A 72,089-nucleotide genomic window follows, 5' to 3' on the forward strand; every position below is an offset into this window, starting at 1 on the left:
TTTTTCACGTATAAATCGTCATCAAGAATGTGGTGTGGCAGGGCGGAGGGTGCGTTAAGAAGCATGAGGTGGTGAGCTGGGGAGAGGTTAGCTGAGCGCTTAGTAGATGAATTTTGAGGGTGATGGTGATGGGTAGGAGTGGAGGATGGAATTACGAGGTGAGACGGAAGATAGACAGGTGATGCAGTTTAATACGATGCTGCAAATTTGGATGGTTCGATGAGGCATAAGGTTGGTTCAAGGGGAAATGAGGAAACTGGTGAAATCGACGTTTATCCTCTGTGGGCCGAGGGTCCCACGGCAGAAGATGAGGCATACTTCCTTCAGGCATCGGGTAGATATCATTTGGCAGCGGTGGATGGCCATGCCATTCATGTCTTTGGCGCAGTGGGAAATGCAGTTGAAGTGTCAGAGCACTGGGTGCTGAGTGTATTTTTAGAGCGTGCGTCGCACAGACGTTCACTGAACCGTTCCGCAAGTTGACATTTTGTCTAAGCACTTTAGTGGAGACCACACTGAGACCAAGAGCACAGTAGATGACATATATGGAGGGGCAGGAAAATTTCTATCGAATGTCGTTGGGTTTCTGAGGTCTTGAATGGGGATTAGAAGCGAGGTTTTGGAGCACATTTTACACCTCCTGCGGTGGCAAGGGATGGTGCCGATAGTGAGGGGTGGGTTGGTGTGTGGCATGAACTTAACAATGGAATAATGGATGATACGGACATTGAGGAACACAGATAGGTGTCAGGAGGTAACTATATCTCTGATGGAGGGGTCTGTTTGTTGGTGGCCTAAAAGGCGAGGAAGTTGCTTTTTCTCCGGAGGTTGTTGTGGTGGAAGGTATGGATAAGGGATGTGCTGACGTTTTTGCAATTGGACGGTTTGTGTTCGAGGGAAGAGTTGCGGGTTGTGGTGCAGATGCGCTGGAGGGCATTGTTGACCATGTGGGAGGGAAAATTCCATTCTTTGAAAATGAAACCCATGTTGGATATGCTGGAGTGAGTCGGTCCCCCTGTTTTCAGATGCGGCAGTGGTCGAGGAATTAGCCAGAAGGGTCCTCATTTTCTCCCTCTTTGGCGTCAGAACTTCATTCCAATCTGCCAGTTCATCTGTCCCTGTCACGTCTGAAGGGGTGAAATGGAAATGATATAACAGGGACCGAAGGGGCAACTTTTTCACGCAGAGGGTGCTATGGGTGTGGAATGAGCAGCCAGAGGAAGTGGTGGAGGCCAGTACAATTGCAACATCTAAAAGCCATCTGGATGGTTATATGAATAGGAAAGGTTTGGAGGGATAAGGACCTGGTGCTGGCAGGTAGGGATCGATTGGGTTGGGATGTCTGGCCAGCATGGACAAGTTGGACGGAATGGTCGGTTTCCGTGTTGCACATCTCTATGACTCGATGACTACATAATAGGTATCCAGATGGGTATATGAATAGGAAGTGTTCAGAGGGATATAGGCCAAGTGTTGGCAAATGGGACTAGATCAGGTAAGGACATCTGGTCGTCATCGACAAGTTGGACATAAGGGTCGGTTTCCGTGCTGTACTTCTGAATGACTGCAAGAGTCTATTTGTCTTCTGTTTTTTGAGCTTTCTTCAGACACGTTTTGTCATCATGGATGATATTCCATGGACAGATCTTCCTGTGAAAAGTCTTTGCAGCTTCTGTTACATGTATATTTTCAGGTATTCTTAAAGTTGTCGGATACAAGGTGATGTCTTTACTTTTGAGCAATCGGCTTAATAGTATCAATTTGTCAGACACAGTTGTGGTGTCTTCTTATTTACTGCTACAACATCATTCCCCTGTGCTATCCACTTTTCATCTCTCAAAGCTCCCATTGTTTGGTAATTTTGAGCAAATCTTATTTCATCTGTTGTGCAATCTCATCTTTTCCCTGTGGTCCGCAGTCAGTTTGTGGCATTTTCCTGAGGGTGTAAAGATGCAACAGAATCAAATTAGTTGCATGCTGAGCGAAGCGAGAAGTGTAATTTTCAATCAAATTTCACAACTTTAGAAAATGAGAACTAATAGAAACAATAAAGAAAGCAAAGGGCATTAAAATGGGTTTGAATCGTTTGTTTTGACTTTGCTTCATAGTTGATGAATAACTGCAACTGAAGGAAAATACTGTGATAAACCCAATCAACATATGAAGGTATTATGCAAATGGGCCAATCACCTCTTTGAATAGTGAGTTTAAGGTCGCCAGGATGACAAAGGAATTTAAAAAAGGATCAGAGAAATAAAATCACAATAGAGAGCTTCATTAGATATAATAATGAATGGAAGAATTTCTCTTGAAGCAATTTGAATCATATTGGACAGCTCCATTCTGGCGGTCCTTGGTTTTATTTCAGAAGGAATGTAAGCAGAGGAATATTTTCGAATATGTTTACCAAGGCGAATTGGAAATTAGCAAAGTTGATTTACAAGGTTAAAAATCACACAACAGCAGGTTATAGTCCAACAGGTATAATTGGATTCACCAGCATTCGGAGCGCTGCTCCTTCATCAGGTTATTGTTTTTTGAAGTAGCAGGACTCTGAAAGCTATTATTTCCAAATACATCAGTTGGACTATAACCTGCTGTTGTGCAGTTTGTAATTTTGTACACGCCAGCCCTACACAGGCGTCTCCAAATCTTGATTCATAAAGTTAGAATGAGCTGTCTTTATCATGATCATCTACTTTTAAAGGAATGTGAGTTTGTAGCACATATAGGTGTTTTCAGGAGCTTGATAGTGGAGGTTTGAGAGAATATTTTCAACGGAGTGTAGCGAAGAACGAAAATGCACAAATTTAAATGCTCAGTCCATTAATCTAAAACAGAGACAAGGAGGAATGAGTTTATTTGAGAATAGTCAATAATTGAAATTGACTAGTTCAAAAATTAGTTCCGTCGTTTTTTGAAGAACCAAAGCATTACGCTTTCGAGAATTCTCAGAAATCGATGCAAAGTATGTTGATGAGAGCAGCAAAGCGTTAATGAAAGATTTACAAAGATGTTGCCAAGATTGAAAGCAATGAGCTAGACAAAGAGGCTGAATAAGTTGGGAATATTTTCTTTTGAAACTCGGAGGCTGAGGACTGACCTTATTGAAGTACATAGAATCGTGATCAGCATAGAGAGATTGAATATCCAAGATCAATTTCCAAGGTTTATGGAGACAAAGCACAGATTTAAGGAGTAAGGGGAAAGATTTAAAAGGGACCCATGTTACTTCGATTTCACACAGACGGTGGTCTACATATGGAATGAGCTGCCAGATGAAGTCGGGGAGGATTATGCGATTACTGCACTTAAAATGTATCTCGATCATCCATAAATATGAATGTTTTAAAGCGAAAGGTGCCAAATGCTGAAAGATAGGACTGGATTAATTTATGCTATCTGGTTAAGATGGACGAGTAGGACCAAAGAGGCAATAACCATGCTCTTTACCCTAAGGTTCCCTTGTGTATATTAGACTGAGTGTTCTTATTGGAAGTCCACCGACAGCGAGTGATTTTGTAGATCATCTTCAGGAACAGCTCATTCCTTGCAACTGGGCTTATGAATGGGAGACAGGATGGCGACATTACACCAGTCACATCCGCCTCCGAAGGAAATATTGAACAGTTTTAAAATAGCTTAAAATCTCACATCTCTGAGTAGATTGATGTGACCGGTATGGTGAGACAGAAAAGGACAGAAATAATTAGAGGAAACTGAAGATAAAGAGGACAGAGAAAAGAGGAGAGTGCACCAATGAAATAAAAGGAATTTACAGTGAAATAGAGAAAGTGAAATCTCTCGGGAATCAGAACAGAAAGAAACAGTGATTTTGATTTGTACTTCAGTAGTCTTGTTTTCGTCCTGCGCTCTCCCATTGGGAGGTTAGGCACATCAGCTGAAACAACACAGTTGTATACAGCCGGGATTAGCACGGCCTGGAAAGCATCAATGTGTAGAACAGGCTTTGGGAGGGCTCATGAAATAAGAGGAGATGCAGGAAATTAGAAATCCTGCTAACTCCCACTAAACACGGTCCCTGAACTGACGAATTTGTCGTCTCTCCAAGTTGAACGCCAGTCGGAGGCAGCTCTGAAGGAATCAACGCAGACCAAACAGATTATCATCTGTCGATTTAGACGTTCATCATTGAGATGTCTTGTGTAGAGACGGAGGGTATCTCACATGCACCAATCACGTTTTATGTGATTGATTTGCCACCTGTCATGTAGGGTAAATAGCAAGAGGGAAGCATCACTTGACCTCAGTTCCATCAATCTCCCAATCACCGATGCAGTGGTAACGATTGTGGTAAATTCCAGAAAATATTTTTGGACGTCTGTGGTCACAAATGAGCACACAGTCAATTCAGGGCGTGACAGCATCCTTGGTTGGATCCCCATTTGTTACTCATGTCTAATTTCGTAGGGAAGGTGGTGGTTTGTGGAATTCTGGAACTATTGCAGTCCATTTTAGGGCCAGTATGCAAAGAACGCTCTTTGGAAGGGGGTGTTCAGGAAGTTCACGTAACGACAGTGAAGGGATTTTGATATATTTAGCAGTCAGGATTGTGTGTGAGCTTGAAGACACAATGAGGTTTTATTCCTGATACTTTGGCTGCATATAGTTTTTATTGCGTTTCCGTTTCCGGAAGTTTTTTTCTGTCGCCAGTTTTCTTGTCATTTCATCCTATTCTTAGCCATTTCCTCTGTGAAATTATTGTTTGTCTGATGCGAATCTAATGTTCCTATTATCATAACGAAACAAACTCATTACTGACAAGATAACCAAAAATGAACGCCCTTCATTTGCTGCTGCCATATGTAAAAGATTATTGCACAACTAAATTGTCAGCAAAGACCTGCTCTGAACAGTTTGTGAATTTTCTATCGTGGAAATTCCAAAAAAAGAAGCGGCATTAGCGGTCCACAGTGTGGAAATTTTCCTTGCGTACGGTTGGATAGGATGGTGCAGAGGAGGGACTTCATCATCAAACAGAAACGGTACCGAAGTTAGGAACACCAGTAACTGAAATCTGAGAATTGGCTGTTGGTCCATGTACTCCTAGTCTTCTGGACGAACGTCCATCAAAAGAGGAAGAAGTTCGATGACATTTTCCACTCCAAAAGGGTCAGCACCACTATCTCTATTCTGAAACGCCCTCAACTGTCTCAATTCCTGCGACATTCACCCACCAAGGACTATATCTTGCCAATGTCGTGAGTCAATGAATCATCTTCCTCAATTATTGTCCCTCCTCGATAACCTCCCCTATCTCCTAACCATGCACGACATCTTTACTGTCTACATCCGCGCACAGCAGGCCTAATCACCTTTCACCAGCAGCGCCATCACATAAGCTGTGTGAGCCTCTTTTGTCTCCATTAATATGTTTTTATGGAATCATTGAATTCCTACAGTGTGGAAAAAGCACCTTCAGGCTACCAAGTCCCACACTGATGGTCAGTAGAGCAAACCACCCAGGCCATTTAATTTCACTCATGCACCTCACCTACATATCACTGAACACTATGGGCAATTTAGCTCGGCCAATCCACCTAACTAGCACATCTTTGGACTGTGGGACGAAAGTGGAGCATCCAGAGGAAACCCACGCAGACACAGGCAGACTGTACAAACTCCACACAGACAATCGCCCAAGGCTGGATTCGAATCCGTGTCCCTGGCGCTGTGAGGCAGGAGGACGAACAACTGAGACAGTGTTGCTGCCTATGTCATGACATTTTGCTCACTCAAAGTCAAAAAGAACATGCGCACCGAAGGGTGAAATTGCCTGCATAGACGGTGTACTATGAAATATTGAATGAAGAAAGGGATAGAACCAGTTCTGCTTACGGTAAGTAACAAATGCTGGAAAATTGCAAGTGGGTATCCAGCAATGAGAATGGGGGGGTGGGGGGTGGGGGGTGATGGCCGAGTGATGTTCTCGCTGGGTTGTTAATCCAGAGATCCAGGTAATTATCTGCGGCTCTGGATTCTAATCCTAATATGGCAGACAGTGCGATTCAACAAAAAACATAGTCATAAATCTGATGATCATCATAACTCCAACATCGATTGCTGTGGAAAACCCATCTGCTTCACGAATATAATTTAGAAAAGGGAATTGTCTCTTTCTTCGGACACTCAGCGATGTGGCTGACATTAATCTGTCCTGTGGACAATTAGGTATGAGCAATAAATGCTGACCTAGCGAGCAATGCCCTCATCCTGTTAATTGAGTTTTTTTTAAAAAAAAACAATAGTGCTATTGCATTTTTACAAGATGAGAATGTTTCTTTATTGTTCAGAAAGGCCATGGTCTTGCAATTGTGTGCCACGAATGTTGCTTCCTGCTTTTCTGTTCAAGCCTCAAAATTGTCCAGATATTGCTACACGTTGGCATGGATTGTTACAACATTTGAACTGTATTGAAAACTATTGAATTGTCTGGCCATGGATGAAGAGTGATATTGCACTGATCCAGGTAAACTGGATGTAGACGATCGGAGTCCTGGAATGTCTTGTAAAGAGTTGACAGTCTTTCGAGAATGATGAGGTGAACTAATTGTTGCAGCACTCTTTGTCTCTCCTCTGTTTGCTTCGTCATTGAATTTTTATGAGTCCAGTTCAGTTTCTGATTTATGCTAATCCCAAGATGCTGTTAAATTGAGATTGTGATGTCAATGCCGTTGAATGTCAGGGGACGATGCCCAGTTCTGCATGTTTAGATTTGGTAGTTGTCTGGCATTTTTGGCGCAAACATTGCTTGCTACTTGTCAGGCCAGGCCTGGATGTTCTCCAAATCTTGCTTCAGTATCTGAGCAGTGGTTAAATTTTGCTGAACATTGTGAAATCATACGGTAAAATCCACACTTCAGCCTTTACGGTTGGAAGAAGGTCATTAATGAAGTCGCTGAGAATGGTTGTGCTCGGTTGTGCTGTCGAACTCTGAAGAAATACCTTCGGGCTGAAATGACATGAACACAACTTGACATTTTCCTTTAGATATGATAGGAAACTGTGGAGAAACTTCTTAGATTGTCGTTCACTGAGGGTTCTGGGGTGTTACATTCAATCAACTCTGAAGATGATAGCAAGAACTCAGCTCGAAAGTCAGCTCGTCTGCTTTGTTTTTGGATCAAGGAGGTAATGAGGTCAGCAGATGGTAGAAACATTGTCAGCCTCAATTATCGAGTCATTGTGAATTAAGTTCTACTTTATACCATTGTTGTTCTTTTTTCTTCACTTTCTGAATGATCAAGAGAAGACATCTGGGAATGAAATTGGTCAGAATGGATTAATTTTGTTTTACGTGTACATGATATAACTGGTAAAGTTTTCACGCTGTCGGGTAGATATTGATCGTCTTGCTTTATCGTAATAATCCTTTTTAGTGCATGGCAAGTTCTGGAACATAATGCGACATTTGTCGTTGTTGGAACTTTGACAGGATAAAGAACTTCTGCATGACACATTGATTCCAGTGATTGCCTGGTATCACGTGGAATGAATGGAATTAACTGGAGACACTGAGTACTTCGGGAGGAGGCTCTGATGATTTATCCACACAGTATTTCGGGCTGAAGTTCTTTTCAAATAGCTCAATATAATGTGTTGCACCGATGGATTGTTTTCCCCTATCAGTTACGATAAGGCCCCTCCTATAGTGAATATTTCGATTTGAATCAGCCTTGCACGCACGATGAGAAATGTAGCAACTGCAGAGCTCACATCGATCCATTAGTTGTGGAATCAACCAAATCTGTCTATGATTTGACATTCATGGTTTTTCACCTGTGCAAGTCGTTCTGTGTTGCAGCTTCACCAGGAGGCACCTCATATTCCGATATTGGCTGCTACTGCTCTTGGAATAGCCTTTTTTGATTAGATTAGATTATATTACTTACAATGTGGAAACAGGCGCTTTGGTCCAACCAGTCCACACCGACCCGCCAAAGCGCAACCCACCCAGATCCATTCCTCTAACACTACAGGCAATTTAGCATGGGCAATTCGTCTAACGTGGACATTTTTGGAGTATGGGAGGAAACCGGAGCAACTGAAGGAAACCCACGCAGACAGGGGAAGAATTTGCAAACTCCACACAGTCAGTCGCCTGAGACGGGAATTGAACCTGGTTCTTTGGAGTTGTCAGGTAGCAGTGCTAATAACTGTGCCACTGAGCCTTTTGCACCCTGCATGGAACATGTGTTTACCACCTGGTTTGACGTTAATGCTAAAGAATGGAATCCCATGAGTTGGCAGATTCTGTGCATGTCCTGCAACAGTACGTTTGCTGCTGTTGACGGCACAGTATTCTTCAAGAATATCTCGCTGTGAGTTTCCCCATCTGTTTGAAGTCTATCCCATTTAATATAGCCTTCTTTTTGTTGTAGGTTCTGTCACCTATTGCCGGATCACTGTGCTTGCTCATCTACTGTTGATGCTGGTAAATGATGTTACCCACCGAAAATTAGATCTCTGTCCTTTGCACCCCCCACGATGTTTTGAAGTACAGAAGGAGTGATCCGATCGATGTGGGAGGTAGTAATTAGCAGAAGGTTTTCTGAACATTTTTAAATTGAAACCTTGAGTTTTCATGGGGCTCAGGATCAATGTGGACCACTTGGCGGACAACTGCCTCTTGACTGTACATTACTGAGCTGTCAAACCTGCAGGTCCTGCCCAGATGGTGACACAAACCCTACACGGAGGAGGTTACAGCATTATTTGGGAAATTGGCTGCAAAGAAGCTTTCCTTGAGCGTGACTGAATCTGATAGTTGTTTGATGATTCTGTGTTTAAATACACTAGCTGAGATTTATGGTTTTAGACACAGGGTTCCCTTGTCTTCGAAAGGGGAAGAGGAGTGAAACATTGGTCATTGGGGAATCCATAATTAGAAGGACATACAGGAGACTCTGTGGGAATGCGAGAGACACGCTTCTGGTGTGTTGCCTCTCCAGCTCCGGGTTTCACGATGTCTTCGATCATATCTTCTCGTCCTGAGGGGGAGAGGTACCAGCCCAAGTTGTGGTCCATATCGGCAAAAACGATATGTGTAAGTAAAGGTATCGGAACTAAAGGCAGAAATTCGGGGGCAAGCGTAGAATCTTGGAGTGAGAACCAGTAGCGTTGGTATCTTTGGTTTCTTAACGTGCCATGTGCTGGCAAAGCGACGAAGTGGGAGAGAGAGCAGTTTAACAGGTGGCTACAGGTATGATACAGCAGGGAGGGATGCATATAATTAGATCATTGTGTCCCATTCTGGCGTAGGTGGCAAATCTTTAAACATGATGGTCTCACCTCAATCATAGGAGTACCAATACCCTGAGGGTGGGAGATTGGCGAATACGCTTTGGGAGGATTTAAACCTATTCGGGGGGTGGGAATCAGAATTGTGGCACCGGTGTACAGAAGATTACGATTGGTGAGACCATGAGTAATGTTTAAATTTTCCAAAGTTATAGCAGCATGAAGAATGTGCTGTGTCCTGCTCCAATTCACCGCCAAGAGCATCGGAATAAGGTTGGTAAACTTGCATCATGGGTTGCTTCCTTGGACTTCGATGTCGTGGCCATTTTGGAGACATGGACACAACAGGGACAGGAATGGTTGTTTCTCATCTGTTGACATATAAATGAAAAGGCTATTTATCTCTGTACCAATCTTCACCGTTTTGGAGCCGGCATGATTTAAACCACTCTGCAAAAAAAACAGTGTCGTTCAGAAAAGCTTCCCGTAAAAAATAAGCTTTGTGACAGTAATACTGGGAAATATTTCAAAAGTAAGATGCTGTTACTGAGTAATTAATATCACCACGTTATTATGTTTGTTCTTCAGTGAAAGTATTCAGTGAAACAAAAGTGCTAATAATGCATGTACTGCATGCAGGCATACTGATCATTGAAAGGCTGACATCACAAAAATACGTGCTGAAGGAAATATATCAGATTCTTGGAACTCAATTAGATGCCTTCCCTAACTATAACCGGCACGCTAGAAGGGTAAACTATTGTAGTCAATTATCTTTCCTCTGTACTGAACGAATTTCAGAGTTTTAAGAGGGGATCAGACAAGGCAAATCGAAGCATCGAAAGTCTATTGCGGATCTTTTGCTGTACCAGGAAGAAATTGAGTATCCTATTACGGTAATTATGTAAACACAAGCAGGTGACAACTAGCTTTTCATGTCCAAGACCAACTATGGAATGTGACTGAAAAATATTTGTCACGGCAAGCAACTACTTATGTGCATTGAGTTACATACATTTTGTTATCTAAACTGTCCTGCTTTCAAATCTATCTCAACTTGACCTTATGGTTCCTTCTTTGTTCTTTAATTTGCCTGCCTGTTTAACTGCCTCGGAAGCAGCTGGTGTTAAGGAAAGATCAGATACTTTGAGAAGACCTGTGCTTCTGAGCAGGTTCAATATAGTGTATAAGTCCATTCATGTTTTCATTATTTTATTAGAAGTCACCATGTTCAAATAAATGTTTGGAAAATTAAATCTGGTTTCACTGAATCTGAAAGATGATTGGATAAACAATTATCTGGATGAAAAAGCAGATAACATGTGGCTGGGTGAATCCAGCTAATAGACTAACATGCCAAATTCAAAACAGACTATCATTAGACTGAAGACCAAACTCTAACGAAGTAATTAGACTCAACTCCCCAAAGTGTAATGTCATCCACTTTGAGAAAAAGTCATGGCAATTTCGTTTTTAATTCAAAGATAACGGTAATTGAATTTATTTGAGGCAAGTTTGCAGAACTCTTTGCAATGAAAACATGTTGCACTTTACCAAGATTGAGAGTAGTGCAATACGTCATTATTGTCATGGAATTCTTGACACAGTACAATACACATTTCTTCTGGTCATCACTTTATTGGGGGCGTTTTAGAAGGTAAAATTTAATGTTCTCGGGAATACCCGTGGGCAGCAAATTTGCAGCGGTTTCTCATAAAGTTTTAACTGTGCATAAAGCATTTGCTGTTTCCTGAAAAGCTCTGAGAATGTCGCTGTGGCCTACTGTTGAAGAATGACGACTGCGCTGTGGAAGCCACTGTTAGATTTGATAACGTAACGTTTAACAGATATAACTCTGTTCAACATTTTATCCATCTACACAAATGATCCCAAAAAGCCTCTGCCACAACAGTTATCTCTCTCACGACCTGACGACCCACTAATGCCCGAATAGAATGCCCCAATTTCCTCGTCAGTGATATGGAAACAGTGTCTTAAAATATAAATGTGAGGCTTCACTGCCTGAAATCTTCTCGAATCCCATCGATATTTCTTTGTAAATTATAAAATTTTATCCACTTCCCTTCTCTTCAACTCTGCAGAAATATGATCAATCAAAAAGCAATCTTCAATGAGACCATACACCATACTGTGCCCTGTCCCCTCCTATTGAGTCCAGTAAAAAAGTAAAAATAATTTTATGTCATTGCGTGAACTTAGTTTTCATTACTTGCCATATTTCGGCATAATATCAATTTATCACTTGAACACCCAAAAGTTGCCAATCTAGAAATTGAAAAAAATTGCAGATATCCTCGTGAAACAACTTGTCCAAACAAACCAATCTGAAACCATCGATTCTAACTAAAAGATGACAGAGCTGGTCTGTGTTGGCTATTCACCTTCGCCACCTATCTGCGTGTGTTTCCTCTAACTAAAGAATAACAGAGAATTTGTGGTCTGTGTAGGCTTTGCACATTCGCCACATATCTGCGTGTGTTTCCTCCAACTGTTCCGGTTTCCTCCCACAATCCAAAGATATGCAGTTATGGTGAATCGGCCAAATTAAATTGTCCATACTCTTCAGGGATGTGTATATTAAGTGCATTAGTCACTGGTAAATATCGAGTTACAGGATAGGGAATGGGGTCTGGATGGGTTCGTCTATGAAGGGTCGGCGTTGATTTGCTTTGACAAATGGTTTGTTTCCACACTGCAGGGATCATATGACTTGTATGATTCTATGCATTTGTCACTACATACCGCATACATTTGAGACTGACCTGTGAACATATATCGAAACAATCAGTTCTGAAATCTGTTGTATGAGTGAGTACAACATTACAAAGAATAGATACCGAAACGGCATAAGGGTCAAGGCCATGTTAAGATACACATCGAAATTCAACATTACTGAGTGGTTTTACATTCCAAATATATGTCTGACGACAAGTAAAAGCACAAGCCTGCCTCATTTAGAATGAACACTCACTGATTCTGAATCAACCGGAATGAAGAAATAAGATTTTCAACTTAGCACTGTCCTCTTTTAGTACAAGCGTTTTACCGGGTATGAAAGATGTTTGTTATAAATTAAGGTTGGATAGATTGGGATGTTTGCTGCTGGACTGTAACAAATTAAGACATTACTTCAAAGTGGTTTATAATACCATGATGGATATAGATTGTATTAATATTCGGTGTGTTTTCCATGATATGAGGCTTTCAAAACTCGAGAGGTTCGATGGAATATGAGATGAGAGAGGGATTTAAGAAAGACATGCAAGACTATTTATTTTGCCCTGAGGCAGTTTCGCGCGTGGATTTCACTTGCTGAAGAAGTGGTAGATGCGGCAAAAGCTGAAGCTTTTAAAAGAAACTTAGATAAGTACGAAATGCTCAAGTGTTTGGATGGACGGAGGGAAGGAACTGGCCGCTGGGAATAGTGCTTGGGATGATGTTCAGCCAAACTAGTTTTACTGAAGGGGCTGTTTCCATTCTGTATGACTGTGTGACACTACATCTGTGTATGTAGTAACATGCTGGCTTTGTTGGAAATTATTGGGTCTTTTACCTGCATGAAATTAATCTTCAATTGCATTTTCTTGACATTTCTGTGCAAAAACTGGTACTGGACAATCACTTTCATCAATTGTTTCCAGATGTCCAATTCACAGACCCCAAAATTTGAATTGACAGATAGTCAACCTTCCACTGTTATCTTTATGAAATTAAACTGAGAAGGTGGCTTCTGACAATGTGGTACAATTTCAAATATGGTTTACTTCTGTTTTCGTATTAACATCTTAATTCTTACATCAAGTTTGGTAACCTTCCTTTATTTTCTTTTAAATGATGAGGTTTTTTTTAACCAATTATAGCATCACCTTGGTGACATGCATTCCGAATATTTCAAAACAAGGGTTAAGAAACGGATGCCATAATTGAAAGAGTGAGTCTCAGAGTTAGTACTGCGTTTGGGCCAGCTCTGGGATTCAGTCCAAAACGTCATAAAACATTCAGCTGCACGTGTACATTGTCTGTGAGGTTTTAACAGCTGCTGAGCACTGCGCAAATGTCAGTGGACATCTTGAATGTTTACCCTATGAAGAAGGAAATTGATTTAATGAAGCAGATAACACCTATCTCACAATCACATGACCACCAATCCAGGCATGGGAAAGGCTGAGTGGATTCGTCCCTCACAACAAACTCTACCTTACTCGCGCTAGGTATGACATTCTCTGGAAGTTTTATTTCCGCCTGATTCTCTTTGACCTCCATTGCACGTGCATCTGTATTTGGTTCACTCAGTCAAATTCACCCTCATAGTGTCATAGAGACTTAGAGATGTACTGTCTGGTAACAGAACCTTCAGTCCAAACAGTCCCTGCCAACCAGATATCCTAACCCAAGTTTGTCCCACCTGCTAACACCGAGCCCATATCCCTCCAAACTTTTCCTATTCATATACCGTCCCGATGCCTATTAAATGTTGCAATTGTACCAGCCTCCCCCACTTCCTCTGACAGCTAATTCCATACACGTACCACCCTTTGCGTTAAAAAGTTGCCCCTTAGATCTCTTTTACATCTTCCCCCTCTACCTTACACCTATGCCCACTAGTTCTGGACTCCCCAACCCAGGGAAAAAAGACTTTATCTATTTATTCTATGCATGCCCCTCATAATCTTGTAAACTTCTTGAAGGTCGCCCCTCAGCCTACAACGCTCCACGGAGAACAGCCCCAGCCTGTCCATATTTTCCCTGTAGCTCAAGTCCTCCAACCCTGGCAACACCCTTGTAAATCTTTTCTGACGTCTTTCATGTTTCACAACATCTGTCCAATAGGAAGGAGACCAGAATTGCAATATTCGAACTGAAGCCTGCCCAATGTCCTGTACAGCCGCAACAAACCTCCCAAATCCTGGACTCAATACTCTGACCAATAAAGGAACGCATATGAAATGCATCTTCATTATCCTATCTACTTGCGACTACACTTTCAAGGAGCTATGGACCTGCACTCCCACGTCTCTTTGTTCACCAACACTCCTCAGGAGCATACCATTAAGTGTATAAGTCCTGTTATGATTTGCTTTCCCAAAACACAGAGATCACATTTTCTGCATTAAACTCCAAATGTCACTTCTCAGCCCATTGGCCCTTCATGCTAAATGATATATTCTCACTTCTTATAGGTGGTTCACCCAGCCATATTTTGTCCACATGGAATTCAGCAAAACAAAGGACAAATTCCTGGACGGTAGAGTGTTTAGCAAGGTTGGCTCAATTGGAATACAGGGGGAGTAGATTAGGGCACATATTAGGGCACATTAAGTCGCAGAGTTGGTGTTTACATAAAGCGCTGGGAAGATGGATGTGGAAATCAGTACAAACCAGTGAGTTTGCGAAAATGGTAAAGGAAAGTACAGTACTAGCTAGAAAGCTGACAAAAGAATATACTGACTGTTCAAGCTTTACTGCGGATGGAAGTGTCACATCTCATTTCTGAAGTTATTGGCATGCCAAACGATTATGCATATGTACCAGTAGGAGCAGGTATTGTAAATAAGATTTTAAGAGATGCATGAGCAAGTCACTGTTTGATGGGTGAGAAATTAGGACACATGCAATTCAGAAGAGTTGTTGCCGGAAAAGATGGTAACTTGCGGAATTCGTGGTTTGAAGAACAGTGCTCTATCATGTAAATGAGTTTGTAGACACCGGTGAAAAATGGCGAATTAATTGTTCGAGTAGTGCAGAGATTCTACATTCCAGAAACCGGTTTATCCTTGGTAATGATATAACTGGATCACAAGTGGGAAAGATGCCTATTCTGCTTGAAACATCCGTCGAAAATCAGGCAACTGGTGCATTTCACAAATATATCCTCGGCCTTTTCCTAATTTTGTTCTATAAAGGTCACAAGGCCACAAGTGGAAACAGGAGGCGAAATCAAAGAGTAAAAATAAATTTTTGCAAGGTGTGTGAATGTTTGCAGTTCAGGTTGAGGTTTAGGATGTTGGTTTGCTCACTGAGCTGTAGGTTTAATATCCAGACGTTTCATTACCTGGCTAGGCAACATCATCAGTGGCGACCTCCAAGTGAAGAGAAGCTGTTGTCTCCTGCTTTCTATTTATAGCTTTCGCCTGGATGGGGTTGCTGGGGTTTGTGGTGATGTCATTTTCTGTTTTTGGTGATGTCATTACAAACCTGCGTATACAGAAAACCAAATACTCAACTACACCAGCAACTATCCCAACACACACAAACGAAGCTGTATCAGAACACTAATCCAGCGAGCCACCACACACTGCAGCACAGACGAACTTCGAAAAACAGAGGAGAACCAACTATATGACGTATTCGAGAAGAACGGATACTCAAAAAACACAGTGCGCAGATTCCTCAAGAACAATCCACGACAAGCAAACAAAACACAGCCAGAAATGCTGACCACTTTACCATACATCAAAGAAGTTTCAGAAATGACAGCCAGACTACTGAGACCCCTCGGAATCCAAGTCGCACACAAACCCACCAACACTCTCAAACAAAAACTAACAAACTTAAAAGACCCAGTACAACCCATGGACAAAACCAACGTCATCTACAAAATTCCATGCAAGGACTGCCACAAGCAGAACGTAGGACAAACAGGAAGAAAGGTAGACACCAGGATACATGAACACCAGCTAGCCACAAAAAGGCAAAACCCTCTCGCCCTCGTAGTCCTGCCCACTGATGAAAAAAAACACTAGTTCGACTGGGACAATACATGTATCCTGGGACAGGCTAAGAAAAGACATGCCAGATAATTCCTAGAGACCTGGCGCGCCAACCACAACGCCATAACCAAACACATAGACCTAGATACCATCTGTCAACCCTTCAGAAAATGAACAGGGAATGACATCACCACAAACCCCAGGAACCCCATCCAGGAGAAAGATATAAATGGAAAGCCGGAGACAACAGCTTTGCTTCACTTGGAAGACACCACTGATGATATCAAACCTACACCTCAGTGAGCAAACCTACAACCTAAAGTAAAGATAAATAATTTGAGGTTTAGTTATCAGAAACGATGGATCATCAAATACTTGTGTAGAAAATAAGAACAGTTAAAACAAAAAGTCTATATTACTGCTTCAGAGAAAATTTCTAAAGTACAAAGGAAACATGAAAAATCTAAAACCGTTGTATCAGAAAGCAAAAATGGAAGAAGAATCCGAGTGTACCCTCGAATTTTGTAACTTAAAAATGAAGAATTGATCGGATAATTTGAGACCATCACCAGTTCAAGTGGACGCAAACTTGGTAGACGTTCGTCAAACCTTATTACGAGTGGGTTGTAAAAAAGACGTTCGTGCGGGTCCCTGGCTCTCTCAGAAAGAAAACAGGAAAATAAATCGTTTGGATTACTTCTGAATTGTATGTTACACTCACATCCAGTAGAATGCTAAAATCATTTCAATTCGACATATGTCCACAGTTATTCTGTCAAAACTAGTCACACTTATGCTAAGAAGTGTTGAACATCTGTTTTAATTTCGCTACTTTAGCACAAGGCGTTCAATGCGCACATTGATAAAATTGACTTCGATGCTATCTTTGATCATGTGGGAAACCATCCCAAAATGGTGCAATTTTCAAATGCATCATCATCCACCTGAAATAAATGCCAAAACAGAGCAAGATGCCATTAAGATATTTTAAAAAGCCAATGACGTTCAGGGAAGGTTGAAATGGAACATAAAGAACAAGATGACAAATATATTGCAAAGTGTCGATTAAACTGAAGATGCGACTTTGCTGGCGAAACATGCGAGTCTGAGGGAGATGGAGAGGCCTGTGGGGAGAGAGACAACGCGAAACAACAAAAATCAGTGAGTTGTTAATACATTGCGCGGCAACAACTCTGCAGTTGCTTTCATCTTGCACAAGAACGAGATCATTAGATCGTTTTATAAAACGTCAGCAACAGGGAAGAATTGGAAAGATGGTATTCATTGGAGAACTGTTGTTTCGATGTTGAAGGCACGTACTGATCTTTTAAGAGATAGTGAATGATGTTCTGAGCTGAGATCGTAGTAACACCTGCGTCATATGACTAGATGGCAGTCTCAGAGTGAACTGGAAAACTGAATACATGCAACATTTCACTGTAAAATGGATAGCTGAATTGGTTGCTGTTTTGAGAACAAATCGAACTTAACCAATCAATTCAAATTATACTGCAGGATGCGAAAGCCACAGCCTGTTTCGACTTATTGTTTTGCCAACATTGAAATAATGAGAGCACCCGATGTTGGGGATATCAAAATGAAGTCTTTTTGAAAATTGGAGACAGAGCAACTGACATCATCACTGATGCAAAACATTATGAATCACTTCCTATAAAAGGTGACTCCTCAAATGAAACATATTGGCATGAAAAAAGAAAGAAACGACCCATGGAGATCTGCAGCAGGAAGAAAGATACCAATGACCACAACCACTTCAGTGTTTTTGAAATGAAGTTAATGGAATTTGAATCAGTGTCGTATTGGATGAGCATATTGTTATAGCGTTCGAGGCAGGGAATAAGAAGTTAAGAGAAAGGGGGTATTAGAATTGTGAATAGTTGTGCTTAATGTTCACACTTAGAGATAAAGAGTAAATTAAAATTGTTTTCTTTAAATAGTGGAATTTGGCAGTTTCCTGCAACTTATATTTTAACAGATTACAAGATGTGGTGAGCTTTTCTGAGTTTTCTTTGCGTGAATTACCAGAGCAGTCCACTACCGTGTCGAAACAGTGAAGATCAGCAAAATTAGGAATATGTTGTGAGAGCACTCAGAATAGAAAAACATGGGAATTGTTCTTTCTATAGACAGAATCCTTTTTCAGCACAAAGCGGGTGAAGGCGAGGAGAGAAAAAAAATTCCTGCATGTGGAATGCACAACATATGAGATGGAGATCTTAAGAAATCCAAGGGTCCAAAATTGTGGCTCAGAGAACTTCAACGTAAATCTGGAAATGGTGAACAATATACATGTATAGCACAGCAGCAGCATCAAGTATACAACATTTGTTGAACGATTACAGACGAACAGTTTGATTCGCAACAATGCTCAACTGAAGGAAGTGATTCACATACAGTTTGAAATATCAAACAAACTGCTTCAAAGCACAAATCTGTCATATAATTGTGAACAATTTGCGGAGCTATGTGGACTGTGTCTGTTTCTACAACATGATATCTGATAGCCATGTTACAGGACATAAATTTCCAATAAGGAGCGTTACGTTTTCCACCATTGGAAGAATTTCGGTTTGATAGAGGAAGAGTATAATAACACACGAATAGAAAAGAGGATTGGAAATCTCCATCCAACAATAATCTTGGAAAAATCTAAGTTGACACCATAATAGCAATTGTTAGAGCACCTCAACAGGTTTGTTGCAATCTGTTGGAAGCAAGTAGCGTCTGTGTTTCGAGTCGTTCATTAGGACCATTTTGGTGAAGGCAACCTGAAATGAAAACTTGATGGTTACTTTCTTCCCACAGTTGCTGCCAGACCTGGGTTTTTCCAGCATTTTCTGTTTGTGTTCCAGCATCCGCAGGTCTTTGTTTCCTTTTAGAACCTCAATGAACTGACCATTAGAGGAGAATGTATGAGGTGTGTAGTGCGCCATCAACTTGGAGACCTGAAAAGATTTATCACAGAATTTATGGGAAAACTTTATTCTGATTGCACTCAGACGTACTATGCGCAATTGTAATTAATGTGCAGCGGGCAGACAGAATAAAACATGAAATATAACGGAGTTGTGCCATCACGAATACAGATGTAGCTTTAAATTTCATTTAGGAAATTGAAAAATGACAGTAAATGGATATTTGACGCCATTCTTTATCTCCTCTCTGAACTTTCTCTGAGTTAGTATGTAAATGCACGTGTTGGTGCATGAACTCAAGAGCCGGAGCATGAATCCAATCTGTTGGGCAACATACACGGGATCACTCAGGTTTTTGTTTGTATAATTAAAGTTTCGAACTGACCAGTTTAACGAATGTACAACATATGTTATCCACAACAGCATGAAATTGGAAGACAAAGCGAAGAGTAAAATTATGGATTTCCTTCGATTCTTCATTTCAGGGTCAAGGTCGTTTTCCTTTTTCTCATGACCACGGAGGCCCTTCCGGAGTCGATTGGCTGTTATACTGTTTCTGACAGTTAGGGCGTTAAAGACCAAAATGCACAGTATTGGAATCAGAGGCGTTAGGAGACTGTCAATCCATTCATACACTGCCCAAAACATTGAAGTGAAATAGTCAGGTCTCTGCTTACAAAACCATGGAACATTGTTAATGATTATTGAAGGAACAAAACCAAAGTACCACGTAATGGACCTGAAACAACTAACAATGCTCACAGTTGCAATCACCAAGTTTGCTGTTTTCTTGGTGCAGTATTTTGGTTTCAGTTTGTGGCAACAGATGGCCACAAAGCGATCAAAAGTAAAAGCAACTGTGAACCAAACAGAGCAATCGAGGGCTGCAAGAGACAAGACAACTCTTAGCGAGCACACAGGAGTAACGAACAGGAAAGTTATTGGGAAGTGAATGTTGTTGATTCGGTTCAATAAAACATTAAAAATGACGAGCAGTAGATCCGCTGTTGACATTGCCACTAGGTATTGAGTGACACATATAGAGAGTCCACAGTTCCCTCGTTGCAAAACGACAATTGCCATTAAGTTAACTGCAGAAAATGGAAATAAAGATCAGCAGATTAGTGGCAGAATGTATTGTCCCAATGGTACTCCCATCGCAATAATAGTTTTTTGTTAAATTTATTTTGAAGTGCACAACAATGTAAAAGTTGTCAGTTACATATCGCCTGCATCCAGAACAACACAACCTTTCATATAATATTGACAGACAATAGATTCAAGGGATCAGAATCTGGATGGGCTATAACAGACGGAAATAAACCGAACAATTCGAGTGAAAAGAACGCATATGCAAGGAACTGGAACATTTTACACGTTAGATGTAATCACACCATATTCTCTGAACCAGGTTTCTTATTTTTCTTCTTAAGTGAAGGCATTTAATTAAACAAAGGATTAAATGTGTGCAGTGCGATGACTCTACCATGAAAATTGAAAGCTTGACATCACAAGAACACCGATTGGAAGTTTCTGAAGAATTGGATCAGGTGCCGTCAACGTTGTCATACACCTTCCCAAACAAATATACTTCAGTTAGGAAGAATCAGCTTTTGGTTTTGAATATCTTTCATTCACATTGAAAGCAATGCATTAGCAGATTTTGCACCACTGCTCTTTTGGCATGTAAAATCTCCTGCTAGTACAGCAGAACTCCTATAATATTATTTCGGTGCTATTGGGCAAGGCAAAAGTTTAGCATTGAAATAATATTAAGGGAGTTTTACTGTACCGGCAGGAGATTTTAGATACCAAAAGTGCAATGCTGCAAAACACAATCAGACAATGGCGGACAATCTTGAAGCGAATTGAGTATTAGCTGTGACTGAAAAGCATTTATCTTTGCAAGTATCTTCTGATCGATAATAAATAACGTGCATTCTGCTTACATCCCTGCCATATACTGATCCGATCGTTCCTTCCTAGCCCTTTCATTTCCCTTGCTGTTTAAATTTCTGCAGACTTCTTCGCGGCTGTTGCCGTCAGGGAACGATCAAAAGTGTGGATAGGGTGTATTCATAAAGCTAATTCAATGTTTATGTATAATAGAGACGTTCATGCTTTACTTATTTTACAGCATTAGACGATGGCGAAAAAACAATTTTCAAAAGAGAATTTGATTTTCAGATACCACAGTTTTGTAAAGTGTGACGCATTTTCCTTTTCTGCAGACCACATGTTCATCAATTCTGAACTTTATTTCAATTAATGTAATGATGTAATTGCACAGCTATAGATGGCTGTGTTCCACAAAGCTGTTCAAAAATCTATTTTATGGTATTGCGAATGTTTTCATGCAGCAAAAAAACCCACAAAATTCGGAGCTCTAATTTGCCACAAATCGAAATGTTATCCTCTTCTATACCATTCATTCAGAAACACAAATGAACATTGAACATAGAACACAGAACAAGACAGCGCAGGACAGGCCTGTCAGCCCTCGTTGTTGCACTGACCAATGAACTAATCTAAGCACATCTACCGACACCATGCAATTAGCATCCATATCGTTATCCAAGGACTGTTTAAAAGCCCCTCCTGTGGCTGAGTTAACTACATTGGCAGACATGGAATTCCACTCGCTGACTCGTCTTGGAGTATAGAACCTGCCACTAACATCTGTCTACAATGCATCAACCCTCGATTTGCAGCTATGCCCCCTCGTAAAAGCCGATGTCATCATCCAAGGGAAAAAAAGACTCTCACCGTTCATCCTATCTAATCCTCTGATCAACTTGTATGTCTCCATTAAATCCGCTCTTAGCTTTCTTCTTGACAATGAGAACAGACCCAATTTCCTCAGCCTTTCCTCATAAGACCTTCCCTCCAGACCAGGCAACATCCTGGTAAATCTCCTCCGCACCTTTCCCAATGCTTCCACATCCTCCCTGTAACGGGGAGACCAGAACTGTACACAAAATTCCGATTGAGGTCGCACTAACATTTTGTACAGTTGCAGAATGACATCACGGCTCTGGAACTCAATACTTCTACTAATAAACCAGACACACTGTGCGCCTTCTCAACAGCACCACCAACCTGGGCTCTAACTTGATCGGTGTACATGGACACCAAGGTCCCTCTCAACATTCACACTGCCAATAATCTTTCCATTGATCCAGTATTCTGCCTTCCTGTTATTCTGCCCAAAGTGTATCACCGCACATTTATCTGCAATGAACTCCATTTGCTACCTTCTCAGCCCAATTCTGCAGTTTATCCAAGTGCCCCTGCAACCTGCAATATTCTGGCACACTATCCATCACTCCATCGAATTTAGTGTCTTCAAATGCAAGCAGATTAGATTACTTACAGTGTGGAAACAGGCCCTTCGGCCCAACAAGTCCACACCAACCCGCCGAAGCGCAACCGACCCATACCCCTATATTTACCCCTTACCTAACACTATGGGCAATTTAGCATGGCCAATTCACCTCACCTGCACATCTTTGGACTGTGGGAGGAAACCGGAGCACCCGGAGGAAACCCACGCAGACACGGGGAGAATGTAATCTGAAAACTTACGAATCCATCCACTTGCGTTCAAGTTATTTATACAAATGACAAAGAGCAGTTGTCCGAAAACAAATCTTTGTGGCCCACAAATAGTAACCGCACTCCAGTCTGAATATTTTCTATCAACCACCACTCGTTCCTTTCTTACAGAAAGCCAGTTTTTAATCCAAAATACTAACCCACCATCAATCTCAATCCTCCTCATTTTCTCCAAACGCCTACCATGTGGAACTTTATCAAAGTCTTTACATAAGTCCTTGTACACCACGTCAACTCCCCCACCCTCATCCAATCAAATGGTTGCTTGCAAGATGATTAAAAATCCTATCTCTTATAATGTCTTTTTCAAACTTTTCCAACAACAGATGTAAGTTTTACTGATAATAATTACCTGGATTATCTCGATTGTCGTTCTTGAACAAGGGGACTATATTTGCAAACCTTCAGTCCTCTGGTACTAAACCTGTAGACAATGTCGACTCAAACATCAAGGCCAAATTTTCCGCCATCTTATCCCTCCTTTCCTAGAGAATCCTCGATAAATACCATCTTGGACTTATCTACCTTCACACCTTTGAGAATTGATAACACCTCCACCTTACAAACCTCAATCCTTTCTCCTGCAATAGTCGCATCTCAGTCTCCTCCTTTGCGATATACTCCTTTTCATGTCTGAAAAGAGATGAGAAATGCTCATTTATCACCTGTCCGCTCTCCACAGTGTCCACACACAACTCCTCACTTCTGTATTTGACTAACCCTGTTCCTCCCCTGGTCATCCTTTTATTCCTCACATACCATCAGAAAGCTTTCGGGTTCTCCTTTATTCGACCTGAGAAGGACTGCTCATGTCCCCTCCGTGCTCTTCTTAATAAACTCATTATTCCTTTCACGCTAAGTTGTATATCTCCACTGCCTCTCCTGAACCATCTTGTTTCACTGTCACACAATCCTCCCTCGTCTGATACACAAAAGATACAATTTCTTCGGTAAACTAAGGTTCCCTTACCTTATCAATTCCTTCCTGTCTGTCAGGGACATAGCTATCAAGGGCACGCAATATCCATACCTTATACCAGCTCCACAATTCGATTGTCCCCGTCCCCTGCACATCGTTACCCCATTCTGTGCCTCCTATGTCTTGCTTAATCGCATTGTAATTGTCCTCCCCCCATCTGTATCTCATGCCCTGGGGCCTGACTTATCCATTTTCATCGGTAAACTAAATATAACCGAAGTATCGTCACCCTGTCCAAAGTGCTCACCTGCCACTGACTCAAACACCTGGCCTGTTTCATTACTTAGTACCAGATCAAGCCTGGCCTCTCATCTTGTTGGCCCTATGAAATAATGTGTGAGGAAGCACTCCTGGACTGATTGGACAATAACTGATCCATCGGACCGAATAGAGTTATAGCATTTCCATGCAATATTGGGTAATTTGAAGTCTCACATCATGACAAACTTTTCGTTTCAATCCCATCCAAAATCACTTTGCCAATCCTCTACTCGTCATCCCTGGAACTTAACAGAGGCCAATAAAAACATCTCCCAGTATTATGCCCTCACGTCTCCTGTGTCTAAACGCAGACCATAAAACCTCCATAGACGAGTCCTCGTCAAAGATTCTTTCAGCCACTGTTGTACTGTCCTTGACCAGCAAAGCCAAGCGTCGCCCTTTTTTACCAACTTCGCTGATCGACTTGAAAAATCTCTATCCTTGGACATGCGACATCCATTCCTGACAGCGTTTTGTCCATGTCTCCGAAGAGGCCAAAACATCAACGTCCCAGTTACCAATCCAGGTTGCAAGCTCACCTAACTTATTCAGGATGCTCCTGTCTTTGAATTACACACACCTCAAACCATCTTGCTGTCTGCCAGCACACTCCTGTGATCGAGAAATCCTACCCATGTCCTACCTGCTCACATAATCCTATGCACTGGAACTACACGCAGATTCCCACCCCCCGGCTGAGATTCTTTAAATCCACGCGAATAGCATAAGCAAATTTCCACCTAGGATATATGTTCCCCCCTGTATCAAGTAAATACTGTCCTGTTTGCAGAGGTCCCACCTTCCCAGAATGACAGCCAATTATCCAAACACATGAACCCCTTCCTTCTGCACCATCACTGAAGCCACGTTTTCAGCTGGCATCTCTCCGTCTTCCTCACCTCGCCATCAAGTGACACGGGGAATAAACCAGAAAAAACAGCTCTGTTTATTCTAGCTGTCAGTGTCCACCATAGCTCCCTGAAATCACATCTTACACCATATCCCTCTTTCCACCTATGTCGTTGGTACCTATGTAGACCAGCACCTGGGGCTGGTCACCCTCTCGCTTCAGGAAACCAAGACACGTTCTCAGATATCACTGATCCTGGCACTGCTGTGTAAGATTCACTCAATATTCTATAAATATTTTCCAGGATATGCAGAAGATCCTACAGGAAATTAAACTTATAATTTTGCAAAATCAAACTGTGGGAGCCAGCAAAATGTCTTCCCTGACTCCTCACAGTTTCTTTGTTCTCCTCCAGTTTAAACTATTTGTTGATCCCATGCTTATCCAATAACATTAGCATAGTCAATCGCGTTGACTTGTTTTATCTTTCGAAGGTAATCATCGCCTGCCACACTGGTTCCTTCCGCCACACTTAATCTATCACATTAAAACGCCATCACATTTAGCATTAGCTCATGTCCCAGTGATTTATCTAATCAATCACAATGCCCCAAAATTATCTGTTTCTGCAGCTCTGCAACATGATACTGGGCATAGATTGCAACACTAATTGAACTATATTACTGACATAATATCTTCCATAGCACCTGGGAGGCTTCTTTCATTCCCAACAAACCTTCTATCTGACCATCTAACTATTGATTCCCAAATAACTAACACTCTCCCCCTTTCCCCCCTTTCCTTCTGTGCAACAGGGAAGTCATCTGCACCCAAATGCGTACCCCTGGTAACCCGTCCCCTCAACATTATCCAAAAAGGGTACACTTTTTGTTCAGGGGAATGATCACAGGGTTTCCCTGCACTGATTATTTCCCCCCTTCTCACAGTTACCTAACTTTCTTGGTGTCGAGGAGTAACTATTTCCATGTAACTCTTGGGTATCACAGACTCTGCCTCCCGAATGATCCCAAGTTCAACCATCTGCTGCTCCAGTTCCCTAATGTAGTCTTGGTGTAGCAAGAGTGGGGTGCACTTCCTGCAGCTGGAATTGAAAGGGTTACTACTATCGTCCCTCTCCTCAACATCATGCCGGAGGAACATTCCTCTCCCTGCACTACCTTCCCTGAAATGTCCTTATCAGAAAGTAAAACAAGAGAAGCTTACCTAATGTGTCCCTCCTGTTCAAGGCGAGAGGAGGTGGATGGGTGGGTGGCCCGACAAGTGTAGGGTCCCGGGTTTAGCAAACACTCACTTATTTCGCTGAAGGTTTAAAATCTGCCCCCTTTCCCAGAAACGTCTGCTCTCCGATATCAGATATAAAGATATAAATTAGTGACGCACCATTCCCTGCAGGCCCCTGGTCCAAGCACCCGCTTTTCCTGCTGCTGAAAAAAGAAATGGCAGTGGACACCAATGAGAACGTCCATGCCTACCGGCTTCCTTACTGCCATACAGCCTTGATTATCACTTGAAAGAATACAAGATATTTGAACCATTCATGCAAATTGTATTTGACGCAGCAATGCATCGTGGCTCTTCAGTGATCCATTTTAAACACAAGTTTGCAGACAGACTTGAACACTGCAACCTGACTTAAACGTTGAAGCTAGTAATAACTTATTCGGAGTTAAACTATTTTCTGGAAATGTTAAGATTGTTGAAAAAATGTTGTATTAAACCCGAATGTTAATTGAAATAACACAATCTTGGCACTCGGAATATGAATCACTATCAAGCATGGGGACTGTTTTGCGGTGCTGCTATCTACTGATAGTACTAGGACACTGAATTCAACTGTCTGTCTCGTAGGAATGATTCATATAAAATGCGATCCTGTGAAAATGCCTACTTACTATCAACTTTTTAGTTTAATCATGGTTTACACGTCACTAGTAAACAATGAAACAAATTAATTCAAAGGCGACAGTTTCCAAGAAATTATACATGCCAGGAAACAAAGTGCAGCTTACTTTATAGTCGTCCTTCAAATGGTTATGCAAAACAGTTTATTTGAAAGGAAATTTCTGCTTTTTTTAATTTGGTAAAAAGGATAACATGCGGCATTTGAGAATACAAAAAATGCAACATTAATTGCAATGAAGACTTAAGCAACAAAAACGTCTCACTGATTAATATTAAATCTCTATTGGAAACATTTCAAATGCTATTAAGAAAACTTGCAAAACCGAATTTTTGACGTAATAACAAAAAACAAATGCACATATTTTTCAATACACGGCAGGCTTCATGGATGAAACACGTGTAAACTTGTTTGTAAGATGCCCCACAGATCCAAAGCCTTACCAGTGATACCAATAGCTGCGAGCACTGGGTAGTAAAATCTTTCTATCTGAAAGATAATTGGAAACTCCATTATCTGTATGAAATATCAGCTTTCATGTGACTCGGTGATTCCAATTGATGAACTAACAATGCAGATTTAACACAGCCAATATTATTATAGTTGTGTAACCTCTAGTGGTGTAATTATCCTCTTTCCCTAATGAATAATATCTATATTTGAGAAATTGTGAGGGAACCCTGTCTTAAATGTCAAAATCCGGATATAATCCAATCGAGTTTGAGAAACTTTGCGTCACGTTTTGAATTTTAATAAGGAGGGAGTAAGGGTGGAAGTACAGCCGTAAATATGAGTAACATTTTAGACATCTCTGCTAATGACTTTGATCAGCCTGTGACTGGACAGTCAACTCTCCATCTTCCTGTTTATCACAGAATGTCCCAATCCGACGGCTGAATCTCATACTCTCTGATGTGTCGACAATCCCTAAAACCAAAGCATGCCCCCCACTGGTTATGTAAATGTTACAACTGATACAAGTGTTCCCACTGCTGCGTTTTGTTTTATTTCAGTCGAGTTCTAATGTCCCCACATTCGAGACCTTGCTGCATAATATGCTTTTGAATCACGGAAATATTTGGTCGAAATATGTTAAAAATTGAACAAATTCTTTGCATTTATATCTCAAGGAATTTTTCGATTTTATCCTCTATCTTTGCTGACAACCTCCACTGTACCAAACCCCCTCCATCTACTGCAACTGGAAAACTACCTAGTTCATTCCAAAAATTGAGAGTAATTTGAGATCACCAAAGGAGTTTAGTCTGCATTACTAGGTATATTTGGGTCTGAAAGGAAATTTTCGCCCCATGTCATGAGAAGCTTTCGGCATGATATCAGTAAGCAAGAAATGGGCAGTTTTCGTATTGAAGCAATTTGTCCAAAGTAGCAACAAATCCAAAGAAATTACGGAATATTGCTTTCTGTATTTGTCATTATGAAACTAACAACATTTGAAACTGGTCTATGAATATTTATCAAAATAATTAGTTTTGCGTTACATTGTAACAGTGCGAGCTACATCTTGGAGGGTGTGACATTGAAATAACACGAAGATGTCCACGTCGACTTCAAACTAATCCATACACCTGGAATTCACTTCATTGAGTGACTTGAAGTTTCAAACACATATCTGACCACAATTAAATACGTAGTCCTGTATCTTTTTAATCTACATAGGTTATATATTAATCAATCGATAATCATGAATCACAACTGTGAACTTTTCACTGTCTTCTCTCACAATAGCCAAATCATATTTGTCTCAGTGTACACATGCTGGCTGTAAAAAAAACTTATATCTATATCGATTTGAAAACGATCTTTCATTTCACTTTCTTGACAAGTTACAGAAAAAAATGCTTCTGGAGGACCATATTGATCCATTATTTCCAGATGTCCAATGGAGAAATCGAAAACTCAAAGTTCAACGTTAAAATGACTGGCACCCTAATTTTCCAGAAATGGTATGAGAACCTGGTTCTTGACAACAGTACAGAATGCTAAAGTTCTGTATTAATTTTAACATGTTAATTGTTACATTAGTACGTTTACATTTATACATTTTCAAAAAACTGATACGGTGTTTCAGTAACTCCAGGATGATACAACGACATGATGATATCATTACCTTGATGATATCTCAACAATTCCAAAAACAGCCACAAGAATGCATGCAATATTGATATCAAGAGGATTTTGAAGTAAACTTACTGATTTGGGGTCAGCTCTCGGATTGACGAAGAAACGTTATGTGCGTGAGTTTATGATAGCTGCTGGGTATTGTGGAACCGTCAGTGAGAATCCCAAAGTCTGGAAAGGCTTTATGAGATTGCGCTGTAGTTTCGGAGGTCGCGGCCTTTAACTCCGCCCCTCCGACTCGGCGCTCGATTTCCAGGATGTCTGGGTCGTGCTTCTGCAGTGCGGCCGAGAGTGATTCCCATCAATTTCGGGATTCCTCGATAAAAGCGTCGATCTTCGCGTCCAGTTTGGAGATCATCTCCACAAGGCTTGTTACTGTAGGTGAGTCCCCCGGAGCGGCTGAGGACGCCTCTGCTGCAGCTGAAGAGGGAGAGGGTGGGGGAGGGCGTCCTGCCTGCTGAGAGCTGCGGGCTGCCTTCCCTTTGGTCATTTTTACTAAGTATTAGACTGTTTACATGTAATACTAAGCAACTATTTCAATTTAACAGCTATTATGAATGATTTGGTGAGTGTGGTGGGGGTGGGTGACCCACTTTACCCAAGTCTTGGGAAGAGCACGATAGACTCAGTCTTGCTAGGTCGCCGCCATCTTGGATCCCCCGGGAACTAGTTTTAAATGAAAAATTTGAGGGGCTGGGATGCAGTCTTGACCAAGTCAAGATTGATGAATTTGATGTGCTACAAACTTTGGAAAATATAAAGGTTGATTCTGTCCACTGGGCCAGACCAGATTTATCCTAGGTAGCTCTGGAAACCAAGAAAGGGGGTGCTAAACCGCTGGAGGGAATATTTGCCTCCGAAATCCCCATGGGAGTCGTTCCAAATGATTTGAAGGAGGCGAATGTTGTTTCTTGGAGAAAGGAATAGAGAAATCCCTGGCAATCACAAACCAGGCTTTCCTCTGTGATCAGCAAAGTTTAGGAAAGAGTTCTGAGCGATAGGATTTATAAATATTTGGAGAAAGTGAGGACTGCAGATGCTGGAGATTAGAGCTGAAAATGTGTTGTTGGCAAAGCGCAGCAGATCAGGCAGCATCCACAATGCCCCGCAGAAGCGCAACCCACCCATATCCCTACACTTACCCCTTACCTAACACAACGGGCAAATTAGCATGGTCCATTCACCAGACCTGCACATCTTTGGACTGTGGGAGGAACCCGGAGCACCCGGAGGAAGCCCACGCAGACACAATGAGAACGTGCAAACTCCAGACAGTCAGTTGCCTGAGGCGGAAATTGAACCCGGGTCTCTAGCGCTGTGGGTGGGCGGCATGGTGGCACAGTGGCACAATGGTAAGCGCTGCTGCTCACAGAGCCAGAGATCCTGGTTCAATTCCCGACTCAGGCGACTGACTGTGCGGAGTTTGCACATTCTTCCTGTGTCTCCGTGGGTTTCCTCCGGGTGCTCCGATTTCCTCCCACATTCCAAAGATGTGCAGGTCAGGTGAATTGGCCATGCTAAATTGCCCGTAGTGTTAGGTAAGGGGTAGATGTAGGGGTATGGGTGGATTGTGCTTCGGCGGGGCGGTGTGGACTTGTTGGGCCGAAGGGCCAATTTCCACACTGTAAGTAATCTAATCTCAAAGAACCAGCAGAATCGATGCTTCGGGCATGAGCCCTTTGTCAATCGTTATAAATGCAGATTCTTGGATGCTGCCTGACCTGCTTCGCTTTTCCAGCAACACATTTTCAGTTTATAAATATTTTGCAAAGCATCGGGTGATTAAAGGCTGTCAGCATGGTTTCGTGAGGGGAAGGTAATGCCTTATAAATTTTATTGAGTTCTTCGTGGAGGTGTCAAGACAGGTCGACGAAGGGCGAGCAGTGGATGTAGTGCATAAGACTTTCAGCAAGGCATTTGATATGGTTCCCCATTGGAGGATCATTCATAAATCAGCACGTATGGTATACAGGGAAATTTGTCGGTCTGGATTCAGATTTCGCTGGTTGACAGAATTCTGCCTGGAGGTCAGTGTTGAGTGGAATCACGCAGTGCTCTGTTCTTGGGTCTATGCTCTTAGTAATTTTTTAAAAGGACTTGGATGAGGAAGTTGATGGGTGGGTTAGTAAATTTGCAGATCACATAAAGGTTGGAGGTATCGTCGAAAGAATAGAGGGCTACTGCAGGCTGCAGTGCGACATTGACAGGATGCAGAGCTGGGCTGAGAAATGGCAAGTGATGCATTTTGGAAGGTCGATATCGATTCTGAATATAGGATTCAAGACAGGATTCTTGGCAGTGCGGAGGAACAGAGGCATCTGGGTTTGCAAGTGCATTGATCCCTCAAAGTTTCCACCAAAGTGGATAGGGTTGTTCAGAAAGCAGGTGGTGTTTTGGCTTTCATTAACAGTGGGATCGAGTTTAAGAGCCGTGAGGGATGCTACAGCTCACCAAGTCCCTGGTGAGACCACACTTGAAGTATTGTGTCCAGTTCTGGTCGCCCTACTATCAGAAAGATACAAAGGCTTTGGAGAGGCTGCAAAGAAGGTTTACCAGGATGCTGCCTGGAGTGGAGGGCTTCCACTATGAAGAATGGTTGAGTCAACTCCGACTTTTCTCTCTGGAGAAGCGGAGGAAGAGAGGAGACCTGATCGATAATGAGTGGAATAGATAGAGTCAATAGCCAGAGACATTTCTCCAGGGCAGTATTGACTAGCACGAGGAGTCATAGTTTGAAAATATTAGGAGGAAGGTATAAAGGAGACGTCAGAGGTACGTTCATTACGCAGAGAGGGCTGAATGCATGGAATACGTTGCCGGCTATGGTGTTGGAAGCAGATTCATTGGGGACATTTCAGCGACTGCTAGACATACACATAGATAGCAGTGAGTTGAGGCCTGCATAGGTTAAGTTACTATTTTAAATTAGGACTAAACCTCGGCACAATATCGTGGGTGAAAGGGCCTGTTCTGTGTTGTACCTTTCTATGTTCTATGTTCGAAAGAAAACCTAAACTCACACAATCCACGCGGGTACTATATTTTTAGAGGAGAAGTTCTACAGCACTGCAACAAACTTGCGACAGAAATGTTGACAAGGGAAAAATGTGATGTGTAGAAGTAGCAATTTTGTTTTGCGGACAGAGTGGTTGAGTTCGATGAAGACGTCAGCCAATCTACAATTCGTTTCCAGAAGACAGAATGCACTAAATTTCGAGCAGTGAATAAAAAAGACTATACTGAGCTAAGTGGTGGTAAATAGCTGCGTCAACGGGCAGGTGTGTTTGGGGACAGAATCACTGGGTTTGCAGGGGAAGGTGCCATGACTTTGTGGGTGGTGGTGTCAGGGGTGGATGAGGAATTGGTCCAGATCTTCCAGAGGGAATAGTACTTGTTGAAAGCTGACAACAGAGAATAAAATATGAGTCTCGTGATTGCATCCCTCTGCAGGTGGAGCAAGTGATTTCGTATGATCCTGAAATAATATACATTTTTTCCAGAAACTTTTGGTATCTGTCTTTATGTTAGTGCTGGTTATATTTTAATGTTTCGATCTTACTTTTCTTTCTAGCTCTTTTTCTTGGAAGCATTGGAAAAACTCACACTTTAAAATTTTAAAGCCGAACATAAATCATCGGAGAAAAGCAAATTGTGAAGCATTAAACCATTCTAAGATTTCTTCGGATTCAGTGCATTGAAAGCTTCATCAAATTTCAATTCCGTAGAATATTAGCATTGTCTGAGATGCTTCATTTTCTTTCTGGAACCAGAACATTGAAAACAGGATTCTGCATTTATAACGATAGGAAAAACTCTTGCAAGTGTCTTCCTATTTGTAGTATAGGTTAATACTCATACAATAGCGTTTATTTCGATTGGAAGTCAGGCGGGAATTTTGCTCTTGCTTCTACACCTGAAACTAAGACGGCATTTATGAATATAACTCCAAAAGTATCAGTCCGAGATTAGACAACTGAACGACATAATGAAAACGAATACTTCACTGTTTACAGCGCAGTATTAATAGGGTTACCAAAACAAATATATCAACAGATTTCTCTCAGACACGTTTTTCACAGTTGCTGCAGTCGTGCAAAAAGAATCAAAGATAATATCTGTACTTAGAACTAATCAAACTTAACGCCAACAATAAAATATTAATGTCACGAGTATGGCATTGCAAATCATTCTTTGATATTTCATGAATCTCATGCTTACCTCTCACTCCTTCTAGTTTACTTGTGAGTCCTCCCTGTTTAAAACGAGCCATTGTCTTTACTCTATAATATGATCGTAATTTGAAACCAACGTTTAGCCTCGAGAAATTTGGAGTTTATATTGCATATAGACATTAGATTTATAAGTAATTTGGCAGCCGGGTTTGATCTGAGGGCTCATGTAGCCTCCGTCTGAACTGTACAATTCTATGCAGTTTATCATTTTGTATTCTTTTATTTCTGAACATATGTTGGGATTGATTGATGGGAGAGTGTGGAGATTACTTTGCTTTGTATGTCCTCACGCGCTGTATCTGCGTTCAGACAATTTTATTTCTCGGCAGATTAAAGGTAAGTTTCCTTCCAAACAAACACTGGGCTGTAGCAAACCCGTGCTGTGTCTGCCACACTGTGTTTCTTTATTAACTCATGAACCAGCAAAAGAACCCGCGAGTCGACTCTGAATAACAAGGAAAAGTATTGATTGAACAGAACTAATATCTCACAACACAATGCACTATAAACTAATGATTGACTTTTCAAACCTGTCTTTGACATAACTTAACTCCATATGAGGCCCGGTGTCTCAGTGCTTAGCCCTGTTGCCACACAGTTCCATGGAACAAGTTTTGATACCCGTCTCGGACGACCGTCTGCATGAGTCTTCTCTGGGTGCTATGTTTTCATCCCAAAGTCCAACGATATGCTAATTAAGTGACTTGGCCTTGCTGAATGGCCATAGTGTCCGGGGGGGTGGGGGGGGGGGCGATTAGCTTAAGTGCATTAGTGATGGAAAATGTGGACTTATCGGGTAACGAAGTAGTTTTGGGTAGGATGCGCTTCAGTGAGTCCAGTGTGGACCTGTAAGGCATAATGGGCGGTTTCCACATTGCTAGAATTCTGTGATCACATACCACCACATTAGAACTTGGCTTTGCTCCATGTCGTGTTTTCGTTTGGTGTTCTCCAGAAGAATTCAGGTGCCATTTCTTCTGGATGGTTGTTCTCAAAAGGCCGCCGAGAGAGAGGCTTGCCCTCAATTCTAATACTCAAAGGTATTAGCGCCCATGTGGGCGGGTTTTCAACGTTCCCCAATGGATCAATCAGGCCAGATCACCTTGATTAATCGGACCCAAAAAGGCATTGACATGTTGATGGCAGGGCAGTCCTTAGGTGTCCATCACTGCAGGTGATGGAAGCACAGAGCATGCTCCAAAGAAGAGTGTGATGTGCCCCTGCTACACACCTCGATGTTTCCCTTCGCCCTGACTATGACATTGCACCAAGATTCGTGTATGTATGATAGATTTGCAATTACTAGTATGATTGCTAACTTGCTGTTGGAAGATGAAGCCTGTCTGGATGATGCAGCATGTGTAATAGCACTGTTAACTTTGTCAAAGCTCGACATAGGTACCCAAAAATCTTTCGTATTTGTCCATTTTTCATCAAATAGGTCATAAACTGCATAATTTTGAGACTCCCCTCCCGCCAAAGTTCCTTCTTTCGATCCTGTTGTGATGGATCACAACATGAAAGGGAGTGACTGCTGCATCATCCAGATTCCAGCGAAGCACAACATATACTGGAGCAATTTCACTGATGTAGATGGCATATAAGAACACGATACGTACCTAAGATTAAGCAAATATAATAAAGGGTAAACTTTGCTATCGAAGTACACCTGGCTCACGTTCCTTCAAGTCCTTAACTTGACGGGTGAATTTAGATGAGTGGTCTTGATATTCTCAGTGCGATGCTGCACTGCCTATTTGTGGATTAGGACTGTTTGAGATCGAGGCCATACAGATATTTGTCTCCCTTCAGAATGTGTGAGGTTTGCTCTGGAGATGAGACGAAGGTGTTTGTTCCATCATGAGGACAAACAGAATCATTGTATCCTTGCTTTTCTTATTCAGCAGCACTGTCTTCCTAATCATCCAATTTAGGATGTGGTTTATGCTCTCCATGATTCCAGTGAATTGTGTTCAGAATACAATGTGGAAGTTCTGATTGATACCAAGCATAGTTGTCACAATTTGCATGACTCAACCTTTGAAGTAGGTTAACGGATCTGACCTGATACTGCGGGGTAGACCCCATCCAATAAACACCTGTTCTGTTATGATATGTACTGTTGCTTTGGCTATATTGACATTACAAGGAAAACGTTGACCAATTTTGTGAAACTACCTATGACGATCAGAATTCAGATATTTCCATTGTCACTCCGTGGCAGGGGATCTGTGTCGTGAATTTAAAGCATTGTCCGGGGTCCTTCCACTTCTTTGTTCTCCCTTTCGCGTGTAATTGTATTGATTGTTTTCGGTAGACACAAGACAGTTCCCTTTATTATGTGCTGCATCTCTGTCCAACTCGGCAACTAACACAATGATTTTAATCGGTCTGTCGTGATCTCTCTTCCCTGGTGTGTGCTTATCATGGTATTGATATATAATTGGGTTCCTGTCTTGAGTCGAGACGACATACAATCATGATTTTAGAAATAACCTGTCGCTTACATGTAGGGAAGCTTCCGCCGAGCATAGGCATCTGAGTAAACTCTTCCCATAATTAGCTTTTAGGGAATCATTGCGTTGTCGTTCTTGCCTCATGTCCTCTATGTTTGACAGATGGAGACTGACAGCAATGGCCTGCCCACCGATGGGTGACAAGCGGAAAACTCCGACATCAGCCCCTCTTTTGGTGCATTTATCTGCTCTGCCTTTACATTATAGAGCTCACCTGTGGTTAGTTCCAACTTTGATTTTGTTACTTTAACCTCCTGTGAGGCCTGCAATTGTTCAGGGTGGGGTCTGGTGGTCGTGGTTTCCCATCAGCAGAAACAAAACCTCGAGCTTCCCAAAGTGGTAAGCATTCAGTGAGGCTGTTGGATACAGACATGCTGCCCGAACATATATCTGTGTGTGAATGTAACAGATCATGGTTGCTGACGGCATCGGCTGATCGATTGGATCAAACGAGGCATTGGCATCCATGTTGATCGTCGGGTGGTCTTTCAATATCCATTACTGCAGGTGCTGGGTTCACGTGGCCTCTTCCAAATAAGGACGTGAGGCGCCCCTCTGACGAGTACACACCTCGATGGTTCTGATCGAGCTGACTCATTTCAAACGCAAATTCGGATTTATGTTTTAGATATTCAACTGCCATGATGATTGCAAACTTTCAGTTGTTCGCTGCAGCCAGTCTGGATTATGTGGCTTGTTTAATAGCACAGTCATTTTGCTTGTGTCTCGCCTTAGTTTCCCCGCATGCTTTAGTCATTGCGTATTTTTAATGAAATCTATCATAAACATTATATTTGAAACAGTCCATCCCAATACACCTAGAAGGTCCGATTACTCTGAATGTAATTTGTGCCGATATGTTTTGGGAATTAATGATTAAATAATTTGGAAAGTGTTCTGATCTGTAACTTTGCGTTCAACATCAGCCGAATATCTTGTTGCGGGAGGTATTTCAGAGTATAAACAATTCCTAGCATAAATACTCACCTTCTCCGATACTCATATGCAGATTTTAAAAATCATTCGAACTTCGAACCGAGTAGATGGTGAATGATTATATTCTAATCCCAGCAGCCATTCAAAACAAAAACATTTATAAAAGTCAGGAGATGGTGTCGTTCGAGAAGGAAGACACGATTTTTATGAATGCTTTGAGGTATCGCGGGAGATGGGTTGCTTTAGTTTCTCTCAAAAGTGCGGGGACAATTTAAAAAATACATAGCTAGAAAATTAGAATCTCCTAATTTCAGACGACTTACTTCAAACTCGTCACACCTCGTGTGCTGTGGGAATAAAAAGGAATGTTGTAAGATGAGTGAAAAGAAAAATTGTACAGAAATGGAGAAAAGGTTTGTGATGGTAATGAAATAAAATGATTAAGAAGCATATGTAGTTGACAGAGTTTAACACTTTTCAACTCTAGCTTGCACTTTGATTCGCTAAAGTCGTCATTGATCAATTTGTCACCACAAACTACACTTCCAACCAATTTACCAAAGGTTCACTACTTATGTTCATTGTCGAATGAAGGATTAGAAATTTCGAATGGCTAGTTGGGGATTACTCTGCGAAATTAACTTTTGGTATTCTCATTAAGGCATGACTTTTTGGCTGAAACCTAATGATTCTCGTCCGGCTCATATAACAGTTCCAAAAATGATAAGGTCATGGATGATCTGTCTGTGGTGCCAATTCCTCTTCCTGCCTGCCCCGATGTCCTTCGACTCGAAAACTAAAGGGCTGATGCCACTCTCTTAATATAAATTGGAGCGCAAGATCATTGTGTTTATGATACAATAATTTTAAGTGCCGTATCACAGTCATACCATAAACCATTATCTTCATCTTGCCTGGCCAAGTCAAATTTATTATGTTACGACAGGGGGAAAAAAAACCCTCTGCTAATTTAACCCAGACACACAGAGAAATCCATCTTGCACCATAATCTGTTATATTTCGAGAGGCAAATAACCATCCAAGATTTCACTGTTTAAAATAAAAAAAAATAGTACTTGTATTCTTTTAGTCCAACAGCGACCATTAAAACCACAACCTGTTTCCAACTAATTACTGTTAACCTTTTTTTTTAGATTAGATTACATTACAGTGTGGAAACAGGCCCTTCGGCCCAACCAGTCCACACCGACCCGCGGAAACGCAACCCAACCTTACCTTTTTATTTACCCCTTACCTAACACTACAGGCAATTTAGCATGACCAATTCACCTGACCTGCATATCTTTGGACTGTGGGAGGAAACGGGAGCACCCGGAGGAAACCCACGCAGACACGGGGAGAACGTGCAAACTCCACACAATCTATCGCATGAGGCGGGATTTGAACCCGGGTTTCTGGCGCTGTGAGGCAGCAGTGCTAACTACTGTGCCACTTTTCTTTAAGTGCCACTCCATAATACTGGTCCTCTAAAAATAATTCGACCATGATTGTTAAAAAGTAAATTAAAATTTCAAAATCCACCCTACTGTCCATTCTTATTGATATAATTTCCTCTGTAGATTTTTCTCAGCATTTTCTGCTGTCGTCTTTTCTTCGGTCACCTGCTGCACAATTTTAATTATGGACAGATATCTTTCAGAGAACTATTCGGCTGACAGTCTGCTTTGTTGGTGCTGTTTGCAATTCTTCCTGACTGTTAATAACCTACGACTTTATATCCCAAATCATCGGTTCATTTCATTGTTTTGATGTTATCAAACAAATAAACTCAATTTCGATTGGATTTTCTTGTCTGCAGCACAATTTAAACTGATTGGCTGATTTTCACGTTGTTTTTGTTCCAGGGCAACGCCACTTCAGTTACTCGTTTCAAACAAGTCTGACATTTTTTTTTACCTTTTTTTAGCACAGTCTTTGCTTTGAGTCAGCCCTTACTATCTTTCCGCTGTCTTAAAGGTACAGTCCACACCAACACCTTCATAAAAATTATAACGCAACAATCCCTGTTCGATATGGAGCTGAATGATCCGATTTTACTTTAGCTTGTTTAGTAATGCGTATTCTAGTGTAGAAGTACAGCACTGCAGTGACAATTTTACACCGTTGCCATATATGGCGCCATCTGAGGTTCGAAGTCATCGAGGATTATAAAACAAAGCTTTAACACAAATGACGTAAAAAAAGCGTTGAAGTAGATAAGTATGAGTAGATAGAATGTTGGAAAAATAAAGAAATCGACAATAAATCACGACAATTATTTTTCATCATTTCAATGAGGATAACAAAGAAATAAGTTAAAACTTCAGCAGACTTTGATGAGTCTTGCGCTTATCGCACTTTGCTCTCTGTTGTCGATGCCACCACCATATATTCCGTCACTGCTGCAGTAACGTCCGCCACTGCAACCACCCCTGTTACCAGGACAACATGCCTGGGCAGGATCCACTCGCATGTGAAGCTGAGACACCGCCAGAAACTGAAAAGAGAACAGCTCAACTTGCTGCTGAGAGACCAGGTCGGGTACAATAATGAATCACCGAGAGACTAGGCTGAGAGCCGCCGCGAGAACCTGACATGTGCTGCAATTAAACTAGATTAAGATTGGAGGAGGCCGGCTGGAGTATTCTACTCCGCCGTGACAACACCAGATTATCAACTTTTTGCATATAAAAGTTGCCCTGCTTTTGTCATGTTATAACGTTAGTAGCAATGATCCCAATTTTGTGGAGGGGCGATCACTGATAATAGCAACATATGCTTGCTGTCATCAAACTATGCTAAGTATTTCCTATATTGATAACCATGGACTGAATTACTTGAATTCCAGCAACTAGTTATCTGATTCATTTTGCTGCTTTGAACATCCCATCCAATTCTCCAACTCCAAACCAATGCCAACAAATATTGGAAAAAAATGGAATGTGGCAGTCTATTGCTGTCGATGAAGTGCAGAATGCCACAGCTTAACTGATTCGAATGTTGAGGAATACGAAAAGACTGTTTATTTCCCCTAAAACCTGCCGGGAGTCCTTTAAAATTTAACTTGATGATTAAAAAAGATTCAGTGCATTCGAGGCAAATCCTCACTTCACCAAATGGACACTGCGAAGCTTTCTGCTTCTGCTGACCTAAAACTGCCAATGTAGTTCTGTGAAATGTGAATGGCCATGTCCATGAAATTACTGGATTGGTGTAAAAATGCACAGTTTTACTGCTTTTGTTTGTTATGTCAAATTGTAAGGCGTAACTAATTTAAGGTGTTACGGTGGAATAATACTTATTCAGGACAAAAACAGTAAAACATCTCAAAAGCTGGAAAAGTCTTTTTGTTGCTTTCCTTTCAGGATTGGAGTATGTACGAACGAATGTTGAATCATCTGACACGTAATGTCGACCAACACACAATGCTTGACGGAGGCATATGAAATGAAATCTGGACCTGTTCTGCCAGCGATAAGAAGACACCAGAAAGTCAAAACAGAATGTTAAGTGGGACTATGTTCTTTATATCTTACAACTTTTGCATAAGCGGCAATCTTGATGTGCACGTGTTCATTTTTACGAATTTAAAAACCTAATCATCTCAAATGGTGATGCTGCGATTTACAAAAAAAAGTGATTTTGTCATTTTCATGTCAAGAGACGTCGTAAACCCAGAGATGCCGAAATGTCGACTTACCCAATGGCAGCGGAGTGCCCAATTCTCCCAGTTCAGGTTTTATTTTCTACTCTGGTTTAGTTGTGACACCGTGAAGGCGTGGTTTTAGCTGTATCCAAAGCTGTTGCAGTCGAAAAAGATTCCTGGATTTAGCAGATATTTCCTGTTGACGTTTCTCTGTGAAATGTTTCCTACCTGTAAGAACCTGCGTTTGAATTTACACATTGCTAAGGATTGTGTTCATGGAATATTATGGGAACTGGAAATGCCATGTTGGCTCAGTTACCAATATTTACTTTGTTTTAACTTTACACGTGTAGTGTCTCGGGTTTATCTACTCACCAAATATATCAGTTCGCTCACATTCCGAGTGCACATTTTGACCGCTCCCACTCAGCTCTTTGCTCTCACCTCTCATGCAAATGGAGGCCTGACACTTTAAGTGGTAAACTTTCCTTCCCGGCAGGCCACTAGTCCTCTTTATCTCCATTTCTCTCCATCGCTCCTTTGAAAATATTAGATTAATCCCTCCCCAACAGTATCATCAAAAGCAACCCTGAGGACATTGTTTCGAGTCCAGCCCAGGTGTAGACTGTGCAGTATGTAATAGTCCCACCTGCCCCAGAAACAGGCTCACTGTCACAAAAGTCAGAAGCAGTCCTCCTGCACAATTGCTCAATCTATGCAGTGACACTGCTTATTCTTTCATTTCTTCTCTGACGAGCGAGTGGCACTGGTAACAATCCTGTTATTAGTACCTCTGAGGTCGTCCTTATGAACTTGGCTTGGAACTCTCTGATTTCTGCTTGTCGGGCCTCAATCCATTTTTAACTACATCATTGGTGTCTATATGCACCACTATAATTGGCTGTTCAGCCTCCCCCTTCAGAATGCCGTGCGGCCGATCTGAGTGCACCTGGGAGGCAACATACCTTTCGGGAATCTTGTTTTCGACCACAGAACCGTACTCCCTCAAAGACATGGGTTCACTCAAAGCTCGAAGGCCACTGAGGCTCGAGCTTAGTCTCACTAAAGTGGGAAAATTTACCTTCCCATCAGGTTTTGGTCTCCTCTCTCCTTCTCACTATTTTTACCACATACACGCACTCTCTCACTCTCTGTCCTCCCCAAAAATGATGGTAGTTCCTGGCTATCTTTCAATCCCCTAAAACCCCGTCTGATCCTTGCCTCTTCAAACTCAAGTAATATTGTTCTTCCTGTGGACAAGATGTCCCACATCATTTGTTATCCGAGATTCTTTCAAACTACCATCCCTTTCTTACCTCACAGGGATAAAACTGACCAGCACTTTCAGTAGGTGCTTCTGAAAGAAACTCCTCATTTTTGCGATGCATTTCCATGAGAGTATTGCTTCTCAATCTGGGTGCCTCAGTTCTTGCCGAAAAGCAATCTATTTCCCAAGCCCCCATTTTTAAAAAAAACTTTCCCATACTCTTAGAGCGAAAATAGATAAGTCCCCTGGGCCTGATGGCATTTATCCCAGGAATCTCTGGGAACCAAGGGAGGAGATTGCAGAGCCATTGGCCTTGATTTTTATGTCCTCGTTGTCAACAGGAATAGTGCCAGAAGACTGGAGGATAGCAAATGTGGTTCCCCTGTTCAAGAAGTGGAGTAGGGATAACCCTAGTAATTATAGGCCGGTGAGCTTCACTTCTGTTGTTGGCAAAGTCTTAGAAAGAATTGTAAGGGATAGGATTTATGAACATCTGAATATGAATAATGTGATCAAGGATAGTCAGCATGGTTTTGTGAAGGGCAGATCGTGCCTCACAAACCTTATTGCATTCTTTGATAAGGTGACTAAGGAGGTGGACGAGGGTAAAGCGGTAGATGTGGTGTATATGGATGTTAGTAAGGCGTTTGATAATTTTCCCCATGGTAGGCTACTGCAAATAATACGGAGGAATGGCATTGAGGGTGAGTTGGATGTTTGGATTAGGAATTGGCTGGCTGGAAGAAGACAGAGGGTTGTAGTTGATGGTAAAGGTTTCTCTTGGAGTGCAGTTACTGGCGGTGTTCGGCAAGGATCTGTTTTGTGACAATTGTTTGTCATTTTTATAAATGACCTGGAGGAGGGACTAGAAGGTTGGGTGAACAGGTTTGCGGATGATACGAAAGTCGGTGTAGTTGTTTACAGTGTGGAAGGATGTGTCAGGTTACAGCGGGATATATATAAGCTGCAGGGCTGGGCAGAAAGGTGGCAAATGGAGTTCAATGTGGGTAAGTGTGAGGTGATTCACTTTGATATGAGTACCAAAAAGATGGGGTACTGGGCTAATGGTCGGATACTTGGTAGTGTGGATGAGCAGAGGGATCTTGTTATCCATGTACACAGATCTCTGAAAGTTGTCACCCAGGTAAATAGTGGGGTGAAGAAGGCATATGCCGTACTGGGTTTTGTTGGTAGACGAATTGAGTTCCGGAGTCCTGAGGTCATGTTACAGTTGTATAAGACTCTGGTGCGGCCGCACCTGGAATATTGCGTGCAGTTTTGGTCGCCATACTATAAGAAAGTTGTGGACGCACTGGAATGGGTGCAAAGGAAGTTTACCAGGATGTTGCCTGGTATGGTAGGAAGATCATATGAGGAAAGACTGAGGCACTTGGGGCTGTTTTCATTGGAGAAAAGAAGGTTTGGGGTGACTTGATAGAGGTGTACAAGATGAGTAGGGGTTTACGTAGGGTTGAACATGTGAACCTTTTTCCACGTATGGAGTCAGCTATTACGAGGGGGCATAGATTTAAATTAAGGGGTGGTAGGTATAGGACAGATGTTAGGGTTAGATTCTTTACTCAGCGAGTCGTGAGTTCATGGAATGCCCTGCCAGTAGCAGTGGTGGACTCTCCCTCTTTATGGGCATTTAAACGGGCATTGGATAGGCATATGGAGGATAGTGGGCTAGTGTAGTTCAGGTGGGCTTGGATCGGCTCAACATCGAGTGCCAAAGCGCCTGGACTGCGATGTATTTTTCAATGTTCTATGTTTCTATGACACCAGTGGCGTACTTAATTTCCTACATCCAGCGATCAGAACATGTTACTGCGGCTGCCTCCATTTTGTTCGCTCTAAATTACACAGAGTGACTGAATAAATGAAAAATAAAAGAAAATGCTGGGAACGTGAGTCTGACTGTTTTGGGGTTGTTTTCTTTGGAGAAAAGAGGGTGGAGTGACTTGATAGAGGTGTACAAGATGATTAGGGGTTTATATAGTGTTGACCGTGAGAACCTTTTTCTACATATGGAGTCAGCTATTACAAGAGGGCATAGCATTAAATTAAGGGGTGGTAGGTATAGGACAGATGTTCGGGGTAGGTTATTTATAGCCCAAAGGGCCTGTACTGCGCTGTATTCTTCTATGTTCTATGTTCTATGTTCTAAAACATTTACTTCAGACGTAGGGGCTTCGATTTGACGAGAGGTGCAAGAGACGAGCAAAGGACTGCTGGGAAGTTATTAAGTGGGTAAGATCTGAACATGAAGAGCGGGTTGCACCTAAACTGGAGGGGAGCTAATGTCCTGGGTGGGAGATTTCCTCGTGTGATTCGGGAGTTTTTAAGTTAGTTTGAAACCGGTGTGGGAATCAGAGCCACATGATTGAGAGTGTGTCAGGAGTAGAAGGGGCTGTGACAGGAATTATTGAATCTATTGGGAAGGTTTCTCACGGGATGAAATGAAGGGAACGGGTAAAGTACGTCTGCTTTAATGCAAGGAGTATCCAAAATAAGAGTGACGAAATTACAGCATTGATCAGTATTTGGGCCTACGATGTTATGGCCATAACGGAGACGTGGGTTATACGGGAGCAGGAATGGTTGCTTGATGTCCAACTATTTAGAACTATTAAAAAGAGCAGTGGGGATGGAAGAACTGAAGGGGGTGTATCATTGCTCATGAGAGAGTGCATCACAGGTACAGAAACGAAGGTTGTTGAGGAAGGTTTGTTAACTGAGTCAGTATGGGAGGAAGTTAGGAATAGCAAGAGAAAAGCCACGGCACTGGGGGGTTTCTGGAGACCACCTAATTGCAGTAGAGAGATTGGAGAACTCATAGGTGGGCAGATTCTGGAAAATTGTGGAAGTAGCAGGGTTGTTGTTATGGGTGATCTCAACTTTCCCAATATCGACTGGAACCTCGTAAGTGCAGATGGTTTGGATGGAGCCGTTTTTGTCAGGTGTGTTCAGGAGTGTTTCCTTACTCAGTATGTAGACAGACCGACGAGGGAAGAGGCCATTTATGATTTGGAGCTCGGCAACGCTCCAGAACAGGTGTCAGATCTCGCGGTGGGAGACCACTTTGGTGATAGTGATCAAACTGCCTCACATTTAGCATATTCCGAGGGAAGATATTTAATTGGCGAAAAGGAAATTATGACGCTATCAGACAGGAGTTGGGAAGTACAGACTGGGATCAATTGTTCCACAGAAAGGACACAGCAGACATGTGGAGACTATTTAAGGAGCAATTTTTGCGAGTGATGCATGAATTTGTTCCCCTGAGACAGGTGAGAAGGGGTAATATTAAGGAACTTGGATGACGAGAACAGAGGAACTTCTCGTCTAAAGGAAGAAGTCAGCTTACGGAGGTGGAGGAAGCACAGCTTTAGAGGACGACAGGTTTGCCAGAAAGGAACTCAGAAATGAACTGAGGAGAGCCAGGAGGTGGCAAGTAAAAGGATTCGCAAGAAGGATTAGGGAGGACCCAAAGGCGTTTTACTCATAAGTGAGGAATAAAAGAAAGATCAGGGAGAAGGTACTACCGATCAGGGATAGAGTAGGGAATTTCAGCTTGGAGTCTGAGCAGTTAGGGGAAACACTAAGTGAGTGTTTTGCTTCGGTTTTCACGAAGGAAAGGGAATTTGTTGTAAATGAAAACTTTGATGGGCTGGGGTACTGTCTCATTTAGGTCAAGTTTGATTTAAGTGAGGTGCTGCAAACTTTGGAAAATATTAAGGTTGATTATGTCCTCAGGGCCAGACCTGATTTATCCTAGGCAACTTTGGGAACCAAAAAAAGGAGGGTGCTAATCAGCTGGCGGGAATATTTACCTCCTCAATCTTCATGGGAGTCGTTCCAGATGATTCGAAGGAGGCGAGTGTTGTTCCTCGAAGAAGTGAATAGAGAAATCCCTGGCAATTACAGACCAGGCTTAGCTCTGTGGTCAGCAAAGTTTTGGAAAAAAATCTGAGCGATAGGATTTATAAATATTTGGCAAAGCATAGTGTGATTAAAGGCTGTCAGCAAGGTCTTGTGAGGGGCAGGTCAAACCTCACAAATCTGATTGAGTTCTTTGAGGAGGTGTCAAGACGGGTCGACGAGGGTCGAGAAGTGGATGTAGTGTATATGACTTTCAGCAAGGCAATTGATATGGTCCACATGGTAGGCTCATTCATAAATTCCACACGTATGGTATGGAGGGAAATTTGCCTGCATGTCTTCAGATTTCGCTGCCTTACAGAAGGCAGGCAGAGGCTGTAGATGGAAAGTATTCTGCCTGGAGGTCAGTGTTGAGTCGGATTCCGCAGGTTTCTGTTCTTGGGTCTCTGCTCTTTGTAGTTTTAATAAATGACTTGGATGAGGAGGTTGATGGGTGGTTTAGTAAATTTGCAGATCACATAAAGGTTGGAGGTATCGTCGATAGTATAGAGGGCTACTGCAGGCTGCAGCGCGACATTGACACGATGCAGAGCTGTGTTGAGAAATGGCAAGTGATGCATTTTGGAAGGTCGAAACTCGAATTCTGAATATAGGATTAAAGACAAGAATCTTGGCAGTGTGGAAGAACAGAGGCTTCTGAGTTTGCAAGTGCATGATCGCTCAAAGTTTCCTCCAAAGTGGATAGGGTTGTTAAGAAAGCATGTGGTGCTTTGGCTTTCATTAACAGGGGGATCAAGTTGAAGAGCCGTGAGGGATGCTACAGCTCTTCAAGTCCCCGGTGAGACCACACTTGGAATATTGTGTCCAGTTCTGGTCGCCCTACTATCGGAAAGATTCAAAGGCTTTGGAGAGGCTGCAAAGAAGGTTTACCAGGATGCTGCTGGAGTGGAGGGCTTGCACTGTGAAGAAAGGTTGAATAACCTCGGTCTTTTCTCTCTGGAGAGACGGAGGAAGAGAGGAGACTGTTCGATAATGAGTGGAATAGATCGACTCAACAGCCAGAGACATTTCTCCAGGGCAGGATTGACTGGTCCGAGGAGTCATAGTTTCAAGATATGAGGAGGAAGGTATTAAGGAGACGTTCGAGGTACGTTCTTCACACAGAGAGGGCTGAATGCATGGAATACGTTGCCAGATGTGGTGTTGGAAGCAGAGTCACTGGGGACATTTAAGCGACTGCTAGACATGCACATGGATAGCAGTGAGTTGAGGGCTGCATAGGTTAAGTTACTATATTTTAAATTAGGACTAAACTTCGGCACGATGTCGTGGGCGAAAGCGCCGGTTCTGTGTTGCACCTTTCAATGTTCTATGTTCTAAAAAAAGCCTGAACTTATACAATCCATGCGGGTACTATATTTTCAGAGAAGGAGTTCTAAAGCCATGCAACAAACTTGCGACAGAAATGTTGACAAGGGAGCAATGTTATGTGTTGAAGCAGCAAGCGACGGGAAATGCAGCGATTTTATTTTGAGGGCAGAGTGGGTGAGTTCTACGAAGACGTCAGCCAGACTACACTTCGTTTCCACAAGACAGAATACACTAAATTTCGAGCAGTGAATAAAGAAGACTACACTGAGCTCAGTGCTGGTATAGAGGTGCTTCAACCGGCAGGTGTGTTTGGGCACAGACTCACTGGGTTTGCAGGGGAAGGTGCCATGACTTTGTGGGAGGTGGTGTCAGGAGTGGATGAGGAATTGGTCCAGATCTTCCAGATGGAATAGTACTTGTTGAAGGCTGACAAGAGAGAAGGAAATATGAGTCTCGTGATTTCATTCCACTGCAGGTAGAGTAAGTGATTTCTAATGATCCTGAAATAATATACATTTTTTCCAGAAACCTTTGGTATCTGTCTTTATGTTTAGTGCTGGATACATTTTAACGTTTCGAACTGACCTTTCTTTCTAGCTCTTTTTCTTGGAAGCATTAAAAAAAACTCACACTTTAAAAGTATAAGAGCCTTACAAATATCATCGGATAAAAGCAAATTGTGAAGCAATAAACCATTCTAAGATTTCTTCAGCTCCGGTGCATTAAAAGCTTCATCAAATTGCAATTCCGTAGAATATTAGAATTGTCTGAGATGCTTAATTTGTTTTCTGGAACCAGAACATTGAAAACCGGATTCTGCATTTATAACGATTGGAATACCTCTTGCAAGTGTCTTCCTATTTGTAGTATAGGTCAATATTCATACAAGAGTATTTATTTCGATTGGAAGTCAACCTGGAATTTTGCTTATGCTTCTACACGTGAAACTAACACGGCATTTAGGAATATAAATCCAAAAGTATCAGTCCGAGATTAGACAACTGAACGACATAATGAAAACGAATACTTCCCTGTTTTCAGCGCAGTATTAATAGGGTAACCAAAACAAATATATCAACTGATTCATCTCAGACACGTTTTTCACAATTACTGCAGTCGTGCAAAAAGAATCAAAGATGATATCTGTACTTAGAACTAATCAAACTTAACGCCAATAATAAAATATTAATGTCACAAGTATGGCATCGCAAATCATTCTTTGATATTTCATGAATCTCATGCTGACCTCACACTCCTTCTAGTTTACTTGTGAGTCCTCCCTCTTTAAAACGAGCCATTAACTTTACTGTATAATATGATCGTAATTTGAAACCAACGTTTCGCCTCGAGATATTTGGAGCTAACATTGGATATAGACATTAGCTTGATCAGTAATTTGGCAGCCGGATTTGATCTGAGGGCTCACGTGCCCTCCTTCTGAACTGTACAATTCTATGCAGTTTATCATTGAGTATTCTTTTATTTCTGAACATATGGTGGGATTGATTGATGGGATAGTGTGGAGATTACTTTGCTTTGTATGTACTCACGCGCTGTATCAGCGTTCAGAGAATTTTATTTCTCGACAGATTAAAGGTAAGTCTCCTTCCAAACAATGAAAAGTATTTATTGAACAGAACTAATATCTCACAAGAAAATGCACTAGAAACTAATGATTGACTTTTCAAACCTGTCTTTGACGAAACTTAACTCTAGATGAGGGCCGGTGTCTCAGTACTTATCCCTCTTGCCACACAGTGCCATGGAACCAGTTTTGATACCCGTCTCGGCAGACCATCTGCGTGGTGGTTGTATACTCTGTCCATTTCTGGATGAGTCTTCTCTGGGTGCTACGTTTTCTTCCCAAAGTCCAACGATACGCTGATTAAGTGAATTGGCCTTGCGAAATTGCAGATAATGTCCAGGGGTGGTTTGATTAATTGCATTAGTGATGGAAAATGTAGTCTTCTCGGGTAAGGAAGTAGTTTTGGGTGGGATGCGCTTCAGAGTGTCCGTGTGGACCTGTAAGGCAGAATGGGCGGTTTCCATATTGCTAGGATTCTGTGATCACATACCATCACATTAGAACTTGGCTTTGCTCCATGTCGTGTTTTCGTTTGGTATTCTCCCGAAGAATTCAGGTGCCATTTCTTCTGGATGGTTGTTCTCAATTGGCCGCCTGGAGAGTGGCTTGCCCTCAATTCTAATACTCAAAGGTATTAGCGCCCATGTGGGCGAATTTTCACCGTTCCCCAATGGATCAATCAGGCCAGATCACCTTGATTAATCGGACCCAAAAAGGCATTGACATGTTGATGGCAGGGCGGTCCTTAGGTGTCCATTACTGCAGGTGATGGAAGCACGGAGTGTGCTCCAAAGAAGAGTGTCATGTGCCCCTGTTACACACCTCGATGTTTCCCTTCGCCCTGACTATGACATTGCTCCATGATTCGTGTATGTATGATAGATTTGCAACTACCAGTATGACTGCTCACTAGCTGTTGGAAGGTGCAGCCTGTCTGGATGATGCAGCATGTGTAATAGCACTGTTAATTTTGGCTAAGCTCGAAATAGGTACCCAGAAAACTTTCGTATGTGTCCATTTTTCATCAAATAGGTCATACACTGCATAATTTTGAGACTCCCCTCCCGCCAAAGTTCCTTCTTTCGATCCTGTTGTGATGGATCACAACATGAAAGGGAGTGACTGCTGCATCATCCCGATTCCAGCGAAGCACAACATATACTGGAGCAATTTAACTGATGTAGACGGCATGTAAGAACACGATACGTACCTAAGATTAAGCAAATATAATAAAGGGTAAACTTTGCTATCGAAGTACACCTGGCTCACGTTCCTTCAAGTCCTTAACTTGACGGGTGAATTTAGATGAGTGGTCTTGATATTCTCACTGTGATGCTGCACTGCCTACTTGTGGATTAGGACAGTGAATTCCGTTTCTGTGAGATTGAGGCCATACAGATATTTGTCTCCCTTCAGGGATCGTCCTGTCATCAGAATGTGCGAGGTTTGCTCTGGAGATGAGACGATGGTGTTGTGTTCCATCAGGAGGACAAACGGAATCATTGTATCCTTGCTTTTCTTATTCTGCAGCACTGTCTTCCCAATCATCCATTTCAGGGTGTGGGTTATGCTCTCCATGATTCCACTGAATTGTGTTCAGAATACAATGTGGAAGTTCTGATTGATACCAAGCATAGTTGTCACAATTTGCATGACTCAGCATTTGAAATAGGTTCACCGATCTAACCTGATACTGCGGGGTACACCCCATCCGATAAATACCTGTTCTGTTATTATACGTACTGTTGCTTTGGCTGTATTGACATAACAAGGAAAACGTTGACCAATTTTGTGAAACTACATATGACGCTCAGAATTCAGATATTTCCAGGGGATCTGTGTGGTACATTTAAAGCATTGTCCGGGGTCCTTCCACTTCTTTGTTCTCCTTTCGCGTGTAATTTTTTGATTGTTTTCGGTAGACAAAAGACAGTTCCCTTTATTATGTGCTACATCTCTGTCCAACTCGGCAACTAACACAATGATTTTAATCGCTCTGTCCTGATCTCTCTTCCCTGGTGTGTGTGCTTATCAAGGTATTGATATATAATTTGGTTCCTGTCTTGAGTCGAGAAGACATACAATCATGATTTTAGAAATAACCTGTCGCCTATATGGAGAGAAGGTTCCGCCTAGCATAGGCCTCTGGATAAACTCTTCCCATAATTTGTTTTTAAGGAATTATTGCGGTGTCGTGCTTGCCTAATGTCCTCTATGTTTGACAGATGGTAACTGACAGCAAAGGCCTGCTCACCGATGGGTGACAAGCGGAAAACTCCTACATCAGCCCCTCTTTTGGCGCATTTATCTGCTCTGTGTTTACATTATAGCGATCACCTGTGGTTAGTTCCAACTTTGATTTTGCTATATTTAACCTCCTGGGAGGCCTGCACTTCGACAGGGAGGGGTCTGGTGGTTGTGTTTACACGTTATTTATAGATTCAATGTCCATAACTTTTCACCATTTCTGCACAAATTTTCTTTTCACTCATCTTACAACATTCCTTTGTTTATTTTCCCACAGCACACGAGGTGTGACCAGCCAGCTCGAAGTAAGTTGTCTGAAATTAGGAGATTCTAATTTTCTAGCTATGTATTTTTGAAATTATCCCCACACTAAAGCAACCCATCTCCCGCGATACCTCAAGGCATTCAGAAAAATCGTGTCTTCCTTCTCATCTTGCTCCATAATCTGTTAAATTTCGAGAGGCAAATAACCATCCAAGATTTCACTATTTAACGTAAAAATTAATACTTGCATTCTTTAAGTCCAACAGCGACCATTAAAACTACAACCTGTTTCCAAATTCTTACTATTAACCTTTTCTTTAAGTGCCACTCCATAATACTGGTCCGCAAAAAATAATTCGACCATGATTTTAAAAAAGTACTTAAAGTTTCATAATCCACCCTCCTGTCCATTCTTCTTGATAGATGTTCCTCTGTAGATTTTTCTCAGCATTTTCTGCTATGGTCTTTTCTTCGGTCGCCTGCTGCACCATTTTAATTATGGACAGATATCTTTCAGGGAACTATTCGGCTGAGAGTCTGTTTTGTTGGTGCTGTTTGCCATTCTTCCTGACTGTGAAGAACGTTCGGCTTAATAGCCCAAAGCATCGATTCATTTCATTGTTTTGATATTATCAAACAAATAAACTCAATTTCAATTGGATTTTCTTATCTGGGGCACAATCTGAACTGATTGGCTGAATTTCAAGTTGTTTTTATTCCAGGCCAACGCATCTTCAGTTACTCGTTTCAAACACGTCTGACATTTTTTAACCTTTTTGTTTGCACAGTCTTTGCTTTGAGTCAGTCCTTACTAACTTTCCTCTGTCTTAAAGGTACAATCTACACCGACACCTTCGTAACAATTATAACACAACAATCACTGTTCAATATGGAGCTAAATGATCCATTTTTACTTTAGCTTTTATAGTAATGCGTATTCTAGTATAGAAGTGCAGCACTGCAGTGAAAATTGTATACCGTTGCCATACATGGCGCCATATGAGGTGCTAAGGTATCGAGGATTATACAAAAAGGCTTTGACACAAAGGACGTTAAAGAAGGCATTGAAAAGCTAAGTATGAGTAGATAGAATGTTAGAAAAATAAAGAAATCGATAATAGTACATGTCGATTATTTTTCATCATTTCGACGAGGATAACAAAAAAATAAGTTGAAACTTCAGCAGACTTTGATGAGTCCTGCGCTTATCGCGCTCTGCTCTCTATTGTCGACGCCACCACCATATAAGAGAACAAAGTGACGACTGCAGATGCTGGAGATCAGAGCTGAAAATGTGTGGCTGGAAAAGCGCAGCAGGTCAGTCAGCAACCAAGGAACAGGAGAATCGATGACTCAGGCATTAGCCCTTCTTCAGGAATGAGGAAAGTGTACCCAGCAGGCATGGATAAAAGGTAGGGAGGAGGGACTTGGGGGAGGGGTATTGGAAATGCGATAGGTGGAAGGAGGTCAAGGTGAGGATGATAGGCTGGAGTGGGGTGGGGGTGGAGAGGTCAGAAAGAAGATTGCAGGTTTAGAAGTTGGTACTGAGTTCGAGGGGTTTCACTGAGGCAAGGTGGGGGAAGGGGAAATGAGGAAACTAGAGAAACCTGAGTTCATCCCATGTGGTTGGAGGGTTCCTCGGCGGAAGATCAGACGCTCTTCCTCCAACCGTCGTGTTGCTATGGTCTGGCGATGGAGGAGTCCAAGGACCTGCATGTCCTTGGTGGAGTGGGAGGGGGAGTTGAAGTGTTGAGCTACGGGATGGTTGGGTTGGTTGGACCGGGTGTCACAGAGGTGTACTCTGAAATGTTCCGTAAGTAGGCGGCCTATCTCCCCAATATAGAGGAGGCCACATCGGGTGCAGCTGATGCAATAGATGTGGTGTGTGGAGGTGCAGGTGTATTTGTGGCGGATATGGAAGTATCCCTTGGTACTTTGAACGGAAGTAAGGGGGGAAGTGTGGGCGCAGATTTTGCATTTCTTGCAGTTGCAGGGGAAGGTGCCGGGAGTGGAGGTTGGGTTGGTGGGAGGTGTGGACCTGATGAGGGAGTCACGGAAGCAGCCTTTTCGGAACGCTGATAGGGGAGGGAAGGGAAATATATCCCTGGTGGTGGCGTCCGTTTGGAGGTGGCGGACATGACGGTGGATGATACGCTTTACATGGAGGTTGGTGGGGTGGTACGTGAGGACCAGTGGGGTTCTGTCCTGATGGCGGTTGGAGCGGCGGGGCTCAAGGGCAGAGGAGCGGGAAGTGGAAGAGATGCGGTGGAGGGCATCGTCGACCACGTCTGGGGGGAAATTGCCATCCTTGAAGAAGGAGGCTATCTGGGTTGTATGGTTTTGGAACTGGTCCTCCTGGGCACAGATGCGATGGAGACGAAGGAATTGGGAATATGGGATGGCATTATTACAGGGGGCAGGGAGGGAGGAAGTGTCGTGTAGGTAGCTGTGGGAGTCGGTCGGTTTATAAGAAATGTTCATGTTGACTCAGTCGCCAGAGATACAAATGGAAAGGTCTAGGAAGGGGAGGGAGGAGTCCAGGTAAATTTGAGGTCGGGGTGGAAGGTGTTGGTAAAGTGGATGAACGGTTCAAGCTCCTCGTCCCCATGCCCAACCCAGCCCCCACTCCCAGCTCCAGCCCCACACCAGGTCCTCGCTCCTAGCCCTGCCGTGTTTTCACCATCCCTCCAGAACTACCACTCTCTGAGGATGTAAGATCAGTCCTCAGCAGATGCCTCACTTTCATTCCCCTATGCTCTTGGATTAATGAGTTCAACACGCAGAGTGTCATTGAACAATTCTTCCGTCGCCTTTGCCTCCGTACCTCTGTCTACAACCAAGACTCTCACCCAACCTCTGACGACCCCTTCTCCCACCTCCAACACTCCCCATCCACCTGGACACCCTATGCTCGCCTCTTACCCACCCTCGATCTCTTCATATCCAACTACTGCCGCGACATTAACCGCCTCAACTTCTCCACCCCTCTCACCCACGTCAACCTCTCACCCTCGGAACGTGCAGCCCTCCACTCCCTCCGTTCCAACCCAACCTCACTATCAAAGCAGCAGACAAGGAGGCGCGGTCGTAGTTTGGCGCACCGACGTTTGCATCACTGAGGCTAAACGCCAGCTCACAGACACCTCCTTCTACTGCCCCCTTGACCATGACCACATCTCCCACCACCAAACCATCATCTCACAGACCATCCATAATCACATCACCTCAGGGGATCTCCCATCCACATAGTCCCAACTCATAGTCCCGCAACCCCGCACCACCCGTTTCTACCTCCTGCACAAAATCCACAAACCTGACTGCCCCAGCCGACCCATTGTCTCAGCCTGCTCCTGCCCAAACGAACACATCTCTGCATACCTCGTCACGGTCCTGTCCCCCTCAGACAAAGAACTCCCCACCTACGTTCGGGCCACCACCTACGCCCTCCACGTCCTCCATGATTGTCGCTTGCCTGGTCCCCAACTCCTTATCTTCACCATGGACATCCAGTCCCTGTACACCTCCATGCCCCATCATGAAGCATTCAAAGCACTCCGCTTCTTCCTTTTTCACCGTAATAACCAGTACCCTTCCACTGATACCCTCCTTCGACTGACTGAACTAGTCCTCACCCTGAACAACTTCTCTGTCCTATCATCCCACTTCCTCCAAACCAAAGGAGTAGTCATAGGCAGCCGCATGGGCCCGAGCTATGCCTGCCTCTTCATACGATATGTAGAACAGTCCATCTTCCGCAGCTACACTGGCCCCACACCGCACCTTTTCCTCCGCTACATCGATGACTGTATCGGCGCTGCCTCATGCTCCCATGAGGAGGTTGAACAGTTCATTCACTTCACCAACACCTTCCACCCCGACCTAAAATTCACCTGGACCGTCTCATATGCCTCCCTTCCCTTCCAAGACGTTTCCATTTCTATCTCTGACGACCGAATCAACACGGACATTTGTTATAAGAGCTACCTAGACTACACATCGTCCTACCCTGCCCCCTGAAAAAACGCCATCCCATTTTCCAAATTCCTTCGTCTCCACCGCATCTGCTCCCAGGAGGATCAGTTCCAAAACCGTACAACCCAGATGTCCTCCTTCTTCAAGTACCGCAAATTCCCCCCAGACGTGGTCGACGATGCCCTCCACCGCATCTCTTCCACTTCCCGCTCCTCCGCCCTTGAGCTCCGCCCCTCCAACCGCCATCAGGACAGAACCCCACTGGTCCTCACCTACCACCCCACCACCATCCATGTCCAGCGTATCATCCACCGTCATTTTTGCCACCCCCTAACGGAACACACCACCAGGGACATATTTCCCTCCCCTCCCCTATCAGCGATCCAAAAAGACCCAGCCCTCCGTAACTCCCTCGTCAGGTCCACACCTCCCACCAACCCAACCTCCACTCCTGGCACCTTCCCCTGCAACCGCAAGAAATACAAAACCTGCGCCCACACCACCCCCCTTACTTCCCTCCAAGGCCCAAAGGGATACTTCCATATCCGTCACAAATTCACCTGCACCTCCACACACCACATCTTTGCATCCGCGGTTCCCAATGGGGCCTCATCTACATTGGGGAAACAGGCTGCCGACTTGCGGAACGTTTCAGAGAACACCTCTGGGACACCCGGACCAACCAACCCAACCACCCTGTAGCTCAACACTTCAACTCCCCCTCCCACTCCACCAAGGACATGCAGATCCTCGGACTCCTCCATCGCCAGATCATAGCAACACGACGGTTGGAGGAAGAGCGCCTGATCTTCCGCCTAGGAACCCTCCAACCACAAGGGATGAACTCAGATTTATCCAGTTTCCTAATTTCCCCTCCCCCACCTTGTCTCAATTAAATCCCTCGAACTCAGCACCAACTTCCTAACCTGCAATCTTCTTCCTGACCTCTCCATCCCCACCCCACACTGACCTATCACCCTCACCTTGACCTCCTTCCACCTATCGCATTTCCAACACCCCTTCCCCAAGTCCCTCCTCCCTACCCTTTATCCATGCCTGCTGGACACACTTTCCTCATTCCTGAAGAAGGGCTTATACCCGAAACGTTAATTCTCCTGTTCATTGGATGCTGCCTGACCTGCTGCGCTTTTCCCGCAACACATTTTCAGCCACCACCATACATTCCGTCACTGTTGCTGAAACGTCTGCCACTCCAATCACCCCCGTTACTAGGACAACATGCCTGGGCAGGATCCACTCGCATGTGAAGCTGAGACACCGCCAGAAACTGAAAAGAGAACAGCTCAACTTGCTGCCGAGAGACCAGGTCGGGTACAACAATGAATCACCGAGAGACTAGGCTGAGAGCCGACGCGACAACCTGACATGTGCTGCAATTAAGCTAGATTGAGATTGGAAGAGGCCGGCTGGAGTATTCTACTCCGCCGTGACAACACTAGATTATCAACTTTTTTCATGCAAATGTTGCCCTGCTTCTGTCATGTTATGACGTTAGTAGAAATGATCCCAATTTGATGGAGGGACGATTACTAATAACACAAAAATATGTTTGCTGTCATCAAACTATGCTAAGTATTTCCTATATTGATAACCATGGACTGAATGACTTGAATTCCAGCAACTAGTTATCTGATTCATTTTGCTGCTTTGAACATCCCACCCACTTCTCCAACTCCAAACCAATGCCAACAAATATTGGAAAAAATGGAATGTGGCAGTCTATTGCTGTCGATGAAGTGCAGAATGCCACAGCTTAACTGATTCGAATGCTGAAGAATACGAAAAGACTGTTTATTTCCCCAAAAACCTGCAGGGAGTCCTTTAAAATTTAACATGATGATTAAAAAAGATTCAGTGCATTCGAGGCAAATCCTCACTTCACCAAATGGACACTGCGAAGCTTTCTGCTTCTGCTGACCTAAAACTGTCAATGTAGTGCTGTGAATTGTGAATGGCCATGAACATGAAATTACTGGATTAGTTTAAAAATACATAATTTTACTGCTTTTGTTTGTTTTGTCAAATTGTAAGATGTAACCAATTTAAGGTGTTACGGTGGAATAATACTTATTCAGGACAAAAGCAGTAAAATACCTCAAAAGCTGGAAACGTCTTTTTGTTGCTTTCTTTTCAGGAAGGAACGATGTACGAACGAATGTTGCATCATCCGACTTGTAATGTCGACCACAACACGCAATGCTTGACGGATGCATATGAAATGAAATCTGGACCTGTTCTGCCAACGATATCAAGATACCAGAAAGTCAAAATAGAATGTTAACCGGAACTATGTTCTTTTCATCTTACATCTTTTGCATAAGCAGCAAACTTGATGTGCACGTGTTCATTTGTACGAATTTAAAAACCTAATTATCTCAAATGACGATGCTGTCATTTACAAAACAAAAGGGATTTTGTCATTTTCATTTCAAGAGACGTCGTAAAAGCAGAGGTGCCGAAATGTCTACTTTCCCAATGGCAGGGGAGTGCCCAATTCTCGCAGTTCAGGCTTTTTTCTTTGCTACGCTGGTATCGTTGTGACACTGAGAAGCTGTGGCTTTAGCTGTATCCGAAGCTGTTGCAGTCCAAAAGATTCCAGGATTCACCAGATATTTCCTGGCTGATGTTTCTCTGTGAAATGTCTCCTACTTGTAAGAATCTACGTTTGAATTTTCACATTGAGAAGGAATGGGTTCATGGAATGTTATCGGAACTGGAATTGCTGTGTTGGCTCAGTGACGTTTCCAATAGTTACGTAATTTTAACTTTCACTTTCAGTTGCTTGAGCTTCGACTGCAATGTTTAAATAAATTCTGTTTTGCTTAAAGCCGGGTTGTTTGACCAGCTGCATGTCACCTGGGATATCTAGTGCATTTCTGCCTTTAAAATTATAAGAAGTTAGGATATCTCCTGTCTTTTTAAATATTTTCATGTGGTATCACCTGATCCACCTGGTCCCTGGTCGCGATGAATTCGATAATTCCAGTTTAGGATTTGTGTTCTTGGACATAAAGACGGCGAGTGGAATGTTTTAATGCTTTTAATTCCGAGTGTTGAATACAGTTGATTTAAACAGCACTTGGAACGATCGGAAATAGAGAGGAACAGTATCGAGAGTGAGAAGGTGAGAAAAATTAAGAGAACGTATATATGAGAGACAGAGACAGCCATGCAAAGGGAAGGAGAACAGAAGGTCGAGTTTGATCAGTTATCTAAAACAGGCCAAGAACATCCCAAAATTCTGTGAAACAGAACTATTTACAAAGCACTTTCACTGCTCATGGGAAACATTTTGTACGTAGAAAGCTCACTCAAACATCTGAACTGCAATAAGTGGAAGAGCTCTGCTCATTTTGCTACTGACAGGGTAACTACTGGTTCCAAGGTAACAGTGAGAGATCTGTGACTGCATCACGAGGCATGGGCCATCCGTCAGAAAAAGGAGATTGTGTGGGTATCTAAATTTGTCTCACATGATGAGCTGATATTTTCGCAGCAATGCAGAAATATTCTGATTTCGGTCGGTGAAATAAACAAAGTGGACTGTTCCATTCATATGATCACCGTTGGAGCCCAATCCGCAGAGGCCCTGTGGGACAATTCATTTTCGAATCATCAATAATGGGCTCGCCCGTGGAGGACAGCGTAAGGTGGGGTAAACAATGCTCTTCAATCTTGCAACCTTGATGCAGCTGGAAACGTTTGTTTCCAACAAAAGATATCATATTTTTATTTTACCGGGTACATCTCTGAGTGAAGAGTCTGCTAAAATAATGATTGGTCCGGGGATGTTCTTTCAGCTTATCTAACCTGTACTGACATGTAAGTGGGACATGATTGAACTGTGTCGTCGTACCATCAGCAAATCGTAGTTCCACGATTTGTAAAAATAAATCCTTTTCAGACGGAAAAGTATCAATCAGAGCCTCAAGTGTTTTGAAAACATAATTTACACGATCAGTGTCAATAGAGTAGAAAAACGACTGCTACCACTGATATATGCCTAGACATCTTGCATCTCCCTCGAACATGTAGAATTTGGGGAATGATCTCCATCAATTCTACAACACGGTTATGAAAGTATGGGTGTGTGTAGTTGTGGTGTGTGTATGAGAGAATGGCTGTGGGCGTGTATGTGTATGTGTGTGGATGGATGTGTGTCAGTTTGTGTGGGTGTGTGCGGGTGTGTGAGTGCGGTTGTGGGTTTGAATGCGTGAGAGTGGGTGGGTGTGGGTGGGTGTGGGTTTAGTAGGTTTGTGAGAATGGATGTGTGTTGTATGTGTGGGGTGTGTGTGGAGGCTGTGAGTGTAGGTGTATGGGTGGATGCATGTCAGTTTGAGTGGGTGTGTGTGGGTGTGCACATGGGTGTTTTTTGCTCTATGGGTCTTTTGTGTTGTATTTGTGTTTGGAGTCTATGGGGGTGTATTACGTGTGGGTGTGTGTGCGTGATTGGCTGTGGATGAGTGGATATGGGTGTGTGTGGTTGTGTGGGTGAGTGGGTTTGTGTTTTTGAGTGTAGAGGATGTATGCGTGTGAGTGTGCAGTCGTGTATCTGTGGGTGGGTGTTTGTGAATGTGTGAATGCGCTTGTGGCTGTTTGCGTGTGTGGGTGGGTGTGCATGCACTTGTTGGTGTGAGTGCATCTGGGTGGGTGGGTGTGTCTGTGTTCTGGGTGGGTGGGTGTGTCTGTGTATACGTTGGAGTGCGAGTGTGTGGGTGGGTGTGGGCGTGTAAGTGTGTGTCGATGAGACCCTTTGGCATGTGTTTGCGCATGTGCATGTGGGTGGGTGTGTGCATTGTGTCTGTTTGCATGTGGGTGTGTTTGGAAGTGTGTGAAAGTGTGTGTGGGTGTGTGTGTGGCTATGTTAGAGTGTGGATGTGTGATTACGTGTCTGTGGGTGCGTGAGTGTGTTTTTCTGAATGTGTTTGTGAGTGTTAGTGTGTGGGTGTGTGTGTAGGTGTGTATGAGCGTGTGTGAGTGAATATGCATGTGTATGTGGGTACGGGTGCGTGCTTGTGGGAGTGTGTGTGTTGAAGCATGAGTATGTGTTTGTATGTGTGGGTGGGTGTGGATGTGGGTGTCTGTAAGGTTGTGTGTGGATTTGTGTCTGTGTATATCTGTGTATGTGTATGTGTGTGTGTGTGGTGTTTGTGGGTGTGCACCTATGCGTGTGGGTGTGTGTGCGTGTCTGTCTATCTGTGTGTGTCTGCCTGTTTGCTCATATCCAATCCTTCCCCACGTCTGAGCATTCACACACACACTTATGCACACTGTTATTCTCCCTCTCTCTCACACACGTACACACAACTGCAAAGACCCCCATCCCACACACTCTCACCATCGCATTTTTCACACATACACTTATACTCACACTCACACTTGCACATGCCCTCCACGCACACTCACATACACATTTACATGCTCTCTCCCACATGCACACTCACGCAAACTTAGACAGCCTCTGTTCACTCATTTGAACATACACTGACACACTCACGAAAACTTACAAAAACCCTCCTCCTATTCAGTCACTCACTCTTACTCATATACTCATGCACAGTAACCCCTGCCCACCCACAAACTTGCACATATTCTTCACACACCCTAACATACACAACGTCACACGTGTATTCATGCTCTCTCTCACACACACTCACGCACACTTACACAGATGTGTTTTCCCACACACATTCATACAGACTCTTTACCTACAGACTGACACTCGCACACAGTCACATAATCTTGCACAAAATCTCTTGCCACACACACTCTCATACACTCAGGTATACACAAACACACAATCCCATACACTCACTCTTACACAGACTCTCCAAACACAGACATACACTCACTCTGACACACCTCTACAGGCCCTCTCCACACACTCACAGATATTCCCACACACTGAGAGTTTCCTCCTCCACTCACACACACACATTTACACAAAAGTTGTCCATCATCCAATCTCGCACTCACTCACACGCTCTGAGAGAGACTCTCTTCCCACGCATTCACATGTACTTACAGAGACCATTCTCCCACATACTCATACTCACACACAAACACGCAGAACCTATACCACACAGTGACACTCACAAGCGCACATACACACGCTCATGTACGCACACAGACTTTCACAGCCCCTCGTCCCACACGCTCACTAACACTCACATACACTTGAACAGACCTCCAACTCATACACACACACTTACATTGTCCTTCCTCCCACACACACTCAAACACCTACACCCACTCCACTCCCCTGCACACATATTCACATGTACGCAGGCACACTTATGCATACCTTTTAACCAATGCACGCACACAAATGCACTCACATAGACCAAACATTCACTTACATCAATCTTTAACTCATACGCTTACCCTCAGCCACGCATACTCGCACACACTTACACACACTCAGGCACAATCACACAGTGACACACACTTACACGGATCCTCTATCTCACTCATACACACACACTTAAAGGCACTCTCGCACGCATTGACACAAATACTTACACTCGCACTATTACTCTGACATTCGGCATGCACGCACTCACTAGCCCACACATTGCACACAATGCCTCCCACATTCACACTCTCTCTCACACGCACAGACTCATGCACATTCTTACACAGAACCTACACACACCTTCACACACTTGTACATGTCCTCTTCCAAACACAGTAACACAATATTAGACAGACCTGCCTTCCTCACTTGCACCCACTCTCACGCCCACTTACACATACCCTCTCTCTGGCACGCACACATAAGCCCACACATAAACTCACACACACTTTCACAGACCCTCTGCCATGCAAACACACACTTTTACAGCCTCTTCACCACATTCACACACACTTAAACTGTCAGACCCTCGCTCACACATACACAGGCCCTCCTGCCACACTCTAACACACATTTCCGGTCCCTCTCCCTCTGTGTGTAACGCACAGTTGCACACACTAACGCAGTCCCTCCCGCACACACAACACACACCCTCTCATACACACAGACGCGCACACACCCCCACTAATATCAGCACACACACTTACACAGACGCTGGTAACACTCAATGACACTCACACACACACTCACATACGCTTGCACAGTACCACCCACACACACTGACATATTCACACTTGCACATTCCCTCCACCCACACTCACATACATACACTCATGCACCTGTACATGATCTGTCCAACACATGCACACGCACACAGTTAGAAAGACCCTCTTCCCTCACTCGCATCCCCCTCACAGACACTTACACAGATCCTCCTCCAACACACACTCACACACAAACTTACGCTGTCTCCCACACAAGCACTCACACCCGAACGCATATTTGCACAAACCATCCACCTATACACTGACATTCAGACACAGTCACATACAGTTGAACAGAATCCCTTCCTACACACGCACTCTCACACACTCATGCATACAAACACACACTGCCACACACTCACTCTTACACAGACTCTCCAACCATACTCTGGCTCTCACACTCACACATCTATACATGCCCGCTCCTATACACACACTCACAGAGATTCACACACACTTAGGCAGACTCTTCTCATCAACTGACACACGCGCACACTCACATAAACTTAGGTAGATCCTCTCCACAAAAATTCACACATACTTATGCAGATGGTCTTCCATACACACACGCACCCACTCAACACACACGTAGACAGACCTTCCTCCAACACACACAGTCACACACGCTCTCAGTCAGATACTCCTATGATGCACTCACATGTACTTACGTAGACCTTTCTCCAAAATACTCACACTCATGCACATTGACACGAAACCTTTCCCACACACTGGCACACACGCACACTCACACACTCACGTAGATTACACAGACCCTCATCCACACACTCACACACACGTAGGCAAACCTGTTTTCATCCCTTGTATATGCATCCACACCTAGTTACACAGAGCCTCTCTCTCACTCACACACACACAGAAATCCTTGACATAAATGACATATCCATTGCTGATCCCTGCAGTAGCAAACACCTGGGGGTTACCGTTAACCAGAAAGGAACTGGACCAGATACACCAATCCCGTGACTACAAGAGCAAATCAGAGGTAACTCCTGACGATTGAATTCTCGACATTATAACACTTGGAGTGTTACAATGTCGCACAATTACTCAGACATTCCGCATGCACGCACTCACTAACACACACATTGCACACAACGCCTCCCACATTCACACACTCTCTCACACACGCACAGACTCATGCACATTCTTACACAGAACCTACACGTCGACACATCGACATTATAACACGGATTGGAGTGAAGTTGGAGAATTCTCCTTGGCAAAAGGAATTCGAGATTTCTTTTCAGGATTTGCAGTATTTACAACTTTTCAATTGTCTGAACAAATCTCTGGGCCATCCTGGGGTTTTGACCGACAAAAAAAAATTTCACATCCGTATTAGCCCCGTCAACTTGTCTGCACGTATTCATCATTATTTCTTCTTTTGCCTCTCTTTTCATCTCTCTTTCTCTTTCTCTATCCCTCTTCTCCTTTTCCAAGTGTCTATATCACTTGCATTCCTTTAGCCTCTCCCACCCTTCCTTTCAGTTTGTCTTTCCAATCTCTTAAGAGCAATGGCGAAACGTGTTAGAACATAGAACGGAGAACATTACAGCGCAGTACAGGCCCTTAAGCCCTCGATATTAGTGGACCTATGTACCTAGTCTGAAGCCCAGCTAACCTACACTATTACATTCGCGTTCATATGTCTATCCAAAGTACATGTAAATGCCCTTAAAGTTAGCGAGACTACTACTGGCTGAACGCCAGATGTTTCACGCCCCTACTACTCTCTGAGTAAATTTTGGATTATATTCCATGGAATTCAGTCAACTGAGAGGGGATTTCAACGAAACACAAGGGATTCCTAATGGGCTCGATGGGGTAAAGGTTTTAAAAGTGTCTTCCTATGTGGGTGAGTGCTGGACCGGAGGGCATCGTCTCCGGAAAGAAAAATGCAAATTTCTGACTAAAGTAAAGAGGAATGGCTTCTCTCAGAGGAATGTGACTGTGTGGAGTTTGCACGTTCTCCCCGTGTCTGCGTGGGTTTCCTCCGGGTGCTCCGGTTTCCTCCCACAGTCCAAAGATGTGCAGGCCAGGTGAATTGGCCACGCTAAATTGCCCATAGTGTTAGGTAAGGGGTAAATGTAGATGTAGGGGTATGGGTGGGTTACGCTTCGGCGGGGCGGTGTGGACTTGTTGGGCCGAAGGGCCTGTTTCCACACTGTAAGTAATCTAATCTAATTGTAATGTCATCATTTTGAACACCACACAGTGCTGTTGGGGGATGCAGTGCAGAGTCCTTATGTGTATTAAAAACTGAGAGGTTTCGTTCTTGATCAGTGGGGGGAAGAGAAAGATAGGTCGAGGGAAGGAAAGTGGATGCGCAGAATTATTGGACCAGCGATATTCCTACTGCACGGAGGAACAGGGTGGAGGGTGCTGCAAGGTCTAATGCTGTGGCTATTTATGATAGACTTTAGGTCTCCGAATCCTCTCCACTCTTTCCATGCCCCACTCACTCCTTTTCTTCCTCCCTCTGTCTCCTTGCCTTAATCAGCTGCCTGGATGGTTAAACATTTCTATTTTCAAGTCATGGTTGAGTTGTTAAACATTCCCTTCTGATGCCCAACTGCCTTATCCTCCAACTCCAGCCAGTCTGAACCACATCAGCGCGGTTGTCAGTAACGAGACATTCCTGGATATAACCCAGCAGCTCACTGTCTTTCTGTGCAGCCGCCCAAATACATCATGAGCTGTTACCAACCAGGTTTCAATCACTAATCGCCTCAAGTGAAATGTGGAGACTGCTTCCGGTGATCGATTGTGTTTCATCAGCACAAAGCAGTGACACATTTTTTGACTGGAGATATTCATCATCTGGCAATTGCGTGATACAGATGTAACTTGGCTTTCCCTCCCACCATCCCCTCCCAGCAACTCACTGAAGGATAGTGATTCCTTCTGCTGCAATGCACTCTCCTGGCCGGATCAGGATACAGCTCAGTTGTTACAAGTGCCGAGACAGCAATGCACAAAACAGGAATCCTGCTGCTGTTAATATGGAGATTACTGTCGCAGCTATGTAGTTGACTTAGTGTTGTAATACGGCATCATATTGCACGGTTCCATAACAGATAATGGTAGTGTGCTGTCATAGGTTAACTGTAATGCCGGGAACCAATGTGGCAGACGATGTCTAGCTTTGAAAGGCAAAACAAGCAAGCCTGGTTGGTTGTGCTAATTTTATCCAATCAGCACAGTAACAACTGTTTAAACAGCTGAGGAACAAAGAGCTAGTGAGTCATTTGGGAAGACATTTTTTTCTGGCTGCCACAGCTTTGATTCTGCACGATTAAAGTTTAATTTCGTGAAAGATATTCTTGCTTTTTAAAAAAATACAACATTGACTGATTCTTCCACAAGAAATGTGGCACCCCAGATGGGACAGGGAAGAGACCCTTTCCGCTGAGAAGAGATTTCAGTTCCAGGACATTTCCCAGTTAAACCGAGCTCTCCTGAGACAGACAGAATAAACGTTTTGGCCAACCACAAAATGCATTTACTGCGATTTGGTCTATATCAGTCAAGTAAGGGAGATTTTCGGAAAAGCATATATCCAAAGTTAGCTGCTGATGGGTCACTCTGATGCAAAGAACCATAAAGTGAATGGTTAATTCAAGCTTGTGGAGACACAGAGGTTGATCAGCAAAACTGCGGAGGGGGTGTCAAGCAAGTATAGAAGAAAGAGATTGAGTCAAAATTCCAGGTGGCGTTTTTAAGTATCTGTGGAAAGCGCCTTATCTTTGAGAAAATAAAACACAGCAAAACAAAAAAGGTACCGAAATATAGGGGAGTGCACGGACGGGAACTGGTAAGGATATTTTATTGTTAGTATTAGTGATTGTGGATGAAATTGAAAGCCAACAGATTGGTAGTCGATGGTTAAATGTAAAATAGTAGAGAATTGTCATCGTGTTAAACTGTTACTAGTCTGTTGAATATTTACGGCAAGGCCTATAGTTGTACTTTTAGAAATGAAAAAAGTGTCTGTTACTGCAAGGCTGTGTGTGTGTGTGTGAGAGAGAGAGAGATAGACAGAGAGAGAGAGAACTGTAGCTTACAGAAATGCCTATATGTATGTCTACTTGCGTGAGGGAACGAGAGAGAGAATCACTAGCTTGCAGAAATTCTTTGTCTGTCTGAGAGCGAGAGTTTAAGCATTGTCACCTGGTTTGTATGCACAATTGATTTTTGGTTGTCAACTGTTTGTGTCTTTCCCCGGAGCTAGAAATCCGGGAGTGTTTTGATTTAATTTTGCTCTGCAGCGATTTAGGAGTGTCTTATTAGAAAGAGACTTTGAAGAAAGCGTGAGTGATTTAATGGCTTTTGCTGATGCAGTCCTGGAATAGTTGATGCTGCAAGAACGAGGATATTTAAAAAAAATTAGTAGAAACTAAGGAAGTTTAGGGACTGATAGATTGATAAGTAACGATTGCAAGTTGTAGATTTAGGGAATACGTATAATAAATGATGAGGCGCTATCCGACTTCTGAGGCATAAGGGAGTGCATTGTGAAACAGAGATAATTGGTACTCTGGACTGGTAGATATATCAGGACGAATAAACAAACTGCAATTGAAACACTGAGTCAGATATTTCCAGGAGCAAGAAACGATAGCGTTATTTTTTTTAAAAAAGGGAAAGAAGAACTCTGGATTCATTAAGTAAATGGCCGAAAGACGGTATCTTTGTCATAAATATGTGCGATGAATTGGCAAGGTTAATGAAGTATTACAGACAGAAGGGTAAATCAAACAACAGAATATGGAAGTGGGAATAAGCGGTGCACCTTTTCAAGCTGTTTAGATTTGAAGGAGGGGAAGTTTTTTAGACACTAGTTACAGTTGATGGGGGTGTCAGAGAGCAGAATAAGCAGTTTCTGTGCACAAAAGTTGGGGATCAGGACATCTCCACGTTCTCATATCAGAATAGGGGACAACATTTCGAAATATCAAGTTGGAAGACTTGGAAACCAACCGCACCACACCCCCTCTCCCCAACACGCCTTCAGTTGGAGAGAATGTAACACACTGTCTTGTAATGAGGGGGACAGGAGAGATGGAGGGTTATTGAATTGGCAAGGGGCTGACTCAAAACTGAATGTGTTAAGAATAAAACGAGAGACACAACAGGCGAGGAGGCAAGTCGAATCAAACGCTAATAACCTGTAAAAAGAAAGTTTCCAGGTGAAATTTGGAAGCGTTGCAGGTTAAGAGAAGGAAGGGATTCAAAGCATACTTAAATCATGACAGGGATGTTAGGCAGAAACAGCCGGATAGTGATACAGGACGTAAAGCGAAGGAGGCAGCAATGTAGTCAGGAAAATGGGCCCGAACAGAACAAGCGGAAAAAGAATGACAAGAGATGGGAGTATGGTCTGAAGTGGAATCTGATGAGGAATTACTATGTAGCAACTTTTTTAAGGGAAAGAAGCCTCCACCGTGAAAGTTATTGCCATTCCTTGTGAAAAAGGTGGAGACAGCTGCAATACATTCCTTGGGGAACCAAGAATCTGGAAGGGCTGGGAAACGTGTTGCCCAGTTTACATGATGGAGTAGGAAAATTGATTAGATCTTTGAAGATGAAACCTCAGAACTATTTTTAGCTATGGGTGATTTGAAGGCACTGCTCATAAAGGTGGTGGGACTCTCGCAAATAAGAGAGATAATGGATCGAGCTCACTTTATAAATGTGGTGGACAATCCGTTGTTTGATTGTGCTGGATTTGAGCGATTCAGACAGAATATATGGCGGGCCATGTGAGATTGTCAACAGCAGAAGATTTATCCCAAAGGTTTGACAGGGGATCGACTCGGAGACACTGAATACGCGGCAGCCTGTTTGGAAAACCGGTTGAAAAAGTGGAGGTTTGAAACAGAACAAAATTTTGAATGTAGTCAACTTTTAACTACAATGTTCTGGACTGCAATTGTTGAGGCAATGCCCCGTCAAGTGAAGCTAATTTAGTGGGAATAGTTTGTCTAACCTACATAGCCCGGCAGGAATTCAGAGATAATGCAGACCATGCGGTTGGAAGATACCGGAAAGAGAAAAAGGAGCTCGCTGATCAGCAGGAGGAGATGCAAATAAAGTTGACACCACTGCAGCTGGAGGGACTTAAAAAGAATGAAAGTCAGAAAAAGCAAGACGATGTGGCCAGTGACAACTGGGTTTATCGGCTCTAATGTGATGAGTAATATGCTCGTAATGGGATAACTCTCTGATGGCAGTTGGCAAGAGCGAGAAAGCCCCATGACGTTAACAAACGTTTTTGGAGGGATCTGTTTCATAAGTATCATACTGAGGATAAAATAAACTTAACCACAGCCTCGATGGGACAGGGGTCTACGAGGAGAGGAGCTAAGAGGTGGGGGGTGGGGTGCACAAAGGGTCTGGTGAGAAGTCAGATTCAGAGAGGATCAGGAATAGTTTGTTGGTGGTCTTTTCAACCAGGCCATTTATGGAGAGATTGCCCCTATTGAACTTGGCCATCCCAACCCCAGAGTGGACCTTCGAGTCAGGAAAATCCGGCCTGTCCTGCCACAAATCCATACAGGCCCGACGGGAACTGAAAATCCGTATAGAATGTGTTAGACGTGCACAGAGAACCAAGTGGGAAAGGGCAATATCCTATAATTACGCAGAAATCTGAAAAGGAGCCCTTTGTCCAAGTTAGTGTCGAAGGATTGTTGACATCTATGATGATAAGTACTGGAGCTACGCACATTTGCGTCCAACCACAGTATTCCTCCCACCTTCCCACGTCAAGTACATTTACTGTGATTGTAGGATTCTCGGGTATACTACAGTTGACCAGGTTTAAAGCTCCAGTAAGTTTACAAATAGGTAGTAAAAGTGTCGTCTTGCCTTTATTAGTCTCTAAGGGGACACCAATTACTTTGCTGGGTAGGAATGCTTTATTGAGGTTAAAATTAAAATTGGAATGTACTCAAAATGATTTTAGTAACAACAGAGTGAATTTTCCGTTTACGTTGCAGGAAGCCAGGAATGGCCATACATGTTGGATAGGTGACGTCGATGGTTATGTTTGGGCAACTTGGGAAAAATAGAGGAAAGATGTTTTCGCTTCAGTGATTTTGGCTGAGCCACCCAAGTCGGAGCTGCATTGCAAAGTGATATTTGACGGGATTCAGAGTAAAATAGTAAAGAAGCAGCGGAAACGTGAGGTGGGTCACCCCGCAGCACTTACAGAGTGAAGCTATAGTGATCGGAGAGTAGGGATCAGCTTTGCAGATCAGACAAAATGTTCTTCTGAAGAAGTGGCACAGTTTCTGCCACTTTTCTCTGTGTAACACTGTTAATAAATGAGGGACATCAGTACAAGGATCTGGGACTCATAACGAAGCATGTCGAAATGATTCGTGATTGGCAGATGATGACACCAGGAATTTAGATATCTGGTGATAGTAGCGCTATTCGAGTTGCGGTTTGTACTGTTTTTCTGGAACCGCGAGAGGTTGTGATGGTTTCCCAATGGAGTACGCCAATAATAGCTGGAGGAAGTCGCAATCAATTTGCATATTCGTTGGATGCATTACCAGTTAGCTTATTGTCAAAACATGGTAGGGATGTGGGGAGAGTGAAATAACTGAATCCAGTGGAAATAAAATTAAAACTGGGGCCACATTTACCGTGAAAATTGCAGTCTCCTTTGAAACAAAAGGCAGAGGAGGGAATAGCAGCAACAATATTAGGAATGCTGGATGCAGGAGTACTAAGGGAAACATGGCGCCCCTGTAATAATCTATTGCTGCCTGTGTCAAAAACGGATACATCCAAATGGACACTGTCCATGATTTGAGGCCGGTAAATGCAATGGTGTAAGATTGGCCAGCAGTGGTTGCAAACCCAAATACTTTCTTGTCTGATATACCACCGGAAGCAGATTGGTTTTCAGTTACTGACTTGTGCTCAGCCGTCTTTAGATTTCTACAGGCAGAGAACTGTCAATATTTGTTCGCTTTTAAGTATGGGGGAAGGCAGTATACTTATAATCTAATGCAGCATGGATTTAAGCATTCACAGCGTATATTTATTCAGGTGTTGAAGATGGCTGTGGAGGGTGTGCCATTGGCGAGTGCACTTATCCAGTATGCTGATCATTTTTAAGTTTGCTCTGAGAGTCAAGGCCAATGTGAGCGTGACACCATATCTATTCTGGAAAGCTTGACAAGTGGTGGTCATACGCAGCCCAGGCAGAAGCTGCATTTCTGTAACCAGCAGGTTGAGCAATTGGGTAGGCTGATATAAAAATCTCTTGCCAGAAACGAGGATTTCGCTTCTCGTTGGATGCTGCCTGACCTGCTGTGCTCTTCCAGCACCACTGGTCCTGATATCGAAGGGAAGGAACTGGATAGCAACTGATCAGATTGTGGCAACAACTCGAGCTGTGAAGTGATATCCGTTGGTGGTGATTGACAGGTTTAGTGAATGGGTAGAAGCGACCCGTTGAAGGATTCAGGGACATGCACTGTGGTAAATATTTTAACAACTGTAGTTATTCCGAGATTTGGCATACCATCTGAGATGCGTTCCAATAATCGGTCTGATTGAACAAGCAGGTGGCTAAGTTGGTGCTGCACACTTTGCAGTCTAAGCAGAGGTTTGGCAGTGTTTATCATCCCCACTCGCAGGTTATGATGAAACGGATTAACGGTACTTCGAAGGGTAAGTTGAACCAAATTTATGTGGGCACCAATCTTAACTGGGTCGATTCACTGCTGCTGGCTGAATTGAGAGACCGATACAGACTAATTGTTTGACACCGCATGAAATGCTTCCCGTTAGATCCATGCCAGTTCCCAAGTGGAGAGGTACGCATGTCGGGCCTAGATTGAAGCAATAAGAACTTTTACTTAAGCAGTACATGTAACAGTTAAGTGTGATTCGTAAATTTACCCAAACACCGGAAAAACTGAGAGACCTTGTTGTGTCTGGTGACTATGAGGTGACCATTAAACCTGGAGTTCGGCTGTATGTGCGGGTTTTCCGGAGAGATTGGAATGAGCCATGAACACAGAGTCCCTTAATAACCAGGGCGTCCCCTACTGCTGTTGAAGTGGAGGGTCGGTCCATGTGCAATCATCTTAATCACAGTACTGAAGTGTTTGCAGAGGCACAGGTGGACTCTGTGGTTGAGGTACATCAGGGAGGAGAAGGGGTTGTGATGATTGGACGGGGACGGCTGGGACCCGTTATTCCTTTGCGTGACCTGGGGCAGTCGGAGAGTGAGGTTTGTGCCTCTGAAGCCGTCGTTGATGCGGTTGGGAAAGGAAACTTTTATTCCTGTTTTGTGTGGCTGTGGTCGGATCGGGGGTGTTTGTTGGTATCTCTCTCTCCATACCAGAACCTTTCTCTTCCTGTGCTGACTTGGGGACCATTAATTGCACGGATAGGGCGGATCTCGCTTGGTAGTGCCAATCCTTTGCACGGAGTGCCCAATAGGCACAGGGGTTGAAGCCCGCATCCGTCGTGTTTGTCTCCTGTAATAATCATCGGTATCAGTGGGAAAATCTTATGGTGGCCATGCTGGCTGGGCAGGACTGTTTCTTGTGAACTAAGTCGAAGCCATTGTACTTTGTCATTCCTGAACCCTATAATTCTTCCACTTGTTCTCCATGGCGCCGCCAGCGTCGGTTTTATCAGCCGATTAACCTGAATCACTCGCCACTGTATGTGCGGCCCTATTTTGTTTTCTGGTGCTTCCACATCCAGGCGTCCATGATGTATTCTTACGCTGAGTCTGGGTGGCAGCATCTTTGAGAGTGTTGTGGTTATTTTACTTCTTGGACTACCAGTAAGAAAAACCTGTCGCTTTGCGTGGCTGAGTTTGAGTTGCAGGACAATTTGAGCTTTGAGTGTTTTCGACGTGCAATGCACCCCTGTCATGCTCTTCCACGAGGTTGTTGTCTCGCCAACGGCTCAGTTTGCTGCTTTGTCTGTGCCGAATTTGGTGTTGGAATATGACTGTTTAAGTGTAATAAAGGAAATCAGTGTGGCAACAATGATAAGTTTGGAAAGGCAAAGATAGCATGATTGGTTATGCGAATGTTATCCGATACGTACGGAAACAAGAACTGTATAAATCACAGACGACAAAAAAGCTTGTGGGCAGTCAGGAAAAAAATTGTGCTGATTGCCACAACTTTAATTTTGCAAGAGTGAAGTTTAATTTCAGTGAAGGATTTAGAGGATTTGTAGCTCGAGTTGCGGATGAAGTCGTGTATTCTTTCGCCAAGTGGATGTTTTCCTCTAAGTGTTTCATCACCTCGCTCGGTGACACCATCAGTA

Source organism: Chiloscyllium punctatum, chromosome 51, assembly GCF_047496795.1.
Source record: "Chiloscyllium punctatum isolate Juve2018m chromosome 51, sChiPun1.3, whole genome shotgun sequence".
NCBI classification, from domain to species: domain Eukaryota; kingdom Metazoa; phylum Chordata; class Chondrichthyes; order Orectolobiformes; family Hemiscylliidae; genus Chiloscyllium; species Chiloscyllium punctatum.